This window comes from Carcharhinus amblyrhynchos, chromosome 2, assembly GCF_965287045.1.
Source record: "Carcharhinus amblyrhynchos chromosome 2, sCarAmb.v2.hapA, whole genome shotgun sequence".
Lineage (NCBI taxonomy): Eukaryota > Metazoa > Chordata > Chondrichthyes > Carcharhiniformes > Carcharhinidae > Carcharhinus > Carcharhinus amblyrhynchos.
In genome coordinates this window covers 45,892,968-45,964,904 of record NC_137325.1, presented here as the reverse complement: position 1 = coordinate 45,964,904, position 71,937 = coordinate 45,892,968, and the positions used below count along the sequence as shown (strand labels likewise).

The window sequence follows — 71,937 nt, the reverse complement described above, 5'->3', positions numbered from 1 at the left end:
TACAGAGCAATGGAGGAGTTGGATAGATCCTTGCCTGAAAAGGAAGTCAAAGAGTATAGGCAGATAGGAAAATAGAGATTAGCTTAACCATAATCTTATTAAATGTCAGAGCAGTTTCAAGGGGTTGAATAATCTATATCTAATTCATATATTTATATTTTATTCGTGAGATTCATTACTTAAAATCTCAGAAATCATTTTTCACTGTTTGAACAGTATATAGATCATGCTGAACATTTGTCTGTTGTAGGAATTTTCACTGAAGAGATGCATAAAGTTACTGGTTAGGAAATCTACCCCATGGTTTACTTCTCATTAGTAAATGGGAATATTACCACCACTTCCCCCCCCCCCAACCACCTTGCACACTACCTCCTCCACCACCCCAACTCCCCACTACAACCCCCATCATGTTCCTGAGTCCTGGTTATGAACTGAACATTTGTTATGGTGTAGAAATCGGAACCATAATGAAAATGTACTCCTATGACAAAAAGTCATATTTGAGCTTTGATTTATATATTAAACTATATTAATGTAAATCCTTCATTGGAAAAATATTAAATCTATTTCACATGTGCCTCTGAGATATTATGTTTGTCAGAGGAAGCTAATAACCTTATTCTTCCATTAGAACACTAAACAGTGTCAACAGCGAACAACACGCTAATAAATATGAGTTTCTTTTCTTTTTTTCAAAAAAGCATGAAATGCCCATTAATCATGGGTATTTAATACCCACTGGTGATGTGTGATTACAGTTTTGGAATATACAGTTTTTAAGAAAGCAATTTTGTTAACAGGAACAATCTTGCAGCCATTTGAGATCTTTTAATGCTTCTTGGGGAGTTAATGAGGCATTTAAACAAGCGAAGTATTGAGAAGTTAATTATTGCATCTCTTTAGCATGGGATATTTGTGGAGAATTGCTGAAAGAAAATACAGAAGGGCACAATTGTCAAATCAGTGATAATTGCTGCAATGGGGTGTTTTAAAAAGAATTGTGGCAGGAAGGTTTAACCGACAGTTATGCTGTGGAGACATTGAGTGGGACAATTTATAATACAGTGATTGAATCCACAAAGACTTTCTGAAATCCAGAATAGGACTCTTAAAAAACCAAATGGAAAGTATGAAAATGAATGTAGGGCACAGGATATAAAGTAAAACCTAATCAATTGTCAGTTGTGTGGAAAACCTGATTTTGTTACAGATTAAGATTTAATTGACCAAAATCTGTATATTAAAAACATTCATATATTAGAATAGCTTTGCAAAAACTTAAAGATTTTGACCTACCTTATGCAGTGTATAAGTGAACAATTGTTCTATTCAAATGGCTCAAATTCAAATTTTCCTTAATGAATAATTATTTCAACAATCTTGAAAACATTTAATTCAATATCCATGCAATTAGGCACTGCCTGAAGATCAGTAACGAGTCTTCAGATGTATCATTTGTAAATAGTATGATGTGGAAGGGCCAAGTGAAACTGAACATGCCATACTTCACAGTGTTCAGACATTGCACCCTCTGTATTCACATTCAATGACCCCTTCCTTAGTCTGAAATAAATCTGCATAGGAATCTGGAACATTATAAATGTCCTGATTGACACATTGCTCTCTGCAACTGCTCTGTGTACCCACTCTTTACACTGCCCACACTCTGTGATCCCGCTCTTCAAACTGTCCCCACTCTACGTTCCCACTCTTTAAACTGTGAAATCTCACCGTGGAAATTGAGCAGCCCGTTGCAGGAGGTTTATACATTCCCACCCGAGACCATTGGAGAATGCTGTTCTCCGAGCCTGGCCAGCCCCCGGAATCGAGGCAGGAGTGCCAGTAAAGTTACGGCCTTAGTGTTACAACTCTTAGAACTGGCGCCACTCTGTGTTCCTGCTGTTTAAACTGTCACCATTCTGCGTTCATACTCTTTAAACTGCAGCCACTCTGTGCACCCAATCTTTAATCTGTCGCCGCTCGGTGTACCCACACTTTAATCTGTCACCACTGTGTGTTCCCACTCTTTAACCTGTAACCGTTCTGTGTTCCCACTCTTTGATCTGTTGCTGCTCTGTGTTCCCACTCTTGAATATGTCGCCGCTCTGTAATCCCACTCTTTAAACTGTCACCGCTCTGTTGTCCCAATCTTTAATCTGTCACCACTCTGTTGTCCCAATCTTTAATCTGTCACCACTCTGTTGTCCCACTCTTTATTCTGTCACCACTCTGCGTTCCTGCTCTTTAATCTGTCGCTGCACTGCCTCCCTGTTCTTCATATCTGTCATTGCTCTGTGAATCAGCTCTTTAAACTGTCACCACTCTGTGATCCTGCTCTTTAACCTGTCACTGCTTTGTGTTCCTGCTCTTTAATCTGTCACCGCCCTGTGTTCGCGCTCTTTAAATTGTTGCACTTTGTGTTCCGCTTTTTAAACTGTCGTCACTCTGTGTTCCCACTCTTTAATCTGTCCTCACTCTGTGTTCCCATTCTTTAAACTGTCACTGCTCTGTGTTCCTGCTCTTTAATCTGTCGCTGCTCTGTGTTCTTGCTCTTTAAACTGTCACCGCTCTGTGTTCTCACTTTTTAATTTGTCACCACTCTGTGTTCCCACTCTTTAATCTGTCACTGCTCTGTGGTCCTATTCTTTAAACTATCCCTGCTCTGTGTTCCCGCTGTTTAATCTGTTGCTACTCTGTGTTCCCACTCTATAATCTGTCACTGCTCTGTGTTCCTGCTCTTTAATCTGTCACCGCTCTGTGTTCCCACTCTATAATCTGTCACTGCTCTGTGTTCCCGCTCTCTAGTCTGTCACCGCTCTGTGTTCCTGCTCTTTAACGTCTCAGTCCTCTCATTTCCCGCTCTTTAATCTGTCGCCGCCCTGTGTTCCTGCTTTTTAATCTGTCACCTCTATGTGTTCCCGCTTTTTAAACTCTTACCGCTCTGTCTTCCCGCTCTTTAAACTGTCACCACTGTGTTCCTGCTCTTTAATCTGTCATTGCTCTGTGTTCCTGTTCTTTAATCTGTCATTGCTCTCATTTCCCACTGTTTAATCTGTCACCGTTCTGTGTTCCTACTCTTTAATCTGTCACCGCTATGTGTTTCTGTTCTTTAAACTCTTACTGCTTTGTCTTCCTGCTTTTTAAGTTGTCACCATTCTGCGTTCCCACTCTTTAATCAATCACCAATCTGTGTTCCCGCTCATTAAACTGTCACCTCTCTAGTTTACCGCTCTTTAGTCCGTCACTGCTCTGTGTTTCTGCTCTTTAATCTGTCACCACTATGTGTTCTTGCTCTTTAAACTCTTACCGCTCTGTCTTCCCGCTCCTTAAACTGTCACCGCTCTGTGTTCCCGCTCTTTCAATTGTTACCACTGTGTTCCTGCTCTTTAATTGTCACCAATCTGTGTTCCCACAATTGATTCTGTTGATACTCTGTGATTCCGCTCTTTAAACTGTCACTGCTCTGTGTTCCTGCTCTTTAAACTGTCACCACTCTATGTTTCCACTCTTGAATCTGTCGCGCTTTGTGATCTCACTATTTAAACTGTCACCGCTCCGTAATCCTGCTCTTTAATCTGTTGCCGCTCTGTGTTCCTGCTCTTTAATCTGCCATTGCTCTGTGTTCCCGTTCTTTAAAATGTCACTGCTCTGTGTTCTCACTCTTTAATCTGTCATTGCTCTTGATTCAATTCTTTAAACTGTTACCACTCTGTGTTCCTGCTCTTTATTCTGTGATTGCTCTGTGTTCCCTTTCTTTAAACTGCCATGGTTCTGTGTTCCACTCTTTAAACTGTCACCGCTCCATGTTCCCACTCTTTAAAATGTCACTGCTCTGGGTTCTCACTTTTTAATCTGTCACCGCTCTGTGTTCCCATTCTTTAACCTGTCACCACTCTATGTTGCCAGTCTTTAGTCTGTCACCACTCCGTGTTCCTGCACTTTAATCTGTCACCGTTCTGTGTTCCCGCTCTTCAAACTGTCACCGCTCTGTGTTCCTGCTCTTTAAACTGTTGCCACTCTGTGTTCCTACTCTTTAATCTGTCGCTGCTCTGTATTCCTGCTTTTTAATCTGTCACTGCGCTGTGTTCCTGCCCTTTAAACTGTCACCGCTGTAGGTTCTCTCTCTTTAAATTGTCCCTGCTCAGTGTTCCCACTCCTTAAACTTTCGTTGCACTGTGTTCCTGCTCTTCAATCTGTCACCACTCTGCGTCCTCACTCTTTAAACTGTTGTCACTCTGCGTTCCTGCTCCTTAATTTGTCACCGCTCTGTTTTCCGGCTTTTAAATTGTCACCGCTTTGCATTCTTGCTCTTTAAGCAGTCCCCGCTCTGTGTTCCCACTCTTTAATCTGTTGCCACTCTGTGTTCCTGCTCTTTAAAATGTCACCGCTCTGGGTTTTCACTTTTTAATCTGTAACTGCTTTGTTTTCTGGCCCTTTAAATGGTAACTGCTTTGTGTTCCCACTCTTTAAATTGAGGCCACTCTGTGTTCCCACTCTAAGCAGTCACCACTCTGTGTTCTGGCTCTTTAAACTATCACTGCTCTGTGGTCTCACTCTTTAAACTGCCCCTGCTCTGTCTTTAACCTGTCATCACTCTGTGTTCTCGCTCTTTAAACTGTTCCCGCTCCGTGTTCCGACTCTTCAACCTGTCACCAGTCTGTGTTCTTGCTATTTAATCTGACATCATTCTCTGTTCTTCCCCTTTAATCTGTCACCAATCTGTGTTCCCGCTCTTTAATTTGCCACCACTCTGTGTTCCCACTAATTAATCTGTCACCACTCTGTGTTCCCGCTATTTAATCTGTCACCACTCTGTGTTCCCGCTATTTAATCTGTCACCACTCTGTGTTCCCGCTATTTAATCTGTCACCACTCTGTGTTCCCGCTATTTAATCTGTCACCACTCTGTGTTCCCGCTATTTAATCTGTCACCACTCTGTGTTCCCGCTCTTTAATCTGTCACCGCTTTGTGTTCCTGCTCTTTAATCTGTCACCGCTCTGTGTTCCCACTTTTTAATCTGTCACCGCTCTGTGTTCCCACTTTTTAATCTGTCACCGCTCTGTGTTCTCGCTCTTTTAACTGTTGCCATTCCATGTTCCTGCTTTTTAATCTGTCACCATTCTGTGTTCCCACTCTTTAATCTGTCACTGCTCTGCGTTCTTGGTCTTTAAACTGTCACCACTCTGTGTTCCTGCAGTTAAATCTGTAACCGCTCTGTGTTACCACCCTTTAATCTGTCACTGCTCTCTGTTCCCGCTCTTTAAACCATCGTGACTTTGTGTTCTTGCTCTTTAAACTGTCACCACTCTGCATTCCCACTACTTAAACTGTCCCTGCTCTGTGTTCTCACTTCTTAATCTTTCACTGCTCTGTTTTCCCGCTGTTTAACCTATTGCTGCTCTGTGCTCCCACTCTTTAATCTGTTACTGCTCTGTGTTCGCGTTCTTTATCCTGTCACTGTTCTGTGTTCTCACTCTTCAAAATGTCACTGCTTTGTGCTCCCACTCTTCAATCAGTCGTCACTCTGTGTTCTTGTTCTTTAAACTGTCACCGCTCTGCAGTTCTGCTCTTTAAACTGTCCCTGCTCTATGTTCTTGCTTTTTAATCTGTCACTGCTCTGTTTTCCTGCTATTTAATCTGTTGCTACTCTGTGTTCCCACTCTTTAATCTGCCACGCTCTGTGTTCCTGCTGTTTAATCTGCCACCATTCTCTGTTCCTGCTGTTTAACCTGTCGCCGCTCTGTGTTCCTGCTTTTTAAACAATCGCTGATCTATGTTCCCGCTCTTTAAACTGTCATCACTGTATTTTTCCACTCTTTAATCTGTCGCTGCTCTGTGTTCCCACTCTTGAATCTGTCCCCGCTCTGTGATCCTGCTCTTTAAACATTCACCACTCTGTGTTCCCGCATCTTAAACTGTCACCACTCTATGTTCCCACTCTTAGCTGTCTCCGCTCTGTGTTCCTGCTCTTTACTCTGTCACTGCTCTGTGTTCTTGCTCTTTAAACTGTCGCCGCACTGTGTTCCTACTCTTAAAACTGTTGCTGCTTTGTGCTGCTGCTCTTTCATCTGTCACTGCTCTGTGTTTCCGCTCTTTAATCTGTCAGTGCTCTGTGTTTCCGCTCTTTAATCCGTCACTGCTCTATGCTCCCGCCCTTTAATCCGTCATCGCTCTGTGTTCTTGTTCTTTAAAGTGTCACCACTCTGTGGTCCAACTCTTTAAACTGTCCCTGCTCTGTGTTCTCAACTTTTAGTCTGTCACCACTCTGTTTTCCCACCGTTTAATCTATTGCCACTCTGTTCCCACTCTTTAATCTGTCTGCACACTGCGCTCCTGCTCTTTAATCTGTGGCCGCTCTGTGCTCCAGCTCTTTAATCTGTGGCTGCTCTGTGTTCCAGCTCTTTAATCTGTTGCCGCTCTGTGTTCCCCTCTTTAAACTGTCACCACTCAGTGTTCCCGCTCTTTAATCAGTCATCGCTCTGTGTTCCCACTCCTTAAACTGTCACCGCTCTGTGTCCCCCTCTTTAAACTGTCACCACTCAGTGTTCCCGCTCTTTAATCAGTCATCGCTCTGTGTTCCCACTCTTTAAACTGTCCTCACCGCTCTGTGTTCTCGCTCTTTAAACTTCCTCTCCATGTCTCGCTCTTAAATCTGTTGCCGCTCTGTTTTCCCACTCTTTAATTTGTTGCCGCTCTCTGCTCCCATTCTTTAATCTGCTGCCACTCTGTGTTACTACTCTTCAAACTGTCAGCACTCTGTGTTCCCACTCTTCAAATTGCCGCTCTGTGTCCAGTTCTTTAATCTGTCACTGCTCTGTGTTCCCATGCTTTAATCTGTCGCCGCTTTGTGTTCCCGCAATTTACTTTATCACTGATCTGTGTTCCCATTCTTTAATCTGTCACCGGTCTGTCTTCCCACTCTTTAAGCTGTCACCGCTCTGCGTTCCCACACTTTAACTATCGCCACTCTGTGTTTCCTCTCTTTCAACTCTCCGATCTGTGTTCCCGCTCTTTAAACTGTCACTGGTCTGTGTTCCCTCTGTTTAATCTGTCATCGCTCTGTGTTTCCACTCTTTAAACTGTCACCGCCCTGTGTTCCCACTCTTTGACTGTCACTGCCCTGTGTTCCCTCTCTTTAAACTGTCCTCGCTCTGCATTTCTGTGCTTTAAATTGTCACACTTCTGTGTTCCTGCTCTTTAAACTTCCATCACTCTCTGTTCCACTCTTTAATCTGTCATCGCTCTGCGTTGCCGCTGTTTAATTTGTCATTTCTCTGTGTTCCTGCTTTTTATAATGTCACCACTATGTGTTTGTGCTCTTTAAACTGTCATTGTTCAGCGTTCCTGCTCTTTAATCTGTTGCCGCTCTGTGTTCTCACTCTTAAAACTGTCACTGCTCTATGTTCCCTCACTTTAAACTATCACCACTCTGTGTTCTCCCTCTTTAAACTGTCACTGCTCTGTGCTCCCTCTCTTTAAACTGTCCTCACTCTGCATTCCCGCTCTTGAATTTGTCACAGGTCTGTGTTTCCACTCTTTAATGTGTGCCATTCTGTGTTCCCGATCTTTAGTCAGTCCTCGCTCTGCATTGCCGCTTTTTAAACTGTCCCCTCTCTGTGTTTCTGCTCTTATTCTGTCCCCGCTCAGTGTTCTCACTCTTTAATTTGTCGCCGCTTTTTCTTCCCAATCTTTAAATTATCTCCAATCTGTGCTCCCTCTCTTTAATATGTCACCTCTTTATGTTCCCGCTCTTTAATCTGTCATCGTTCTGTGTTCCCGCTCTTCAACCTTCCATTGCTACCTGTTCCTGCTTTTTATAGTGTCACCGCTCTGTGTTCCCACTCTTCAATCTGCCATTGCTATGTATTCCTGCTTTTTATACTGTCACTGCTCTGCGTTCCCACTATTTAATCTGTCACCGCTCTGTGTTCCCACACTTTAATCTGTTGCCGTTCTGTGTTCTTGCTCATTAAAATGTCACCACTCTATGTTTCCGTGCATTAAACTGTCACCAGTCTGTGTTCCCACTCTTTAAACTATCCTCACTTTGTTAACATTCTTTATTCTGTCACTACTCTCTGCTCCCTTTCTTTAAACTGCCGCCGCTCTGTTTTCCCATTCTTTCATTTGTTGCCACTCTGTGCTCTTGATCTTTAATCTGTCGCTGCTCTGTGTTCCAGCTCTTTAATCTGTCACCGCTCTGTGTTCCAGCTCTTTAATCTGTCACCGCTCTGTGTTCCCACCCTTACATCTGTCGCTGCTCTGTGTTCCCACTCTTTAAACTGTCAGGGCTCTGTGTTCTTACTTTTCAGTCACTGTTCTGCGTTCCCACTCTTTAATCTGTCACTGCCCTGTGTTCCTGCTCGTAAATCTGTCACTGCTCCGTGCTCCCGCTGTTTAAACTGTCGCCACTTTGTGTTCTCGCTCTTTAAACTGTCCCTGCTCTGTGTTCCTGCTTTTTAATCTTTCACTGTTCTGTGTTCCCGCTCTTTAAACTATCACCACTCAGTGCTCTCGCTTTTCAATCTGTCACCATTTTGTTTTCCCACTCTTTAATCTGTCACCGCTGTGTTTTCCCGCTCTTTAATCTGTCACTGATCTGCTTTCCTGCTCTTTAAACTGTTGCCGCTTTGTGTACCCGCTCTTTCATGTGTCACAGCTCTGTACTCCTGCTCATTAATCTGTCACCGCTCTGTATTCCCGCTTTTTAATCTGTCACCGTTCTGTATTCCGACTTTTTAATCTGTTATCGCTCTGTGTTCCCACTTTTTAACCTGTGACCACTCTGTGTTCCTGCTCTTTAACCTGTCACTGCTCTATGTTCCTACTCTTTAAACTGTCACCACTCTGCCTTCTTGTTTTTTAATGTATCACTGCTTTGTGTTCCCACTTTTCAATCTGTCACTGTTCTATGTTCCCAAACTTTCATCTGTGACTGCTGTGTGTTCCTGCTTGTAAATCTGTCACTGTTCTGTGCTCCCACTCTTTAAACTGTCGCCGCTTTTTGTTCTCACTCTTTAAACTTCCCTGCTCTGCGTTCTGTCTTTTTAATCTTTTACTGTTCTGTGCTCCCATTCTTTAATCTGTCACCGCACTGTGTTCCCGCTCTTTAATCTGTCACCACTCTGTGTTCTTGCTCTTTAAATCGTCACCATTCTGTCGTCCCACTCTTTAATCTGTCACTGCTCTGTGTTCACGGTCTTTAATCTGTCACCACTCTGTATTCCCGCTTTTTAATCTGTCATCGCTCTGTGTTCCCGCTTTTTAGTCTGTCACTGCCCTGTGTTCCGCTCTTTAATCTGTCACCACTCTGTCTTCCCATTCTTTAAACTATCACTGCTCTGTGTTCCTGCTCTTGAATATTTGCCACTCTGTGCTCCCGCTCTTTAAACTGTCACCGCTCTGTGTTCCCACCCTTTCATCTGTCACCGCTCTGTGTTCCCAGTCTTTAAACTGTCGCCGCTCTGTGTCCCTGCTCTTTAATCTGTCATTGCTCTGTGTTCCTGCTCTTTAACCTGTTACCACTTTATGTTCCCTCTCTTTAAACTGTCAGTACTCTGTGTTCCCGCTCTCTTAATTGTCGCTACTCTGTGTTCGCGCTCTTTAAAGTGTCACCGCTGTGTGTACCTGTTCTTTAAACAGTCGACACTCTGTGTTCCCACTCTTTAAACTTTCACTGCTCTGTTTTTCCACTCTTTAAACTGTCACCACTCTGTGTTCCTGCTCTTTAATCTGTCATCACTTTTTAAACTGGCCCCGTTCTATGTTCTTGCTTTTTAATCTGTCACCTCTCTGCTTCCATCTCTTTAAGATAGCAGTGTTCTGTGTTCTTGCTCTTTAAACTGTCACTGCTCTGTGTTTCTGCTCTTTAGTCTGTTGCCGCTTTGCGTTGCCACTCTTTAATCTGTCACTGCTCTGTGTTCCTGTTCTTTAATCTGTCATCGCTCTGTGTTCCCGTTCTTTAATCTGTCATCGCTCTGTGTTCCCGTTCTTTAATCTGTCACCGCTCTGTGTTCCCGTTCTTTAATCTGTCACTGCTCTGTGTTCCCGTTCTTTAATCTGTCATGCTCTGTGTTCCTGTTCTTTAATCTGTCATCGCTCTGTGTTCCCGTTCTTTAATCTGTCATCGCTCTGTGTTCCCGTTCTTTAATCTGTCATCGCTCTGTGTTCCCGTTCTTTAATCTGTCATCGCTCTGTGTTCCCGTTCTTTAATCTGTCACTGCTCTGTGTTCCCGTTCTTTAATCTGTCATGCTCTGTGTTCCTGTTCTTTAATCTGTCATCGCTCTGTGTTCCCGTTCTTCAATCAGTCATCGCCCTGTGTTCCCGTTCTTTAATCTGTCGCTGCTCTGTGTTCCCGTTCTTTAGTCGGTCACTGCTCTGTGTTCTCACTCAATAAACTGTCAACGATCTTTGTTCCTGCACTTTAGACTGTCACCACTCTGTGTTCCCACTCTTTAAACTGAGGCCACTCTGTGTTAAGGTGTCGCCGCTCTGTGTTCCCACTCTTTAATCTATCATCACTCTGTGTTCCCGTTTTTCAATCTGTCACCATTCTGTTTTCCCACTCTTTAATCTGTGACCGCTCTGTGTTCCCGCTTGTAAATCTGTCACTGCTCCGTGTTCCCGCTCTTTAAACTGTCACTGCTTTGTGTTCTCGATCTTTAAATTGTCCCTGCTCTGTGTTCCTGTTTTTTAATCTGTCACCGTTCTGTGTCCCCACTCTTTGTCAGCACTCTGTTCCCACTCTTTAATCTGTCATCGCTCTGTTTTCCCCCTCTTTAAACTATCGTCACTTTGTCTTCCCACTCTTTTGTCTGTCACTGCTCTGTGTTCCCTCTCTTTAAACTGTCACCGCTCTGTGTTCCCACTCTTTAATCTGTCACCACTCTGCGCTCCCGCTCTTTAAACTATTGCCACTCCATGTTCTTGCCCTTTAAACTGTCACTGCTCTGCATTCCCTCTCTTTAAACTGTCCCCGCTCTGTGTTCTCACTCTTTAATCTGTCACCGCTCTGTGTTCCCATTGTTTAATCTGTTGCTACTCTATGTTCCCACTCTTTAATCTGTCACCACTCTGCGTTCCCACTCCTTAGCCTGTCACTGCTCTGTGTTCTTGCTCTTTAAACAGTCCCTGCTCTGTGTTCTCACTTTTTAATCTGTCACCGCTCTGTGTTCCCACTCTTTAATCTGTTATTTCTGTGTTCCCACTCTTTAATCTGTCACCGCTCTGTGTTCCTGCTGTTTAATCTGTAACTGTTCTGTTTTCCCGCTCTATAAACTGTCACCATTCTGTCTTCCCACTCTTTAAACTATCTCCGTCCTGAGTTCCCGCTCTTTAGAATGTCACTGCTCTATTTTTCCAATCTTTAATCTGTCGTCACTCTGTGTTCCCACTCTTGAATCTGTCGCCGTTCTGTAATCCCGCTCTGTAAACTGTCACTGCTCTGTGTTCCCGCTTTTTAATCTGTCATTGCTCTATGATTCAGCTCTTTCAACTGTCACCACTCCACGTTCCTGCTCTTTAATCTGTTGTTGCTCTGTGTTCCTGCTCTTTAAGCTATCACCACTTTGTGTTCCCTCTCTTTAAACTGTCTGTGCTCTTTGTTCCCGCTGTCTAAATTGTCGCTGCTCTGTGTTCCCACTCTTTAAACTGTCACCGCTCTGTGTTCCCCTTCTTTAAAACATCACCGCTCTGTGTTCCCACACTTTAATCTGTCCTCGCTCTGTGTTCCCATTCTTTAATCTATCGCTGCTCTGTGTTCCTGTTCTTTAAACTGTTGCTCTTTGTTTTCCCGCTCTTTAGCCTGTCGCTACTCTGTGTTCCTTCTCTTTAATCGGTCACTGCTCTGTGTTCCCATTCTTTGAGCTGTCATCACACTGTGTTCCCACTTTTTAATCTGTCGCCGCTCTGTGTTCTTGCTCTTTAAACTGTCACCGCTCTGTGTTCCCATTCTTTAATCTGTCACTGCCTTTTGTGCTCATTCTTTAAACAGTCACTGCTTTGTGTTCCCCTGTTTACACTGTCACCACTTTGAGTTCCCACTCTTTAATCCGTCGCCAATCTGTGTTCCCTCTCTTTAAACTACCCTCACTCTGTGTTCCCACTCTGTAAAATGGCATCACTCTCTTTTTCTGCAGTTTAAACTGTCACTGTCCCGTGGACCTGCGCTTTAAAGTGTTACCGCTCCGTTTTCCCTCTCTTTAAACTGTCCTCGCTCTGTGTTCTTGCTCTTTAATCATCATGCTCTGTGTTCCCGCTATTTAAACTGAAACAGCTCTGTGTTCCTGCTTTTTAAACTTCCACTCCATGTCCTGCTCTTTAATCTGTCACCACTCTCTGTTCCTGCTCTTCAATCTGTCTCCGATCTGTGTTCCATCTCTGTAAACTCTCCGCTCTGTGTTCCTGCTTTTTAAACTGTCATCACTCTGTGCTGCCACTCTTTAATCTGTCATTTCTCAGTGTTCCTGCTCTTTATACTGTCACCACCATGTGTTCCCGCTCCTTAAACTGTCGCAGCTCTGTGTTCTCCCCTTTAAACTGTCACTACTCTGAGTTCCCACTCTTTAATCTGGCGCTGATCTGTGTTCCTTCTATTTAAACTGTACTCACTCTGTGTTCGCACTCTTTTATCTGTCACTGCTCTGTGTTCCCGCTCTTTAAAATGTCACCACTCTGAGTTCCCACTTTTTATTCTGTCACTGATCTGTGTTCCTCTACTTAAACTGTCCTCATTCTGTGTTCGCGCTCTTTAATCTGTCACTGCTCTGTGTTCGTGCTCTTTAATCTGTCACTGCTCTGTGTTCCCGCTCTTTAATCTGTCATGGCTCTGTGTCCCCCTCTTTAAACTGTCACCACTCTGTGTTCCTGCACTTTAAACTGTCATCACTCTGTGTTCCCTCTCTTTAAACTGTCACTGCTCTGTGTTCCCGTTCTTTAATCTGTCGCTGCCCTGCGTTCCCACTCTCTAATCTGTCACCGCTCTGCGTTCCTGCTCTTTAATCTGTCGCCGCTCTGTGTTCCTGCTCTTTAATCTGTCACCGCTCTGTGCTCCCACTCTTTAATCTGTCGCCGTCTGTGTTCCCGCTCTTTAATCTGTCACCGCTCTGTGTTCCCGCTCTTTAATCTGGCACTGCCCTGCGTTCCTGCTCTTTAATCTGTCACCGCTCTGTGTTCCCGCTCTTTAATCTGTCGCCGTTCTGTGTTCCCGCTCTTTAATCTGTCACTGCTCCGTGTTCCCGCTCATTAAAATGTCACCACTCTATGTTTCCACGTATTGAACTGCCACCACTCTATCTCCCCACTCTTTCAACTGTCGCCGTTCTGTGTTCCCTCTCTTTAAACTGTCCTCACTCTTTGTTAATGCTCTTTAATCTGTTAGCGCTCTCTGTTCCCTTTCTTTAATCTGTCGCCACTCTGCGTTGCCACTCTTCAAACTGTCACCGCTCTGTGTTCTCGCTCTTTGAACTTTCTTTCTGTGTCCCGCTCTTAAATCCGTCACCGCTCTGCTTTCCAGCTCTTTAATCTGTCACCACTCTGTGTTCCCGCTCTTCAAACTGCCACTCCATGTCCAGCTCTTTAATCTGTCACCGCTCTGTGTTCCAGGTCTTTAAACTACTGCTCCATGTCCCATTCTTTAATCTGTTGTCACTTTGTGTTCCCGCAATTTGATCTGTGACCGCTCTGTGTTCCGAGTCTTTAATCTGTCACTGCGCCGTGATCCCACTCTTTAACCTGTCACTGGTCTGTCTACCCACTCTTTAAGCTGTCGCTCTTCTGTATTCCCTCTCTTTAAACTGTCCTCACTCTTTGTTAATGCTCTTTAGTCTGTCAGCGCTCTCTGTTCCCTTTCTTTAAACTGCCCCTGCTCTGTGTTCCCGCATTTTAAACTGCCACCACTCTGTATTGCCACTCTTCAAACTGTCACCGCTCTGTGTTCTTGCTCTTCGAGCTTTCTTTCCATGTCCCACTCTTAAATCCATTGCCGCTCTGTTTTCCAGCTCTTTAATCTGTCACCACTCTTAGTTCTCCATCTTTAATCTGTCATTGCTCTGTGTTCCCACTCTTTAATCTGCTGCCGCTCTGTGTTACCATTCTTCAAACATCCATCACTCTGTGTTCCCGCTCTTCAAACTGCCACTCCATGTCCAACTCTTTAATCTGTCACTGCTCTGTGTTCCCAATCTTTAATCTGTCACCGCTCTGTGTTCCCGGTCTTTAAACTACTGCTCCATGTCCCATTCTTTAATCTGTTGTCACTTCGTGTTTCTGTAATTTGATCTGTAACCGCTCTATGTTCCGACTCTTTAATCTGTCGCTGCGCTGTGACCCAATCTTTAACCTGTCACCGGCCTGTCTTCCCACTCTTTAAGCTGTCGCCGCTCTGTGTTCCCACACTTTAACAATCGCCACTCTGTGTTCCGTCTCTTTCAACTCTCTGCTCTGTGTTCCCACTCTTTAGTCTGTCACCGCTCTTTGTTCCTGCTCTTTAAAATGTCACCACTCTATGGTTCCACACTTTAAATTGTCACCACCCTGTATTCCCACTCTTTAAATTGTCACCACCCTGTATTCCCACTCTTTAAATTGTCACCACCCTGTATTCCCACTCTTTAAACTGTCACTGCCCTGTATTCCCTCACTTTAAACTGTCTTCGCTCTGCATTTCTGCTCTTTAAATTGTCACAGTTCTGTGTTCCTGCTCTTTAAACTTTCGCCACTCTCTGTTCCCGCTCTTTAATCTGTCATCGCTCTATGTTGCCGCTCTTTAATTTGTCATTGTTCTCTGTCCCTGCTTTTGATAATGTCACCACTACGCGTTTGCCCTCTTTAAACTGTCATCGTTCAGTGTTCCAGCTCTTTAATCTGTTGCTGTTCTCTGTTCCCACTCTTAAAGCTGTCACGGCTCTATGTTCCCTCACTTTAAACTGTTACCGCTCTGTGTTCCCCTCTTTAAACTATCACAGCTCTGTGTTCCCATTCTTTAGTCTGTCGTCACTCTGTGTTCCTGCTCTTGAAACTGTCACCGCTCTATGTTCCCTCTCTTTAAACTGTCCTCGCTCTGTGTTCACGCTCTTTAATCTGTCACCGCTCTGTGTTCCTTTCTTTAAACTGTTGCTGCTCTGTGTTCCCACTCTTTAATCTATCGCCACTCTGTATCACCACTCTTCAAATTGTCACCGCACTGATTTCTCGTGCATTGAACTTCAGCTCCGTGTCCAGCTCTTAAATCTGTTGCCGCTCTGTTTTCCCAATCTTTAATTTGTTGCCGCTCTGTGTCGCCACTCTTCAAGCTGCCGCTCCGTGTCTCACTCTTTAATCTGTTGCCACTTTGTGTTCCTGTACTTTAATCTGTCACCACTCTGTGTTCCCACTCTTTAATCTGTTGCTGCTGTGTCCCTGGTCTTTACACAGTCACTGCTCTGTCTTCCCACTCATTAATCTGTCACTGCTCTGTGTTCCCACTCTTTAAACTTTCTGCTCTGTGTTCCCGCTCTTTAAACTGTCACCACTCTGTGTTCCTGCATTTTGAACTTTCACTGCTCTGTGTTCGCCCTCTTTAAACCGTCATCGCTCTGTGTTCCCACTCTAATGTGTTTCCGCTCTGTGTTCCCACTCTTTAATTTATTGCTGCTCTGTGTTCCCGCTCTATTATCTGTTGCTGCTCGGCGTTCCCACTCTTTAAACTGTTGCTGCTCTGTGTTCCCCATCTTTAATTTGTCACCGCTCTGTGTTCCCACTCCGTAATCTGTCATCGCTCTGTGTTCCTACCCCATAATCTGTCACCACTCTGTGTTTCTACTCTTTAAATTGCCACTCCGCTTCCACTCTTTAATCTGTCACCACTCTATGTTCCCGCTCTTTAAACCATCACCGCTCTGTGTTTCCATTTTTTATACTTTCACTGCTCTGCATTCCTGCTCTTTAATCTGTCGCTGGTCTGTGTTCCTGTTCTTTAACATGTCACCACTCTCTGTTTCTGCACTTTAAACTGTCAACACCACGTGTTGCCTCTCTTTAAACTGTCCTCGCTCTGCATTCCTGCTCTTTAAACTGTCACAGTTCTGTGTTCCCGCTCTTTAATCTATCGCCATTCTGTGTTCCTGCTCTTTAAACTATCAATGCTCTGTGTTTCTGTTCTGTAATCTGTCATTGCTCTGTGTTGCCGCTCTTTAATCTGTCATTATTATGTGTTCCTGTTTTTTATACAGTCACCACTAAATGTTCCCACTCTTTAATCTGTCACTGCTCTGTGTTCCTGCTCTTTAATCTGTCGCCGCTCTGTGTTCTCACTCTTAAAACTGTCACCGCTCTATGTTCCTACTTTTAAAACTGTCACTGCTCTTTATTCCTGCTCTTTAAGCTGCCACTACTCTGTGTTCCCATACTTTAAACTGTCACTGCTCTGTGTTCTCCCTCTTTAAATTGTCACCATTCTGTGATCCCTCTCTTTAAACTGTCCTCGATCTGTGTTTGCACTCTTTAATCTGTCACCACTCTGTATTCCTGCTCTTTAAACTGTCCTCACTCTGTATTCCCGCACTTTAAACTCTCACTGCTCTTTGTTTGCACTCTTTAAACTGTCACCACTCTGTGATTCCGCTCTTTAATCTTTCGCCACTTGTGTTCCCAGTCTTCAAACTGTCATTGCTCTGTGTTACCGCTGTTTAATTTGTCACTGCTCTGTGTTCCTGCTCTGTAATCTGTCATTGCTCTGTGTTCCCGCTTTTCATACTGTCACTACTATGTGTTCCCTTTTTTTAATCTGTCACCGCTCTGTGTTCCTGCTCTTTAATCTGTCGCCACTCTATGTTCTCGCTCTTTAATCTGTCACTGCTCTGCATTCCCGCTGTGTAAACTATTCTCACTCTGTATTCCCACTCTTGAAATTGGTGCCACTCTGAGTTCCCACTCTTTAATCTGTCCTCATTCTGTGTTTCTGCTCTTTAATCTGTTACTGCTCGGAATTTCTCACTGTTAAAACAATCCTCAGTCTGTGTTCTCACATCTTTAAAGTGTCACCGCTCTGTGTTATCACTCTTTAAACTGTCGCGTTCTGTGTTCCTGCACATTAGTCTGTCACTGCTCTGTCTTCCTGCTCTTTAATCTGTCACCATTCTGTGCTCCCACTCTTTAATCAGTCGACAACCGGTGCTGCCGCTCTTTAAACTCCCATAGCTCTGTTTTCCTGATCTTTAAACTGTCGCTACTCTCTGTCCCACTCTTTACGGTGTCATTGCTCTGTGTTCCTGCACATTAATCTGTCGCTGCTCTGTGTTCCTACTCTTTAATCTGTCATCACTTTGCGTTCCCACTCTTTAAACTATCATCGCTCTGTTTTCCCACTCTTTAATCTGTCATTGCTCTGTGTTCCCGCTCTTTAATCAGCCATTGCTCTGTGTTCCTGCTTTTTATACTGTCACCACTCTGTGTTCCTGATCTTTAATCTGTCATTGCTCTGTGTTCCCACGCTTTAAGCTGTCACCGCTCTGTTCTCACTCTTTAAACTGTCACCACTCAGTGTTCCTACTCTTTAATCTGTTGCCGCTCTGTGTTCCTACTCTTTAATCTGTCACCGCTTTGTGTCCCTGCTCTTTAATTTGTCGCCGCTCTGTGTTCTTGCTCTTTAATCTGTCATCGCCGTGTTCCCACTCTTTAATCTGTCACCACTTTGTGTTCCCACTCTTTAATCTCGCACTGTTCTGTGTTCGTGCTCTTTGGTGTGTCACTGCTCTGTGTTCCCGCTCTTTAAACTGTCACCGCTCTGTGTTCCTGCTGATCAAACATCAAAATTATACCTTAAAGGAAATGCATTAAAGGTTTACTGGATTGATCCCGAGGATGACCTAAGATCGAGATTTAGTAGAATGGCTTCATAATCTCTGGAGTTTTGATGAATGAGAGGTGACCTCAATGAAACATGTAAGATTTTGATAGGGTTTGACAGGTAGATGCTGCGAGATTGATCCCCCCACTCTGTCTCCATTGCACCCTCCCCCCCCACCTCTTTCTGCCACCCTGTCCCACAGGCTGCAGGTAAGCAGTGAGTAATATAGGACTAAGATGAGGAGGAATTTCTTCTCATCACTGTTATTGAATTTGCTAATCTGCCGGGTTGCCATCGCTCAGTTGTTGAATATATCCAAGGCTAACATTGGTCGTTTATTGAACTCTAAGGGAATCATGGATTGTGAGATGGGTTGGGAAAGTGGAATTAATGTAAATGTTCAGCCAGAATATATTCAAGAGGCTGCGAATCGGGTGAATTGGATCAAACGTTATGGGGAGAAAGCAAGATTAGGCTATTGAGTTGGACAATCAGCCACGATCGTGATAAATGGGAGAGCAGGCTCAAACAGCCAAATAGCCTCCTCTTGCTCCTTTCGTCTGTGTTTCCATGATCTTATTTAATGGTGAGCAAACTCAAGGGGGTCATGTGATGCTCTGCTCCAATTATTTATATATTTTTTTGAAATCAACCACACACTCTCCTCTCCAACCACATTCCAGAGCTTTATTTGTACAGGGAAAATTGTGAAATTGGCTCGGTGATAAGAAGTTTTAATAGGTTAAGAGTTTATGTTCCACTCCAGGGCTCAACATGTAACTTCTAGTGACATTTTATTGTAGTACTGAAAGAGTGCACTGCTTTGGGTGTTATTTTTTTGAATGAGGTGTTAAACTGAGACTCTACTTTCTTGCTTAGGTAATTGGAAAAGATCACATGGTATTTTGATGAAGAACAGTGAGAATTTCTCATGCTATTGGAGCCAACTTGGATCCCTCCAACCACCCCATCCCAGTCATTTGTCCTAATACTGCCTGTGGAACCTTACTATAAATGAATTGTTTTGATATGTGTCTTCCAAACAATCAGGACTTCAATTAACTTATCACGAAGCTGTGCAGCATAGCCTGATGGCATAAACAATGCTATAAAAATATAAATTTGTTTTTTCCTGTCTTCTTTGCTGCATATGCACTTACAGAATTTCAAGGCAAGATTTCCATGCTTCAATGTTGGGGATACTTGTTTGACAGCTGCTAGAGACCTGGCATGTTCTCCTTCCAGTGGATTGCATTCAGGCACTGAAATAAAGCTTTTAGGTGTTGAGGCACCACAGCAGTATCCTGTGGAGGGTCAGTTTAGCTCAGTTGGCTGGACAATTGGTTTGTGATGCAGAACAGTGCCAACAGCTTGAGTTCAATTCCTGTACTGGGTGAGGTTATTCATGAAGGCCTGCCTTTTCAACCTTGCCCCTTATCTGAGGTGCGGTGATCCTCAGGTTAAATCACCAGCATTAAGTTCTCCCTCACAAAGGGGAGTGCGGCTTATGGTCATCTGGGACTTTGGCGACCTTATCTTAAGTTCAACAGAGGAAGGGTTTTAACATTCGGATCAAGACCTGAGGGTGATGTGCAAATTGTCCTGTCTACATTTTAACTTTCTGAAGCAGTTTTGTGCCAAACCCCTCTTCACCCCTAGGGGCACATTAGACTCTTGCCCCCACCCATACCAAATTCTACAAACTTCTTCTCACAGCTGAAGTCCAGGATACAAGAAAAGAATACTAAGGCAGCAGACAACAACACAACTATAGGAAGCAGGGACAGTCTGGAAACTCTGTGTGTCTATATGCTCAGTAAGAAGTCTCACAACACCAGTTCAAAGTCCAACCAGTTTATTTGATAGTAATCCCACAAGCTTCCGGAAACGGTGTTGCTTTGACGGGTATGCCACACACCTGACAAAGGAACACCGTTTCCGAAAGCTTGTGGGATTACTACCAAATAAACTGGTTGGACTTTAACCTGGTGTTGTGAGACTTCTTACTGTGTTTACCCCTGTCCAACACTAGCATCTCTACATCATGTCTATATGAAGGCAGTGCCTAATCCTGACAGGGTAGAAAGCTGTACAGCTATTGACCTAGTGGACAGCCTCAATCATGTATAATTGAGAGGCTGGCGCAACAATACAGGAGGCTGTCTGCTTTGTTATCATCATTCTTTCTTCTTAATATTCTGAATGTAGGTTTTGTGGCAACAGGTTACAATGGAAAGGGTTTTATGGAATCCGCAAGAGTGGGAAACATGGTGCCTTAATTAGGTAGGATATGAAAATGTAATTTCTTGACAGTGGACTGAGATGTAAAGTGCCTGCTGCGTGTCAAGTCTGAAACCAGCCTTTGGTGGGTTCATACTTGTAACTTATGTTGCATGCCAGGAACATAAGTGCAACATGAAATAGAAGCAGGAGAAGATCAAACAGTCCATTATTGTTCAGTATGATCCTGCTCACCCGGATCTTCACCTCCATTTTCCTGCGAACCCCCCATATCCTTTGATTCGCAGAGAGACAAAAATATGTAGATCTCAACCTTAAGTATATTCAGTTAATGCACACCCACAAACCTGTGGGGTGGAGAATTCCAAAGATTAGTGTAAAGTATTTGAAAGTGTGTTCTATCTTCAAGATAATGACAAGGGCGCATAAGAATTTTGTTGCACTCAGTTCACACGTGTTTAAAAATGGTAAACACCAGTCAGTTTAGTGCACTTACATGTAAGGGGATTTACTTTGTTTAATTTGATGGCACGAGGAAGAGGAGGTGGAGAATGGCAGTTTGCATGTATCAGGAAGGGTGAGTCACTGGTTAGGTGGGGAATGAAGTGGGACCACGGAGGAGTGGAAGAGGGATCCGAGGTACCTCAGATAGTGAGGTCGGGGCATGAAGGAGTTAAATAAGAGAAGGGCCTGGCTCCCTGGGTGTGGTGAGGAGTATCATGGCAACAGTGGGTCAAGAAAATAAGAAGCAAAAAGACAGGGGACAGGATTTTCCCAAAAAATGCCTAAATGCCATTCCTGGCTGGAAAACTAATGAGATTCCTGTTGTGTTTGGTGCAATTCAGTCTGTGGTTCACCCACACTTAGGATTTTTTTTGAAGCCTGGGGGATGACCACAAAATTGACCCACACTTAGAATTTGTTTTGAAGTGCGGATTTAAAGATATTGGCAATACTGGCTCCTCAGAGGTCAGGATGCCATTTTTAAAGGGCCCCCGCTCTCCAGAGAACCCCATTATATTGTGGATTTTAAATAAAATGAGAAAGATAGCATCTGCATATATACATTCAAAATAACAACAACAGGTTTATTGTAGGAGCACTTGGCTGTAGGGAGTGGAAAACTGAAACTGAGGCAGGAGCCTGTGAAACACTCCAATGACATCACCATCAAATCATGCGACTGATTCTTAAAGCAATCATACAACCACATAAATATGTAGTATCTGAACCAACCCCCTCCCCCGTATCTACTTGCTGGCTAAGACCCCACCCCACTCATTGGTGCATGCACCTATCCCCCACCCCCCTTCCGGCATGTGGACAAAACACTGCTATGAGGTAACCAAAGGCCCTCCCTTCAGGTCCATCCTCAGGCCCTCTCCCCTTTCAGGAGTTCCCAGTGTCCCCCCCCCCCCCCCACCATGACCCTCCATTTCAGGACCCTCCCCATGTCCACCTTTTGGTCTCCTCTTCAGCCCCCCCCACCTTTGGCACTGTTGGCACTGCCAGGTTTGCACTCTCAGGTTGGCACTGCCAGGGTGACAGGGCCAGTGCCAGGGCACTACCCAGCTATTTCCCTGACAACCCATGGATTTCAATGGCCCCCCAGGCCCCTGGCATGGCTATCACAATTGGTCTCCATTTGTGGAGACTGGTAATGATTCACATTGAGTTCCAACTATACCTATGGGTTGGGAAATTGCAGGAGTCAGGATAATCCAGTTCCAAACCAACCCTGCTACTATATGCAAAATTTATAAAATATGCTAATCTGGTTGACACCCTCATTGGGTGTGAATCAGATTATGCTGGGACTGGGAGAATTCAAAAGGGTTCTTGCTGGCCCTTACCGTGCTATTGCCTGTCCCCCGTGATTCTCCAGTCCTAGTATGATCTGTGCATGAGTGTTCAGAGCTGGAGAATTATGGTCAGTGTCAGTATTGACCAAATATGAGTCCATATTAGGGTATTGATTGATGGAGTCCTTATAATGTTTTGAGTTCACCCGCAACATTTCAGTTATCTCTGCTGAGAGTGATCTACGACTGTGTTCTTTACAACGCATAGAAAGAAAAACCAGCTGAGTTGCTGCCTAACAGCATTGGCTGTTTGCCATGCAGGTGTTGCTGTTGCTTCTCCTGCGTTCTCTTCTTCTAAACAGGGAATCATTTGCAAAAAATGAAAGCACGTGTATTGGTGACAATCTTGTGGCCTGAGTCAGCAATTAGAAACATAAAAAATCTTCAGCACAATATGGGCCCTTTGGTCCACAAAGTAGTGCTGAACATATCCCTTCCTTGGAGATTACTAGGCTTACCTATAACCCTCTATCTTATTAAGTTCCATGTACTTATCTAAAAGTCTCTTAAAAGACCCTATCGAATCCGCCTCCACCACTGTTGCCGGCAGACTATTCCATGCACCAACCATTCTCTGAATGAAAAACTTACCCCTGACATCTCCTCTGTACCTATTCCCCAGCACCATAAACCCTGGGAAAAAATCTCTGATTGTCCACTCGATCAATAATTCTCAACATTTTATACACTTCTATCAGGTCATCCCTCATCCTTCATCTCTCCAAGTAGAAAAGGCCAAGCTCCCTCAGCCTATCCTCATACGGCATGCTCCCCAATCCAGGCAACATCCTTGTAAATCTCCTCTGCACCCTTTCTGTGGCTTCTACATCCTTCCTGTAATGAGGCGACCAGAACTGAGCACAGTACTCCAAGTGGGGTCTGACCAGGCTTCTATATAGCTGCAGCATTATCGCTCAACTCCTAAACTCAATTCCTTGATTGATGAATGCCAGTATACCATACACCTTCTTAACCACAGCTTCAACCTACGCAGCTGCTTTGAGCGTCCTATGAACTTGGACCCCAAGATCCTTTTGATCTTCCACGCTGCCAAGAGTCATACCATTCATACTATATTCTGCCATCTTATTTGACCTGCCAAAATGAACCACTTCACACTTATTAGTTCAGAGAATGAGGATAAAGGATTCATTCTAGCAGTCTATGACAAGTGACATTCCCTAGCAAACCATGCTTGTATCTCAGTTTGTCACCATATATGAACATGACTTGGATGGAGGGGGTCAGAATTGTGCATTCAAGTTTGTAGATGATGCTAAATTAGACACAACGGATGGAATTTTCCCATCCTGCCCACCCCGGGAATTGTAGCAGACAGGACACAGAACATGCAAAGGTCCTTTGACCTCAGGCAGGAGTTTCCGGTCTTGGGGCAAGCATGTTTGGAAAATCTTGTGTGTGTGAACGAAAGCAGCACTTTACAAAGGAACATAAAAAAAGGCAGGATTTTCCAGCCATTCCCACTGGCGGAATCTTCCAGCACTGCCAATGGCAATTCCCCCACTGAGGGTTTCCTGGCACGGAAGATGCGAACAATGGAAAACCCCATTGACAGTGGCGGGATCTTCCAGCTGATGGTGGGCCACCTCCACTGCCACTAGATACGCTGCGTGGATAGAGGGGGAGGGGAGGCGGGGAGAAGCGAATAAAATCTCACTCAGAGTATATGCTCAAAACCATGACAACAGGACTTCAAAATGAGGAAGTTTGAGGATAGTAACTTTGGACCCGCAAAAGATACACCAGGCTTTTAACAGTTATAAATTAGGGATTATAAGGAGCAAAAGGATTTGGACATTTATATAGAGAAATCATTAAACATTAGTGCACATATACAAAAAAGTTGTCAAATTGGCTAATGGAATGTTGGCCTTTGTCTCAGAGAGATTAGAAGACAGAGGTAAGGTAGTTATCCTTCAGTTGTACTTTGCCTTGGTCAAATCTTCTTTGGATTACTGGTCTCAGTTTTCAGTCTCAAAAGTATGAAAAAATACATGGGTCTTGACAAAGTGCAGCACTCATTAACAAAATTATACTAGGTTAAATTATGAGTACAGGTTACATAAACCTGACGTCTATATCTTGAAATTAGAATAGCCCAGGGTTCCTCACTCTGGAAAAGAAAAAAGAGACTGAGAGGTCACTGATAGGCATCTTTATGATTATGAAAGAATTTTATGGATTAGGTGCACAGCGAACGAGATCAGAATTAACGATTTTAAAGTGAGAAAATCACTCTTAAATCCAAAAGCGAATTCAGAGATATGTCTTTACCCTGAGAATGATTAGACTGTGGAACTCACTATCACAGCAAGCAGTTGGGGTGGATAGCATAGCATTAGGCAACACAGTGGAAGAGTGATTAACACTGCTGCCCCACAGCACCAGGGACTTGTGTTCAATCTCAACATCAGGTCACTGTCTGCGTGGAGTTTGCACGTTCTCCCCACATCTGCACGCTTTTCCTCTGGTTGCTCCGGGTTCCTAACAGACTCCAAAGATGTGTGGGTTAGGCCGTGCTAAATTGCCCCTTGGGGCCTGATTTAACATCATGTTGTGCCCATTTTTGGGCGCAAAAGCTTGGTAAAGTCGGGCGTGAGGTGACTAGTGCGATCCATGCCTGCTCCTTTACCAAGGCCTGAAAATGGATGCACCCAAATTGGGAGCAACAGCCATTTAAATGCATTTGCATGCACTTCAATTGACTTAATGGGCTGCACGCTGAACTTTACGAGCACTGCCCTCTTTAGCACCACATGCCCTAATCCTGAATCAGAGCAAAATAGACATGCTCAATAAAAGCCCGATTTGGGTGTTCCATCAGTGAGGGTTAGTGAGGAGGTAAGTGTGTAGCGTCCGATGGCTCCATATTGCTCAAGGGTGTCCTTTTGTTGCAGCCATTTTCTTTCTTGGGTTGATGGTGGCTCTGCGAGTGTATGTGTTGGGGGAGGGGCGGGGTGGTGGCTGTTATTCTGCAGGGTCTCCAATGTCCATTTTGCAGCATGGACCTGGGTCTCAGCATTGACCAAGGGTCTTGTGGATGCTGCTGGGTTCTCGTGCACTCAGCATTCTGCCGGCTGAAGGTTTGTGCACAAAACCCTTGCACATTGCAGTGCTGCAACCTCTCAACTTTGCAAGGAGCTGTGATTTTGGGGGGCATGTGGTTGGAGGAATTGTGGGGGGCTGTGATTGTGGAGAGCATGTGGCTGGGGGAATGGGGAGACCTGTGATTGTGGGGAGCATGTGGCTGGGGGAATTGGGGGGGTGTGATTGTGGGGAGCATGTGGCTGGGGGAATTGGGGGGGGCTGTGATTGTGGGGGGCGTGTGGCTGGGAGAATTGGGGGGCTGTGATTGTGGGGAGTATGTGGCTGGGGGAATTGGGGGGCTGTGCTTGTGGGGAGAATGTGGCTGGGGGAATTGGGGGGGCTGTGATTGTGGGGAGTGTGTGGCTGGGGGAATTGGGGGGGCTGTGATTGTGGGGAGCATGTGGCTGGGGGAATTGGGAGGGGCTGTGATTGTGGGGAATATGTGGCTGGGGGAATTGGGGGGCTGTGATTGTGGGGAGTATGTGGCTGGGGGAATTGGGGGGGGCTGTGATTGTGGGGGGCATGTGGCTGGGGGAATTGGGGGGCTGTGATTGTGGGGAGCATGTGACTGGGGGGATTGGGGTGGCTGTGACTTTGGGAGCTTGTGGCTTGTGGCAGTACGGACAGTGATTGCTGATGGGCTAGGGGCAAGCAGCGTTTCTTAACGTCCCTACTTCAGAATGATAAGATGGCTTTTGCAATGCAACCAATCGATCTTGCTGTTCATTTGGTTGCTGCTGGAGCTGAGGAGGAGGAGCTGGGGGAAGAATTGCGGGTACAGGAGGTCCGGGCCTTAACATCTGCAGGAGTAGCGGGAGACGACCACCAAGGCAGGAGGTGGCTGCCCTTCCTCCAGAGGAGGTGGCGCAGGAGAAGCAGGGAGCAGAGACCCCAGAAGTCCCGAGCATGAGTGTCATTTGAACAGCTATCTGACACTGTACGCCTCTGATGTCTCTACCCTTGAAATGAGAGAGTGCAACATCTGTGCAACCTGTTGCAGAACCTGGCACCTAGAGGCGAGGGGGTGAGGGGAGGGCAGGGGTGGGGGGTGGTGGTGGGCACCAACTCTCGGTGACTGTTAAATTGATGGCCGCTCTGAACTTACATGTCACTGGCTTCTTCCAGGTCTCTCGCAGAGATGTATGTGGCTGAGGGGATGGTGCAGGAGGGAGGGAGGGAGGGGTTCAGGTACTTGAGCAATTGGGGCTCATTCTGGGGAAGGTGGGACCTCTATAAGAGGGATGGTCTACACCTGAACCAGAGGGGAATCAATATCCTGGGGGGTAAATTTGCAAAAGCGATGCAGGAAGGTTTAAACTGATTCGGAGGGGGGGAGGGATAGTGAGGAAAGGGGGTGAAAGTGAGGGGGGCATAGTTGGGGAATGCAAGGCACGGCATAGTGGGGGTGGGGCGGAGCAGGGTTTGAAATGCGTGTACTTTAATGCGAGGAGTATTCGCAATAAAGTGGATGAACTTGCAAAGTGGATCAGTACCTGGGACTTTGATGTTGTGGCCATTTCTGAGACATGGATAGAGCAGGGTCAGGAATGGATGTTGCAGGTTCCGGGGTACAAATGCTTTAGTCGGAGTAGAGAAGAAGGTAGAAGGGGGGGTGGGGTAGCATTGCTAGTGAAGGACTGTATCACAGTGTCGGAGAGAAAGTTTGATGAGGACTTGTCAGTTGAGGTAGTATGGGCGGAGATTAGAAATAGGAGAGGAGAGGTCACCCTGTTGGGAGTCTTTTATAGACCTCCTAAAAGTTCTAGAGAGGTTGAGGAAAGGATTGCGGAGACAATCCTGGTTAGGAGTGAAAGTAATAGGGTAATTGTTATGGGGGACTTTAACTTTACGAATATTGATTGGAGTTGCTATAGTTCTAGCTCGCTAGAGGGGTCAGTGTTTGTACAAAGCGTGCAGGAAGGTTTTTTGTCTCAGTATGTAGACAGGCCAACTAGAGGTGAGGCTATATTGGATTTGGTGCTGGGAAATGAGCCAGACCAGGTGCTAGACTTGGAAGTTGGTGTGCATTTTGGTGATAGTGACCACAATTCGGTTACGTTCACCTTAGTGATGGGAAGAGATAGGCATGAACCTCGGGTCAGCAATTTTAGCTGGGGTAAGGGCGATTATGAGGCTATCAGGAGTGAATTAGGAAGCATGGATTGGATTAGGGGATTACAGGGACTGGGAACGTCTGAAATGTGGAGTTTTTTCAAGGAGCAGCTACTGCGAGTCCTTGATAGGTATGTCCCTGTCAGGCATGGTGGATTTGGTAGATCTAGGGAACCGTGGTGCACTAAAAGAGTTGAGTCGATGGTTAAAAAGAAAAAGGAGGCTTATGTTCGGATGAGATAGTGCACTAGAAAGCTTTAGATTGGCTAGGAGGGAGTTGAAGAGTGAGTTGAGAAGGGCTAAAAGAGGACATGAGAAGACTTTGGCTGATAGGATTAAGGAGAATCCTAAGGCGTTCTATAGGTATGTCAAGAACAGAAGGTTGGTCAGGGCAAGATTAGGGCCAGTTACAGACAGCAGGGGGAAGTTGTGTGTGGAACCGGAGGAGATTGGAGAAGTATTGAACCAATATTTCTCTTCGGTGTTCACGCAGGGGGACATGAATATAGCTGAGGAGGACATTGGGTTGCAGGGGTGTAAAATAGACAGTATTACGGTTGATAAAGAGGATGTGCTGGAAATTCTTGAGGGGCTGAAAATAGATAAGTCCCCTGGTCCGGATGGGATCTACCCTAGGATTCTCTGGGAGGCTAGAGAGGTGATTGCAGAGCCTCTGGCTCAGATCTTCAGGTCGTCATTGGTCTCTGGTGTAGTTCCGGAGGATTGGAGGATAGCGAATGTTGTCCCATTGTTTAAGAAGGGGAACAGAGACTTTGCCGGGAATTATAGACCGGTGAGTCTTACTTCTGTTGTGGGCAAGGTTTTAGAAAAAATTATTAGGGATAGGATTTATAGTTATTTGGAATGTAATGAATTGATTAGAAATAGTCAGCATGGTTTTGTAGCGGGTAGGTCGTGCCTTACTAACCTTATTGAGTTTTTTGAGAAGGTGACCAAAGAGGTGGATGGGGGCAAGGCAGTTGACGTGGTATACATGGATTTTAGTAAGGCGTTCGATAAGGTTCACCATGGTAGGCTTCTGCAGAAAATGCAGATGTATGGGATTGTGGGTAATCTAGGAAGTTGGATCAGGAATTGGCTATCAGATAGGAGACAGAGGGTGGTGGTGGATGGTAAATATTCATCATGGAGTACAGTTACGAGTGGTGTGCCTCAGGGATCTGTTTTGGGGCCACTGTTGTTTGTAATTTTTATTAATGATCTGGATGAGGGTATAGTTGGGTGGATTAGTAAATTTGCTGATGACACCAAAGTTGGAGGTGTGGTAGATTGTGAGGAAGGGTGTCATAGTCTGCAGGAAGACTTAGATAGGTTGCAGAGCTGGGCCGAGAGGTGGCGGATGGAATTTAATGCGGAGAAGTGTGAGGTAATTCACTTTGGTAGGAGCAACAGATGTGTCGAGTATAGGGCTAATGGGAGGACTTTGAATAGTGTGGATGAACAGAGGGATCTAGGTGTGTGTGTACATAGATCCCTGAAAGTTGGGAATCAAGTAGATAAGGTTGTTAAGAAGGCATACGGTGTCTTGGCGTTTATTGGTAGGGGGATTGAATTTAGGAGTCGCAGTGTAATGTTGCAACTGTACACTACTCTAGTGCGGCCGCACTTGGAGTACTGTGTGCAGTTCTGGTCCCCGCATTACAAGAAGGATGTGGAGGCGTTGGAGAGGGTGCAGAGGAGGTTTACTAGGATGTTGCCTGGTATGGTGGGGAGGTCCTATGAGGAGAGACTGAGGGATTTAGGGTTGTTTTCGTTGGAAAGAAGGCGGCTAAGAGGGGATCTTATTGAAACATATAAGATGATTAGAGGTTTAGATAGGGTGGATAGTGATAGCCTTTTTCCTCGGATGGAGAAAGCTAGCACGAGGGGGCATGGCTTTAAATTAAGTGGGGGTAGCTACAGGACGGATGTCAGGGGTAGGTTCTTTACCCAGCGGGTGGTGAGGGATTGGAATGCCCTGCCTGCTGCAGTTGTAAATGCGTCTAGTTTGGGGGCGTTTAAGAGATCTCTGGATAGGTTTATGGACGAAAAGGGATTGGTATAGGCTAGTGGGTCATTGTTTTTGTAACTGGTCGGCGCAACATCGTGGGCCGAAGGGCCTGTTCTGCGCTGTAATGTTCTATGTTCTATGTTCTATTTCCCAGTCAGCTGTGCACACCTATGTCAAGCAGGTCACAGAAGCCCTGTGTGCCCAGGCTGGACAGTACATCAAATTTAACCTGGACCAGGCCCATCAGGAAGCCTGGGCTGCGGGGTTCGCAGCCATTACGGGGATGCCTAATGTCCAGGGGGCCATCGACTGAACACACGTTGCCCCCAAGGCCCCCCTGCAGAATCCGCGGAGATTTATCAACAGAAAAGGGGTTCCATTCCCTGAATGTGCAACTGCTTAGTGACCATAACATATATATTATGCATGTCTGTGTGGGCAGTGTGCACGCCAGTTTGGACATCCCGGAGGCATTTGAGGAGGAGCCCAGGCTGCGGAGGTGACTCGTGGGTGATATGGGTTACCCACTTTGGGCATGGCTGATGATGCCTGTGCGGAGGTCTGTGACTGAGGTGGAGACCTGCTATAATGAGGCCCAAGTAGCCACCTGCACAATAGGGGGGCCCGCTGCCACTCTACCTGAGATCACTGGAGGATAAGGGGGGGCGTCTGCTGCCACTCTGCCTGAGATCAGTGGAGGGGAAGGGGGATCCGCTGCCACTCTACCTGAGATCACTGGAGGATAAGGGGGGGCGTCTGCTGCCACTCTGCCTGAGATCAGTGGGGGGTAATGGGGATCCGCTGCCACTTTGCTTGAAATCGGTGGGGGGGAAGGAGGAGAGGGATCCACAATCAGTCTGGGTGGTGGAAGGGATGGGGGGAATAAGGTGATCAATAATATTGCGGGGGTGGGCAATGTCTGTGGGGGCCAGAGGGAGGCATTATCCTGCCTGGGAGGGATGTGGCAGGGGAGTGGAATTCTATCAATTTTTTTCTGCGCATGCGCAGTTGGAAGCACTGATCAGAGCTGCAGGGTTTTGGGCACATTAAGCCCTAACGACAGGCTTGTGCAGTGCAATTCAGAATCCTGCTGATACTTTTTCAGGAAGAGTGCGACTGGGGCTCCCTGAAAACGGGCCTAAAAGTCAGGTCTTAAACACTCCCAGTTTCAAGTCTGCCCAAAACTTCGAATCAAAATGGAACGTAGGACCTTTAGTGTTAGGGGGATTAGTGGGGTAAATAGGTGGGGTTAAGGGGATAGAACCTGGATGGAATTGTTGTTGTTGCAGACTCGATGGGCCAAAAGGCCTCCTTCTGCAACGTAGGGATTCTGTGATTTGTAAGTTTAGTCAAGGGGAAAGCTAGATAAAAACATGAAAGAGGAAGGTATGAAGTGGTGGAGTTAGTGAAAATTAGTAAGAAAAGGCTCACAATGGAACATTAAAAACTTGCTGGGCCAATAGGGCCAAAAATGTGCTGCAATGTAATGTATCTGTGCTGCAATGCTTTGTAAGACCGCAAAACTTTGATCAAACTGATGTCTTTAAAAAAGTAAAAAAAAATTGGACAAGATATGGCAAAACTTTTTATTTTGGTGGCAGATCTCAAACCAAAGGCATCATTTTATGATGAGTTATTCTGGAGTGAAATCAGGAAGCAATTTTTTTCCAAATTAGTAATGGAATTTGGGCACTTGCTTCCTCAGAAGTTCTGTCGATGTTGGTTATCAGGAGATCCAGAACGAAGATGGGTAACTGGTATATATGGGCGGATCATCCATGATCTAATGACAGAACAGGCTAAAGGGGTTGGTTAGCTGACCCCCATGCTCCTTTATTTCTACATTCTCAAATAGAGTTGGGATGTTGAATGACACAGAACAATACAACATGACTGCTCCCAGTGTACCTTGCACATTGAGAAAGTGGAACACCTTCCTGTTCATTCAAACTGCTGGTTTACATGGTGCTGCCTCAGTCATCACATGACACAACCAGTGGAAATGTGGTCAGTGGAGCATAAAGTCAGGCAGTATCTGACCCAACTCCATCAAACAGGCTTTCTAAACCTATCACCTTGGATGTTCATGAACCCGATGAATGCTCTATCGTGGCAACTGATGGATGTTGATGTTCATTCTTCTCAGAGGATCTGTCACTTGTTTTATGTAGGCGTGTGTGGCCTGAAAGGGTCATGACTCAAAATGAATTGAGAGTGACTGTCATTTCCACTGCCATGGACAGAGAAATAACCAGATGGAAAAAAGGCTGCGGTTTATCCTCCAGCAGGATGCACAGGGTGTCAATCTGATGAAGCTACCAAACAGGACTACTTGCATGAAAAACAGCATTAACAACAAGTGATAGGCAAAGCTCAGCAATTCCACAACCAACGGATCAAATCCAAGCTCTGTAGTCCTGACACATGATATGGAGATGTTGGCATTCACTAATGTCCTTTAGGAAAGGAAATCTGCCGTCCTTACCTGATCTACCCTACATGTGACTCCAGAGTCACAGTAATGTGACTGACTCTCAACTGTCCTCCAAGGGCAACTAGTACTAAATGCTGGTCAGCAAACAATGCCCACATCCCACGAGTGAGTAAGATAAAGCTCCAGGCCATCTCTTCAGGAGTCCTTCAGGTGCCCAACCATCTTCATCTGATTCATCAATGACCTTCCCTTCATCAGAAGGTCAGAAATGGGGGTGTTCGCCAATGAGTGCATAATATTCAGTAAGTAGTCTCACAACACCAGGTTAAAGTCTAACAGATTTATTTGGTAGCACGAGCTTTTGGAGCGCTGCTTCATCATCAGGTCAGCTCCTCATCTGATGAAGGAGCAGCAGTCCGAAAGCTCGTGCTACCAAATAAACCTGTTGGACTTTAACCTGGTGTTGTCATTGGAGGAGGAGGTTCCACAAATATCTCCATCCTCAGAGGTGGAGGAACCCAGCACATCAGAGCAATAGACAAGTCTGAAGCGTTTGCAGAGGTCTTCAGCCATAAGTGCCAAGTGGGTGATCCATCTCGGACTCCTCCAGTAGTCCCTAGCATCCTATATGCCAGTCTCCAGCCAATTCGATTCACTCCATGTGACAACAGGAAACGGTTAGAGAAACTGGGTACTGCAAAGGCAATGGGCCCTGACAAAATTTCGGCAATAGTATGGAAGGCTTATGCTCCAGAACTTGCCACTCTCTAGCCAAGCTCTTTCAGCACAGCTAAAATATTGGCATCTACTTTACAATGAGGAAAGTTGCCCAGGAATGTCCTGTACGTAAAAAGGAGGACAAATACAACCCTTCCAATTATTGCCCCATCTGCCTACTCTCAATCATCAGTAAACTGATGGAAGGGGTCATCAACATTGCCATCGAGCAGAACCTGCTCAGCAATATCCTTTTCAGTGACGCCCAATTTGGGTTTTGCCAGAATCATTCAGCTCCTGACCTCATTACAGCCTTGATTCAAACATGAACAGAAGAGCTGAATTCCAGAGGTGAGGTGAGAGTGACAGCCCCTGACATCAAGGTCGCATTCAACCAATTGTGGCATCAAGAAGCCCGAGCAAAACTGGAATCAATGGAGATCAGGGGACAAATTCTCCACTGGTTGGAGTCATACCTGGCACATAGGAAGATTGTGGTTGTGGGGTCAGTCACCTCAGATTGGCAGGCAATGGCCTAGTGGTGTTATCGCTAGACTATTAATCCAGAAACTTAGTTAATGCTCTGGGGACCCAGGCTTGAGTACCGCCACAGCAGATGGTGAAATTTGAATTCAATAAAAATATCTGCAATTAAAATTCTACTGATGACCATGAAACCATTGTCGATTCCTCAGCACAACATTGAGGGCTGAAGGGCCTGTACTGTGCTGTAATGTTCTATGTTTCTATGACTGTCCAAAAACGCATCTAGTTCACTAATGTCCTTTAGGAAAGGAAATCTGCCATTCTTACCTGGTCTACCCTACATGTGACTCCAGAGCCACAGCAATGTGGTTGACTCTCAACTGTCCTCCAAGGGCAACTAGTACTAAATGCTGGTCAACCAACAATGCCCACGTCCCACGAGTGAGTAAGATAAAGCTCCAGGCCATCTCTTCAGGAGTCCTTCAGGGGCCCAACCATCTTCATCTGCTTCACCAATGACCTTCCCTCCATCAAAAGGTCAGAAAGGGGGATGTTCGCCGATGAGTGCATAATATTCAGTGCCATTCGCAACTCCTCAGATCTATGAGGACAGTCTGTTTTCAAATGCATCAAGATTTGGACAATATCCAGGCTTGGGCTGACAAGTGACAAATAACATTCGTGCCACACAAATGCCAGGCAGTGACGATCATCAATAAGAGACACTCTAACCACTTCCCCTTGACATTCAATGGTGTCACCAACACTGAATCCCGCACTGTCAATATCCTTGGGGTTACCATTGACCAGAAACTCAACTGGACTCACCACATAGACACAGTGGCTACAAAAGCAGGTCAGAGGCTAGGAATACTGCAGTAAGTAACTCACCTCCTGACTCCCCAAAGCCTGTCCACCATCTATCTACAAGACACAAGTCAGGAGTGTGAAGGAATACTCCCCACTTGCCTGGGTGAGTACAGCTTTCTTGATTGGCACCACATCCACAAACGTCCACTCCCCCCACTACCAACGCTCAGAGGCAGCAGTGTGTACTTTCTACAAGATGCATTACAGCAATTCACCAGAAGTCCTGTGACAGCACCTTCCAAACCAACAACCAATTTCATCTAGAAGGACAAGGGCAGTAGATGTATGGGAATATCACCAGCTGCAAGTTTCCCTCCAAGCCACTCACTGTCCTGACTTGGAAATATATCACCCTTCCTTCGCAGTCGCTGGGTCAAAATGCTGGAATTCCCTCCTTCGCAGCATTGTGGGTCAACCCACAGCATGTGGACTGCAACGTTTCAAGAAGCAGCTCATTACCACCTTCTCAACAGCAACGGGGGATGGGCAATAAATGCTGGCCATCCAGCGACGCTCAAGTAATACGAAAGAAAAAGGTCTGCTACTGTCTGTGGGAAAAGTGAGGTTGGGAGGGGGCAGAATGTGAACCTCCTTCCACGTTGTTCTTCAATGTGGAAGATAGGGCTGTGAGCCACCTCCTTCCTCAGTTGTTATCTGACAGACATTGCTTTCCAACCAGAATGTTCTTCTTGCTCCTTCTCCGTTCCTTTTCATGGCTAGGTTGCTCACATGATTCTCAAATTCATTCTCTCTGAAAGCAAAACATAATAATAGCAAGCTATGCCAAGCAAATTCCTCACATAGTCATTATGGCATTTCCAAAGCCTTCTACAACATTGAAATCTCCATATCTAGAGAAGTCCTGTTGAGTTTTCTGTGCAGATATTTACCTGTTTAAATTCTGCTCCTAAATTCCAATTACAACCTTCATTGCTAAGGATAACTTCTTGGATCTATGCCAAGATTTTGTCTGATAAAAATTGTTTTGAGATACTAATGGCATCCCAGAATCCCACTTTGAATAACCTTGTTAAGCCACCACCGTGTTAAGACAGTCACTCAGGCCATCTAACCTAAGGGCCTCTAAATGTTGGCACTTGCTTAGCAAGAATGGGATGGTATTGCCTTTCTCATTTTCATCAGGTTTTCATCAGGCTGGCCTCCTGAAAGTTCATCCCATTCTCCATTACATTTTAATGAGTTTGGAGAAGATCAGCCTTATTTGTATGAAAGTATACCTGTTTTAACTTAAGACTTCTACTTTTCAGTCAACTTTATCTTTCAATTTTTCGCTATGTACTTTAATCAGGATATTGAATTGTCTAGCCAACCTCAGGTGGTCACACTTTTGGAGGTAAGGCTAAAAGTGATGGTGACATTTGTCCTTGTGCAATATGTTGTCATGGTAACAGCATTAAGCTGAAAATCAATGGAAGATAGAACTGCATCCAGTATAAACCAGGTGAATTTGGTCTAAAGTGGAAATGATGCTCCTTCCCTTTTTCTTTCCGAAAAGATGCATTATTCAGAAGGACTTCAGATGTTCTTAACAATAAAGCAATATCACTTACTGCTGCAAAAATATGGCAGTGGCTTTAAAAATGTAGAGATTTAGATTCTTACTATGGAGAGTCATAAGTTTAAATTCCGGACTAGACTAACATTTGCACTTGTCAGCTACTTACTGGCCTTTTAAATCACGCTGTTAAAAAGTGATCTGCGCAGCAGCTTAGAGGAGTAAGGAGGATCAGGACAAGTGCACCTGTTGTCCAGTTCTGAAGTTGCACTGACAGCAGTTGCTGAGAATCCCACACCACAACTGAACCAGGGAGTATTGCAGGAGAAGGCAGCAAGATAAAAAGGGAAACTCAGTGGGAAAATACACAACTCAAAAATGCACACTACAAACTGATGAATAAACTTTTTCTGATCAGATTTTGGAATAAAACTTTCAATTCCTGATATATTTAAAACCAAGTTGAAAATAAGTGATTTAAATGAAGCAGAGTTATGGGCTGAATTTTACCAGCACACCTGCCCCTGAATCAGGGTGGGTGAGGCTCGCAGAACAGCATTCTCCATGGGTCTTGGGCAGGATCTTACGAGCCTCGACTGGGTAAGGCAGTACAATTCCTTCAATAATATTTGATTAAAATCCCTGTCGTATAGCAAAACAGGTAGCAACTTAACATTATAATGAATGCTTTTGCTTTTTAACGGTTAAGTCATGTAAATAGTAAAAAGATCAAATTTAGGTCAGATCATACTATCTTGACTCAGTTCCATCCTCATGCTTATATAAGCTTGACCAGTTCAACAGTTCTAGACACAAGTCAAATGTTTCTACATTTTAGCCTGGACTGTGTGAATTTAAATCATGTTTCGCACTGAATACAGAGATATCCATCATATGAACTGTCTAAAAGATAAATTTAAGGTAAAAAGCTGGGAAGAATTATCAAAGAGAAGAAAATTAATTAATGAAATGAATCTTTAAAAAAACAAATAATTAAACAATCAACACAAATCTCACCTGTGAAATTAGACATTACAGGTTCCAGGATGTCTAGAAAATGTTTCAAGCACTCAGCAGATCAGGCACAATCCTCAGAGAGAGAAACAGAAGATTCATGTTGCAGGTCAACAGCTCTTTTTCAGAACTGCATCTGCCACTTTAAAAGACAATCACAGTAGATCACTGAATTGTTTTGAACTGATCAATTCGCTAATCTTTTTCTGCATGACTAAATACCTGGTTCAGTTTCACCATGGTAAACATTACTAGTTATTTTCCAACTCTTTACACATGGATGGGGATTGAGATTTTGTCAGTAGGCCTATTGCTGCATATACAAAATAATCAGATTGATAAATTTATACCCTCAGTTCAATTATCTAATCATTCAGCAAATGAATATAAATTGAAGAGGATCCTTTTACATTAATTTATTGATGTGCAAAAAAAATGACTGGCTTGCTTTAGGGTGACATTATTCACTATGATTAGCTGAGAGATGTGAATAATTGGATAAGAATTTAGATCTGGATTGGAATTATTATATTTAAAAGTGGTATACTTGGACTATCATTTCTGCACAATAAGGTAGAGGAGATAATGCATGTTTCTGACTCAATAGAATTCTAAGTCTGGGTTGGAATTAGCCTTGGATTAAATCTGTGTTTATCTGAATTCAATTGTAGTTAAAGAAAATATATCGTTCCCCAGCAAATTCACTCTTTCCTATATTTGATCAAATAACTAAGTCCCACCTGAGATTATTTCAGTGGTCACTACAGCAATGCATGCCACGATGGGTGTAAAGCTTTATCATCCAATCCTAGACTATATTGATTTTGGGAGTACTTGCTATGACTATATAAATAAGCCATTTTTCTGCAACTGTATCCGAGGTCGGTCATGAACCCAAAAAAACCTTCACAATCTGGCCCAAAGTGAATTATGCCCTGCAGAAATAAATTAATAAAACTAACACAGCCGGCTTTTCTACTAACTTATTTTCACGTTTCAAGAGCTTAAAAATATAAAATCAATAATCATTTAGTCATAAGGGTAAATGAACTGACATAACATCAAAGTATCCCCTTTAGCCATTCAACTCATTCTCGACAATTTATCTCATCAAAAGGCAGTGGTAATAATCCCTTTCCACACTGACACAACCAGCCACACAGCTGCTATATTATCCAAGTGTAAACAAGTTTTGAGAAAATATTAAAAATCAATAGCTGTTTCCTTCTTTCAAATCAGTTGGCATCCATCATAAATTATATTACACTATGGATAACACTTGATTCAAAAGGGGGGAATGAACATTTGAATTTCCTATTTAATATATCTTATTTAATAAACTGTTCATGCACATATGTACACATATGTATAGAGTATATGTATAATTATGTATAGAAATATGTTTATGTGTACAGAGATACTTCAATATGCATCATTTGTGTTAGCTAGAACAGCTACTATCAATACAAATTCCATTTTACTGTTGCTGGGGTTCAATTATACCATGCTTAAAGCGATTTCTTCCTTAATATTTCTCTGAAATTTCAACATTTAAATGCACTGGAAACAGATTTTAAAATACTTGCTCACAAACTGCCAAAATAAGTTAAACTATGAAGTATGGGTAGAACAAAATAAAATCAGCTCAGTATCCATATTGTAGGCCTTTTGAGCTTTACTCTAATTTTGAAATTAAATGCAATAACGCAAAATAAATTTAGCAATTTTTAAGCAATGGTTATTTAAGATATTATTTTCTATGACAAATAAATTTTTCACTGAAAGTAATGTATTGGGCAATTAAATAGTCAGGGCACTCGCTTGTTCCTGACACTTACCGCTTAGTGAGGGTGCACTGCGTTATCTAATGTTTCAACAAGATCAGTTTATCTGGGTAAAACTAGGATAAGTTCCAAATGTCACCATCAGAGAACTTGGATCTAGTAAATTTAACTGCACATATAAAGAGAACAGATGACTTTGTGGTGATATCATATTATCAAAGCAGCAACCCCCTAATGACTGGAGATGAGCTGTTCAGATCAAACCTCCAGATATTGTTGTTGCATTGGGGATGGATTTACACTTTCCTAACACCCATATATGAGACCACATGAAACACACAGCCAGAAGATAAGGTTTTGGGACCAGCTTGATGTAAAAAATTACAAATAAAATTGTTTGATCCAAAATTGATTGGTTCTGAAACATTTCACACAACAGAATAATTCACCAGTGCAGAAGGAGGCCATTTGGCCCATCGAGTTTGCATCAACCACAATCCCCACCCAGGCTCTATTACAGTAACCCCACATATTTACCCTATTAATTCCCTGACACTAAGGTCAATTTAGCATGGCCAATCAACCTAACCTGCACATCTGTGGACTGTGGGAGGAAACTGGAGCACCCGGAGGAAATCCACGTTGACACAGAGAGAAAGTTCAAACTCCACACAGGCAGTGACCCAAGGCCAGAATTCAACCTGCGTCCTTAGCCCTGTAAGGCAGCAGTGCTAACCATTGTGCCACCAAGCACACATAGCAGTTTGATTTTCCAATTTTAGAGCAAATCCAAAGAGGTAAATAAATAAGGCAAGATACATTTGCATTGGCAGAAGTACAGCAAATGTTCGCTGGGTTGATACCTGGGATGAGACAGTTGTCCCACGATGAAATGCTGATTAATTTGGGCCGATTTTCTCTAAAATTTAGAAGAATGAGAGGTGAACTCAATGAAACATGCAAGATTCCGGATGGAATTGTCGCAGAATTCAGCAAGGTCTGATTTCAGGTGGGAAATGCTATGTTTGACCTGCCAATGCCAATTGTGGTTTTTCTGACATACTGTAGAGGAATTCATCCAGAATGCTCCTGCCATTCAAGCCACACCACCACTGCCAGAGTGAGCAGACAACTTGGTGTTCAGCCAAATCTCTATTCACTGCAATGGGACCAGGCGCGAGAACTTGGTAAAGTCAGGCGTGAGGTGAGAGGCGCAATCCGTGCCCACCTCTGCACTGGTTCCCCCTTACCAAGGCCTGAAAATGGACGCAATTGGCACTGCGCCCAAATCGGATGCGACAGCCATTTAAATGCATTTGAATGCATTTAATTTGAATTAATGAGCTGCACTTAACCAGCACTTCCTCCTTTACCACTGCATCCGTCAATCCTGATCAGCGTAAAACAGACATGCTCAATAATGTCCGATTCGGGCACTCCATCAGTGAGGGTTAGTGAGGAGATCAACTTGCAGCACAGACCCGGGTCTCAGCACTGACCTCGGGGCTTGCGGTGCTGCTGGCTCCTAGTACACTCAGCTCACTTCCACCTGAAGGATGTGCTCAAAGCCTTTGCAAATTGCACTGCTGCAACTTTAACTTTGAAAGCAACTGTGATTGTGGGGAGCGTGTGGCTGGGAGAATTGGGGGGCTGTGATTGTGGGGAGTATGTGGCTGGGGGAATTGGGGGGGCTGTGATTGAGGGGGGCATGTGGCTGGGGGAATTGGGGGGCTGTGATTGTGGGGAGTATGTGGCTGGGGGAATTGGGGGGGCTGTGATTGTGGGGAGTGTGTGGCTGGGGGATTGGGGGGGCTGTGATTGTGGGGAGTATGTGGCTGGGGGAATTGGGGGGCTGTGATTGTGGGGAGCATGTGACTGGGGGGATTGGGGGGGCTGTGATTGTGGGGAGTGTGTGGCTGGGGGATTGGGGGGGCTGTGATTGTGGGGAGTATGTGGCTGGGGGAATTGGGGGGGCTGTGATTGTGGGGAGTATGTGGCTGGGGGAATTGGGGGGGCTGTGATTGTGGGGAGCATGTGGCTGGGGGAATTGGGGGGGCTGTGATTGTGGGGAGCATGTGGCTGGGGGAATTGGGGGGGCTGTGATTGTGGGGAGCATGTGGCTGGGGGAATTGGGGGGGGCTGTGATTGTGGGGAGCATGTGGCTGGGGGAATTGGGGGGCTGTGATTGCGGGGAGTATGTGGCTGGGGGAATTGGGGGGCTGTGATTGTGGGGAGTATGTGGCTGGGGGAATTGGGGGGGCTGTGATTGTGGGGAGTATGTGGCTGGGGGAATTGGGGGGGGCTGTGATTGTGGGGAGTATGTGGCTGGGGGGATTGGGGGGGCTGTGATTGTGGGGAGGATGTGGCTGGGGGAATTGGGGGGGCTGTGATTGTGGGGAGCATGTGGCTGGGGGAATTGGGGGGCTGTGATTGTGGGGAGCGTGTGGCTGGGGGAATTGGGGGGGCTGTGATTGTGGGGAGCATGTGGCTGGGGGAATTGGGGGGGCTGTGATTGTGGGGAGTATGTGGCTGGGGGAATTGGGGGGGCTGTGATTGTGGGGAGTATGTGGCTGGGGGAATTGGGGGGCTGTGATTGTGGGGAGTATGTGGCTGGGGGAATTGGGGGGGCTGTGATTGTGGGGAGTATGTGGCTGGGGGAATTGGGGGGGCTGTGATTGTGGGGAGTGTGTGGCTGGGGGAATTGGGGGGGGCTGTGATTGTGGGGAGTATGTGGCTGGGGGAATTGGGGGGGCTGTGATTGTGGGGAGTATGTGGCTGGGGGAATTGGGGGGGCTGTGATTGTGGGGAGCATGTGGCTGGGGGAATTGGGGGGGCTGTGATTGTGGGGAGTATGTGGCTGGGGGAATTGGGGGGGCTGTGATTGTGGGGAGTGTGTGGCTGGGGGAATTGGGGGGGGCTGTGATTGTGGGGAGTATGTGGCTGGGGGGATTGGGGGGGCTGTGATTGTGGGGAGTGTGTGGCTGGGGGATTGGGGGGGCTGTGATTGTGGGGAGCATGTGGCTGGGGGAATTGGGGGGGCTGTGATTGTGGGGAGTGTGTGGCTGGGGGAATTGGGGGGCTGTGATTGTGGGGAGCATGTGGTTGGGGGAATTGGGGGGGGCTGTGATTGTGGGGAGTATGTGGCTGGGGGGATTGGGGGGGCTGTGATTGTGGGGAGTGTGTGGCTGGGGGATTGGGGGGGCTGTGATTGTGGGGAGTATGTGGCTGAGGGAATTGGGGGGGCTGTGATTGTGGGGAGTATGTGGCTGGGGGAATTGGGGGGGCTGTGATTGTGGGGAGCATGTGGCTGGGGGAATTGGGGGGCTGTGATTGTGGGGGGCATGTGGCTGGGGGAATTGGGGGGTACGGACAGTACAGTTGATGTATGAGGAGCAAGCAGCGTTCCTTAACTTCTACATGATTTCCTCTCCACCTCTACAGCCTGCCCCCTATTCACACTTCAGAATGACGAGATGGCTTTTGCGATGCAACTGATCGATCTTGCTGTTCTTTTGGTTGCTGCTGGAGCTGAGGAGGAGGAGCTGGAGGAAGAACTGCGGGCACAGGAGGCCTGGGCCTTACCATTTACAGGAGTAGAGGGAAACAACTACCAGAGGCAGGAGGTGGCTACCGTTCACCCAGAGGGTGGGGGGGCGGGTGGGGGTGCTGAGGGGGGCACAGGAGAAGGAGGGAGGGATGCAAGAGAAGGAGGGAACAGAGATCCTGGCAATTTTGTGCACGAGTGTCATTTGAACAGATGTCAGATACCGTGTCCCTCCGACATCTTTGTCTCTGAAAGGAGACAGTGCAACATCTGTGCAACCTATTGCGGGACCTGGCATCTAGAGGCAAAGGGAGGCACCTACTCTCAGTGGCTATCAAACTGATGGCCCTTCAACTGGCTCCTTCCAGATCCCTAGTGGAGATGTCTATGGCATCTCCCAATCAGCTGTGCACACCTGAAGCCCTGTATGCCTGGGCTGGACCGTACTTCAAATTTAACCTGGACCAGACCCATCAGGAAGGATAGGCTGCAGGGTTCGTAACCATTGTGGGGATGGCTAACATACAGGGGGCCATCGATGCATCCATATCGCCCTCAAGGCCCCCCTACAGATTCCGTGAAGGTTCATCAACAAAAAATGGGTTCCTCTCCCTGAATGTTCAACTTGTGTGTGTTACGATAATATGAACATTACGCATGGCTGCGCAAGACATCCAGTTGGTGTGCACGGCAACTTTATTGTCAGGAACTCGGACACACTGGAGGCATTTGAGGAGGATCCAGGCTGCGGGGGTGGATGGTGGGTAATATGGGTTACCCACTTCGGAATGACCGATGACGCCTGTGCAGGGGCTCTGACTGAGGCGGAGACCCACCATAGTGAGGCCCATGTAGCCACCCGGGCGATAGTGGAGTGGTGGGAGGGGTGTCCGCTGCCACTCTACCTGAGATCAGTTGGGAGTAAGGGGGTCCGCTGCCACTCAGCCTGAGAGCGCTGGGGTACCGAGGAAGGGGGCTGCAATCATTCTGAATGGCGGAGGGGATCGGGGGATAAGGCGATCAATAATACTGTGCGGGTGGGCAATGTCTGCGGGGGCCAGAGGGAGGCATTATCCGGCCCAGAAGCAATGTGGCAGGAGCTCAGACATCCCGGAGGCATTTGAGGAGGAGTCCAGGCTGCAGGAATGGATTGTGGGTGATATGGGTTGCCCGCTTTGCTCATGACTGATGACGCCCGTGTCTGAGGTGGAGACCTGCCATAATGAGGCCCATTTAGCTACCCGTGTGATAGCGGAGAGGTGCATCGGGCTCCTCAAGATGCGATTCCAGTACTTGGACCGATCTGGCGGGGCCCAGTGATCTCTTCCTGCGTAATGGTCATGTGCTGCGCCTTGCACAATCTGGCTCTGCAGAGTGATGACATATTGGAGGAGGAGGAGGAGGACGTGGAGGCTGACCAGCCGGGTGTCGCTGGGGGGGTTGACCAGCGGGAGGAGGAGGAGGACAAAGAAGAAGAGCACACTAAGGAACACCAACCAGCTGTTGAGGACCTGTGAGAGTAAGGCCCTGATCACCAGGCAGTTCAGTTCCAAGGGGCTTGTGTCTGTGGGTTTTATCTCCCCCCACCGACAAAATTCCTTCTATCTTCTGCAACATTGTCACACCAGAATGATGGACCTTTGTACTCTGTGTTAGCGAGTTTTTTGGTAGGCAGGAGGGTATTGATGACTTGCTAAGCACCATTATGATGCTATCCTAGTAGAAACTAGTCTGACTTCTACCTGAGCTCCACATTTATGCTGGAACCTGAGCCCACGTCTGTGTAGTGGGTAAGAGATCCGAAACCCCAATACAGGGCCCTGGGGCAGGTGTGGCGGAGCACAGTGGGAATCGCTCAGAGGGTCTGGGGAGTCAATGACTTCCTTTCCTCAGTGGCACAGCACTGAGGGGCCTCCCCAACTGACATCAACGTGAAGCATCCCTCAGGCAATCATCAATGGAAGACAAATTCGAGCAAGTCTGAGACAAATTAGCCCAGGTAGGTGGTGAAAAACATTTAATTGCAATAAAGGTGTTTAAATAAGATGTTCAAACATAAACCTTGTGAATGGAAAATGATAATACTTAATTATCTTTCTAACTAGTTCAGTCCTTCACCTATGCCATCTCAGTGCAACTACAACTTCTTAACCTTACGTGGCCTATCACTACGTCTCATTGACTTCCCAGAATGTACAGTGGACATGGAGGGACCAGCTGCCTACCTCACCCGTTGCCTGGGATACACATGGCAGGGATCCTCTGGAGGCTCTGGACCTTGAGGGCCCTGGCCTGCTTCCAGAGGTCTGAGATGTTTCCATGGCACCCTCTTCCATGGCAACAGGATAACTGCTGCCCCTGAGATGTCCCGGTGTCAGGAAGCGGGGAGTCAGAGGATATAGCCACAGTCTCCTGGCTGGAAGGCCCCAGGATGGGCTTGAGTCCTTCTTTCTCCCATAGGGTTCCTGTGGATGACGGTGCTTCTGCACTGAGCTGCACCTGGCACTGCCAGTCCTGGACCACCACCTGCATCCTACTCATGGTGGTCGCTCCCTCTCTGATGGCCACTTGAGTCATTGAGGGCCACCTCTCAATGGTGCAGCACATGCCCTCTGAGACTGGGCCACGTTCTACAACCCCTCAGCTGTGGCCCTCTTGTGACTGGGCCACATTCTCAACGACTGCTGCCATAGCCAGCTATGCCTCAGCGCTGTTCTGCTGCGTTTCCTGCAAGCTCTCGGGCCTCTCAGCCATGGGCCACAGAAGCTCGAGAATCCGATTCAGTCCCTCAGCTGTGGCGTACTGTGACTCGGCTGCAGCCCTCTGGGAGTCTGTTGTGGCCTGCTGTGCCTTGGCCATTGCTTGGAGCCTGCCATTATGGTCAGAATCCCCTGCCCTAGGCTTTCCACTGCTGACACCACGCTTCACGCAAGACAGGCAACAGCTGGCCTGTCTGAAAGCTTTGGGATTCCTCCCAGCAGCCTCGCATTTGGCCCAGTGTGGCTGTCAGGTTAAAGAGATGAAACCTCTGGTGTTGTGAGACTTCTTACTGTGCTTACCCCAGTCCAACGCCGGCATGTCCACATTGAGACAGAAGGAGCTATGAAAGAAATGGCGGTGTGACTCCTGCAGAGAGAGTATCAGGTGGTGGTCCTTAGAGGGCAAGTGCAGTGGGGCTCTTGGGGGGAAGAGGATAGAGGTGCATGGGGATCAGGGGCTGGAAGCATGCAGGGTGCTGGGGATGGGAGGGTATGGGGGAGATTTGGGGGAAGATGCAAGAAGGGGTTCAGCACTCACCCTTGCTGCACAAATGAGGTTGACTATTTTCCGGTTCGGTGGGCCTCAATAACTGAGGCGGCAACTTCCTCCCAGGCTGCATTTCCATCAGAGCCCTGGGTCTGCATCCTCCTGGAGGAAGAGGGTGTCCCACCTCACCTGTGCTGCATCGAGCAGCCTCCCGAGTTTGCCCTCGGTAAATCAGGGACCTGGCGCACATTTTGTGCAGGAATGCCTGTCTGCCTGTCCATTCGTGGGTTTCTTGTGGAGCTGCCCCTCGGTAGGGCAAATCAGTTGCAGGCAGACCATTCCAGCAAGTTCCATGCAGTTTCCTTGTTAGCATTGAGAGGAAGGCACGTGAGCACTTGCAGGTGTGCTGATGGGGAGGGGAGAGGGGTGGTGGATGAGTGCCTCAATAATTGGGCGCAGGGGAGAGGGAGGGAGGTGTCGCACAGCCATCGGAGTCCGGAGGAGATGGGGGCTTTGTGCGGGAGGGTCCGGGGCAGAGGTGAGGGGGGATGACCCTGCCTGATATCTGTCGGGTGGAGGGGACAGCATGGATCTCTCTGTCTGAGATCAGTGGGGGGTGGGGGAGAGGGGTCCACTGCCACTCTGCCTGAAACCAGTGGAGAGGGGACAGGGGAGAAGCTGTTGCATATTGCCTGAGATCAGTGGGGGAGAGGGAGAGGAGCCTGCAATTGGTCTGGTTGGTGGGGGTGGGAGGATAAGGAGGTCATTAATGTTGTTGGGATGGGACAATATCTATGGGGGGGCAGGACAGGAATTATCTGGTCCAGGACAGATATGGCAGGGAGCGTTATTCTATCTTTTTTTGAGCGTGCGCATTTGGAGCGCCGATCAGAGGTGTAGGGTTTCGGGCTTGTGCAGTGCGATTTGGAATCGCTGCTATTTTTCAGGCAGAGTGCGTATGGGGGTGCCTGAGAATGGGTCTAAAAGTCGGATCTGCAACACTCCCAGTTTGAAGTCCGTCCAGCACTTAGAATCAAAATGCTAAAATAGGACTGGGTGTAATATCAGAGCTTTAGCAAATAGTGAAAAGTCTTAGCTGCACAGAATAGGAACTCTTCAAGGGATTGGGAGCCACTGGGAACTCATGTCAGCCAGAGCCATGAAATATGTGCCCCTAGTTTAGCAACACCTTCCTCCAGTGTCTACTAGATGCAGTGGAGGGCCACTGCAGTGTCCTCTAATCCTATTTCACATGAAGACTACAAATCTCTGTTCACTGCATTGAGACTGGAGAATCCCAGCTGTGGGTGAAGTCAGAGAATCCAGGTGGAAGCGCAGGGGGAGGCAAGGATATTCCAGAGTCCCGGCATTCGGACTCTGGCCAGCAATCTGCTGAGTTCAATTCGGATGAGGAGCCTCTGGATTCGGTCATGCCACAATTCCTGGAATTCCAAATGCGCAGCTGGGAAAAACAGGAGAGGATGTCTGGTACACCCTTCAGATTGCAAGGCATGATGGAGGAGTCCAGCCACATTCAGACTGAAGTCATAGTGTCGACAGGCCAATGCACTGAGGTCAACAAGTTCGGGTGACAGCTGCTGCGCAGTCCTTGATCCAGACCATCGGTCCTGCACTGCTGCAGGAGCTGCGCTCAATGGCAGGGACACATGTTGGCATCCACTGCTGCCAATGCCAGACAGGGGTGGGGAATCTCAAACTCACTCCAGCTGCCCTGATCTCTCAAGGAGGCAGCCAGGGGTCTTCAGACACCCACAGGGATGGGAAACAACAGATGCACACCCCTGGGGCCATCCTTGCAGGATACTCCTCATCTGAATCGCCTCTTCTTGTGACCACTTCAGCTCCAGCTCCACAGACTGAGGAGGGTGGTACTGCCACACAGTAGGACACTGAAAACAGGCCCCCAGGTCTCGGCCCTCCAGAGGACTCATGCTACAATTGTCGCAAACAACAGGGCATAGCATTTGACAGGCTGCCTCTGTCTCCATTGAGGATGTTGGGTTTGCAACCAGACATAGTAGCAGGATTAGAAAGATCAAGAAGGTATAGCTACACAACACGGAAATAGCGTAAATAACCTCCTCCAAACGTCACCCATTCTGTGGCTGATTGCTATGATGAGCTGTGTTCCTGTCAATCTGAAGTGAAAGCTTAGTTCCCGCAGAAAATAACGGCAATGGTTTCAGTCCCAGGCTTCCTCCCTGTGCTGTGTTCAACCATTCCAGCGCATTGAACATATCAGTCAAGAGAAATGTGACAGTTACCATTTAACTGCGAAGGACCGCATTTTGTTCATTGCCTGCTGCTACCTTTCAAATCCCCTTCACGCATGCCACAGAGTTCTGGCCACAACATAGATGACCAGTGTCTAGTGCACATGATGATTGACCAGAATCCCCCACAGCAGCATCCCACTGCACGTGACTGAATGGCAATGGCTTTAGCTACTCAGCTACTTCATGAGTTGTCATCTCAGATGCAGACATTGTCCTAATCTTCACTCCAAGGCCTTGCACTTTGCTTGAATCATGAGGGGTACATGTTAATGTGAACTTTAACATAAAGCAAGGGATTATGACTGCATCCCTGGTCTGTGTTCTATGGCCATCTTTCCAAGGAGATCTTCCAGCTTGCCAGTCACATCCTGGAATTATGCCACCAGGAAACAACCTAGGACCATTCTCATGATATCATTGAAAATCCTGAGGGAATCATCAGGAGTTTCCTAACTCAAAGAAACCAGTTTGTCCCTACATCAGTTTTTTTTAAATTAATAAAGAGTAAACAGAGGTAAGCTATTTCCTATGTTAGAGACACACAGTACAAGGGGCCATGGGTTTAAGGTGAAGGGGGAGAGGTATAACACAGATATTAGAGGGAGGTTTTTCACACAGAGGGTAGTGGGGGTATGGAATGCTCTGCCGAGTAAAGTGGTGGAGGCAGGCATGCTGGAGTTGTTTAAGAGTAACTTAGACAGGCGCATGAGTGGGTTGAAGATGGGAGGATATAGGAGATTGTTTTAAATAAGGTTCATTAGCATTGGGACGTCCCTGCTAATGTAAAAGGATGTGGTATGATACTAATATTTTTCTCTTTTAATTCCCAGGTTTTAAGTTGGTCCGCTTTGTTGTCCGACAAGGGGCATACACGCGATGGGTCGTACTTGGACTGCCCTTGAATGTTCGAGAGTGGCCTAGTGCTTCATGTCATTAGTGTGTGCTTAAACTGGACCAGATGCTGGGCAACACGACAGCTCGGTGACTATCACTGTTTGCTGTGCAGACACATGAATTTGGGCCAGTGTCTGTGGCAGTTTGCGCATTCTCCCTGTGCTTGCGTGGGTTTTCTCCAGGTGCTCCGGTTTCCTCCCACACCCCAAAGATGTGCTATTAGACCGATTGGAGGTGATAAATTGTCCCTTAATTAGTTTCCCTCAATGTGGAATGCCATAAACAATAGATAAGGGTCATGGGTGGAGGGGGGACTGGTAATGTTAAAATGGCGGCGCGGGCTCGTTGGGCCGAAGGGCCTGTTTCCCGGGCTGTTTTTGTTCTTTGTTCTTTGTACTGTTTATCAGTGACTGCAGATACTGTTGAAGAATCCTGAGCACCCTGCTCTGCTCATTGTGAACTGGTTTTCTATTGGGGTTCTTCAATGTGTTTTAGGTTCCTGATGAGATAACTGCCTCCTGAAGAAGTCAAGAATGAGCATCATGAATTAGCAGTGGAACCAATACCTGCACACATAGGACGCAAGTTCATTCCGGTCTGTATCCTCAATACTGAACCTCTCTGCCATGAAGAAGGAACACAGTAAAAAGTCTGACAACACCAGGTTTTAGTCCAACCGATTTATTTGATAATAGACTCACAAGCTTTCAAGGTTTCCCTCTTCGTCAGGTGAATGGAGAGTTCTGGCCTCAGAAGGAAACCCCGCAACATGTTAATGAGATTCTGGCACTAAGAGCGGCAGGACTTCAATATAATGTGCCTTGCTGACTCTTCAGGAGATGTTGGCTTCCCCAGTTTCCCGTGAATATTGGAACCACAGAAAATTCAATTTACACTTTTCTTTCCAAAAGCATGGGAAAAGAAATAAAGAACACACCCTATCACTTTTAATTTAACCTTTTTCTCATTGAACTTTTAGTTTGAAAAGCTGGCCGTCGACATCTTTATATTTCAGTATGGGGTCAAGTGCCTTGTTTCACAGTTGCTTTTTCAAAACTTGATGATCCTTATATCCCTTCACCCTGTTAACTCTAACTGAAGAAGCAGCGGGACAATATCTCTGACACCTTCCTGCCCTGGAATCTGTCAACAGGCCTGTCAACCAAGCCAACTAGTCTGAATCCCAGGGGCATATCCACCATTGACATATCATGCTGTGCCCATGAATGATAAATTCATCCTCAGCACAGTAGGTGTGAATGTTTATTTTGTGAACTGAGATAATGCCCCCTGGTTATTCTAGGCAGAATGAGTTATGGATGAGACACAGATTCTCATTGTGTTAATGTAGCTTCACCCAATCTGCTTCATCTAGATTTAATACACTGTAACCACTCCAGTTCAGAAATCATGTGACCAAATCATTTCTGGATTTTGAAATTGTCTAGAAAGCCTAACCACAAGTGTGGAAACTTGAAATAAATAAATGTTTATCTGAAACTTAAAACAGGGACAGCCACATTATAAGACAATAATAAAAAGATGTTTTACTTATCCAAATACTGTATCTTCAATGTTTCCACTCACAAAGTACTTTACTAAAAAGATGTCAATGACATTGAAGGCATATTTGGGTGTGTCCAAAACAATTTCCGGACTCGCAGTTCTGAACAATAACTTTCTGGACAGGAAAGCTTACGGTGTACATACTCTTAAATGTCTGCAGCATACGGTCTTCTTTTAAGCCTGTTCAAATTCATATTATTTTAAAATATAAGGCGGAATTTGCTAACTGTGTTTGCTGCAAAACTGGCGAATCCTGCCTGAGGTCAATGAACCTCTACATAGTCCATAGTACATAGCCCACTACAATTCCCGTGGCGAAATGGGAATATTCCCCCCATAAACTTTAAACTATCAAAATCCTAGATTTTCTGAAGGAAATCTTGGTCAAACTGTGATTGTTCCAAATTTATGTGTATCCTTTATTGTTTATAGGGTACACTCAAGCTACAACTGCAGCACTAGTGTAAAGTAATTTGTTTCACTCCAATGATATTGTCATGGTGAAAATGCAACCTGAATCTAGGGTGAAGGCCTGTCCTAATAGCAAAAGCAAAGAGATTGCAAAACACTTGTGGAGAAAGTCTCACTCCACTTTGGAATCAATCTGAATATTCACATTCAATTTAAACTCTAAGGTTTCAACTAAACTTTTCATGAGTGCATTACATGCCTCTAAAACTGGGTTCTCAGTAATATCCTTTCAGGGTTAAAAATATACAGGGTAGATTGGAATCTTGGTGCATCCATTTTATGCACATAAAATGGGCAAAACAAGGGCCAATTTTACAGAACAATATCCTATGCCCTATGAATACCAGAAAGGCACTTCCCCCAATTGTCGAGTATCCCTGGTGACTGCCCACAACATGCAACAGCCTCGTACATATGTAAATGAGGAGTCCAACGCATGTACTAAATTGGACACCAATGAGTTGAGTAGGATCCTAACCAAGTAGGGATTCAGGAGCAGCCATAATGCTAAGTTTATTTCAAAAGAAGAAAAAAATCTTTACAATTCTCTTTTGGATCTAGAAGGAGAAAGGAAGGACTCCTGTTCCATTGTATCCCAATTGCCCTACACCCTCCCAGTCTCTGCATTCTCCCTCAATGCCTTCTCACATCCTTCCTGTGATTTACCTTTGGGACACTGTATGTGAAGGAATAGGCTCAAAAAATGCCTTTTCAAAATAGACATGATGAGAGGTCACATGACACCAGGTTATAGTCCAACGGGTGTATTTGAAATCACAAGCTTTTGGTGCAATGCTCCTTCATCAGGTAAAGTCACTTCACCTGACAAAAGAGCAGCACTCTGAAAGCTTGTGATTTCACAAATGTATTGGAGTATAACCTCGTGTCATGTGACCTCTCACCTTGTCCACCTCAGTCCAACATTGGCATCTACATATCAAAATAGACAAGATGGAGATATAACAGGAACCAGCACCTTGCCCAGTCTACATTAAAAAACTGGACTTAGGCCTCTGAGATGGGGCAAAATGCCCCTCTCATGACTGAAAATGGGCCTAAAGCAATCTCTACCTTCATATTACTCCATTATTTCATGATAAAATGCAATGAAAATATTGCATTAATTACAGAGAACATGCAGGAAATGTTCCTCCCTAACTTTGCTTTACTTATCACTATTTGTCTAGCACGTTCACTTCTCAGTCCGAAGGTTTATTAGCCCATTTTCTCTTAACCATATCTTTATACAGCAAACTGCCCAAAAGAATAAATCATGGTGTTATTAGGCTGGCATTGTACAATAAACACAGAGGAGCACAAGTGCTAAAAATTAAAGAGAGAGCCCAGCAGCATAACAGAAAACATGCATTTTAAAATTCAGAAGGTGCTGGATATTGGCCTTAGGCTATCTGACAGTCAAATCTGCCAGTCTTAATTGTGATATGCATTGTCAGCCCCAAGGGAAGGAAATATTGACATTGCTTATGTCAATGATAACTATAGGTACATATCCTGTCAGTCAAACGTGAAGAGGCACTGGCAGCAGCGAGAGAGAACATCATAGCCTCAGTGCCCTTTGGAGGAGTAGACTGAAATAATACTCATTTTATAAATGGTTGCAATGTTTTGCCCAGTGCTTTTCCAGTTGTAGAAATCAGAAACCCAGAAATGCACCCAGGTGTCCGTTAATGTACAAGCTCAAACTCTGAAGTTATTGATGAGAGCTATGTTTGGTTTTCCTTTATTCGGAACTTCCAACCCGGTGATGCAAGAAGCAGAAACATTAGTGCTTTTTGCACTCAGGAAACACTAATTCTTGAGGGTTAGTTGAAGCAAGAGATAAATCTATTCTCTGAAAGTAAAGGGAGATAAAAATACCTTTCCAAAAGTGAACAAATGTAACAAATTGATTGATTCAGGTGCTCATTCACCAGTTGAGGGAAAACACAATTTGTTTATTTATATGTTAAAACTATACAGAGACTTGCAGCCTCAAGGCTGCAATCAGCTCCCAAAGTGACTCTGAGTACAGAAGATGGCACTTAGCAGGATGATCCCCACTCTGCTCCCCAATTGATTCTCCAGGTCATGTGACCCTTACTGTTCAGATTGATCCTTAAATGGACACTCATCACAGATCCTTAATACAGACCCTTAATAACTTGAGTTATTATTCCCTCCCCCAGGTTACTGGTTTGTGTATGCACCTCTGGCTTTAAGGTACATGTGAGTGAGAAAGAAAGAAACTCAAAGGCAGGGAAAATAAATAACTGATCTAATGCTCGAATTGGAACTGATCACAGTGCATCAGTGATTTGCTGTACTGTTGATATTTTGACTGTTTTTTTAGTGGGGCACCTCAGTAGTACTGGGTTCCTGAAATGGTGACAAGGACTTTATAAACAGTCATTTCTTCACTAGCCGACCAACTAATACATGTTTATACATTGCCCATGCTCCTGGCAAGAACTCCCATGTTTCCCGACATGTGACCTTTTTGTAGGCATCATCATGCCATCACATGACCACTCAGCCTACACCTTGTTTTTTTTTTGTTTCTTTTACTTTTGGAGGATATATTTATCTCTTGCCCAAACTGACCCTCAAGAACTTGTGTTTCCTGAGTGCAAAAAGCATGAATGTTCCTGCTTCTTGCAACACCTGGTGGGAAGTTCCAAACAGAGGAAAACCAAACATAGCTCTCATCAGTTTGTACAACTGGTGGCATGAGATGTAACAGTGTGCGCAACCAGAAACTATAACAGTATATTTTGTAACATACAGCTTAAACAGTCCAACAATGCATCACTATTTATACCATAAGGCATGGATTAAGTTGTTGCAGCTGATGTATACCCCCTCCATGTTTTCCTCAAATTGACCAAAATCTATCACCAGCTAGAGAAAGACAAATCAAAGTGGCAGAGTTCCTTTGTGATTCTGCTGATTCCTACAAAAGCAGAGATCATCATGTAATAAAAGCAGGATATGCTGGAAATGCTCAGCAGGTCAAGCAAAACCTGTGGAGAGAGAAATAGAGTTAACAGTTCAAATTGATGACCTTTAGAACTAGGAAAAGTGAGAGAAGTAATAGGTTTTGAGCAAGAAGTAGATGGGACAAGAACAAAGGAAATTCTGTAATTGGGTAAAAGACCAGAAATTGAATGACAGAATATTCAGCAGTACAGTGCCCAATGGAATGATGATGGGGCAAGAAAAGAAACAAAGCATGTGCCTTGAACATGTGTTACTATCTGCAAATGGAAATGAGAGGAAAACTGAAACAGGCAAAGAAAACAAAATGCTATGATCAAATTTGCAATCTGAAATTGTCAAACTGAGCATTAAGTCCAGAAGTTGTAAATTGCCTATTCGAAAGATGAAGTTCTGTTCTTCAAGATGACAATGTTTTTCAGTGGAACAGTATAGCGGACCAAGGACAGAGATGTCAGTGTGACATCAACAACAAAAAGAAAGAGAAAGTGCACAAGAAACTGCAAAATGGTTTAAAAAGCTACAAAAGTGCAGCACAAAAACTTTCTTGCTTCATTATCACGCACAAGAAGTCAATATGCACCAGGCTTTGCCAACACTGAGGTGACAACCTGGTGGAACTGCAACACAGGACTACATGAGTAGTGGAAGCAGTATTCAACAGGCAGAGCAAAGCAATCCCACAACCAATGGATCAGATCAAAGCTCTGGCCACAATTCATCAGGAACCATGGTGGATGATTAAACAACTAACCAGAGGAGGAGGCTCCACAAATATCCCCATCTTCAATGAGGGGAACCCCAGCAAATCAGTGCAAAAGACAAGGCTGAAGCATTTACATTCATCCACAGCCAGAAGTGCCTAAGGATGATCATGTTGCTTTCTTTTAGGGGGCCCAATATCACAGATGCCAGTCTTCAACCAATTCAATTCACTCCACATAATGCCAAGAAATGGCTAAATGCATTGGATATTGCAAAAGTTACATGCCCTGAAAACATTCCAACTGCAGTACTAAAGACTTGTGGTCCTGAATTTAGCTATGCCCTGAGCCAAGCAGCAAAACAATGGCATCTGCTCAGCAATGTTGAAAATTGTCCAGGTTCACAAAAAGCAGGACAAATCCAATCCAATCCAAGGCCAATCATCTCAGCCTTAGGATGTTGCTGCAGAAGTTCCCCAGTGCAGTATGCTATGCCCAACCATCTTCACTTGCTTCAATATCAACCTTCTCTCCACCATAAAGTTGGAAGTGGGGATCTTTTCTTATGATTGCACAATGTCCTGTCTCATTTGAGGCTCCTCAGAAACTGAGGCAGTCCTTACTCACATGCAGTAAAACCTGAACAACATTTAGATTTTGACTGAGAAGTACCTAATAATATGTGTGCCACAAAAAGTACCAAGCAATGACCATCTCTAACAAGGCAGCATTTGACCATCTCCCCTTAAAACATTTTTTCAGTTCATTTTTACATTAGATTAACATCTCATTGTTCAGTCCTTCAACATTAACATCCAGGGGGTTGCCATTGACCGGAAACTTAACTGGATCAGCCATATAAGTACTCTGGCTACAACAGTAAGTCAGAGGCTGGGAATTCTGTAGCAAGTAACTCACCTTTTGACTCCTTAAAGTCAGTTCACTGTTGTGGCACAATTCAGGAGTGTGATGGAATACATTACTTACTTCTCTAACAAGATTTCCTGAGAACTGGAAGACAGTGTTCCATCATTCCAGCAAGTACTGGTCCTCTGCATCTGCTTCTTTGGAATAATGTATTCTGATGACGGGATCTCCTCTGAAGAATGTGAGAAGGGCAGGAGGGAAAGAAAACAAGGTGAGTGCAGGCAGTATCCCAGAGAAAGACCTGTAAGCAAAGATTCATCTAGCACAGAGACTGGGAGCCTCGTCCATTTCTCGCACTGGCAGAGACCTCCAGAGGTCACAGCCAGCATGCTGGTTTGCAGATCCAAGCGCAACCTCTGTACCCACTAAAGCAGGCTTGCCACAAGAGTTGTCACTCTCTCAATGGAGGAGTGTATGCAAAGAAGATACACAGAAGCTTTCCATATTCACATGGGTTCACAATGCATTGCAGAGGGCAATGTGCTTTTTCAATAGTTGGAACTTAAAGTAGAAAACTGTATGGAAAGTCAATGGGCAAGTGCATGCATAATGAACAACTGTTGCTGAGTGAAAATTTGTCTGTTATGTCCATTTTTTATATGTAAAATAGGACAGTAATTAACTTTTTAATATATGTCATACCCTTCACTCCAAGAATGCCTGAAAAATATTTGACACCATATTAGTCTTGGACATTTTTTTGACATCCAGTGCAGTCATGTAAAGCAGACATCCAGCAAATCTCCAAATTAGAACCCCTGTGAGCAATTAGACTACCAGCAAGAAAATATGTTTTAATTTAAAATAAATTATTTGGAACCAGGAGGAGCAGGAGTATATAAAAAGCTTGCCCAATGTGATGTATGAGGTCTAGGGCATATTTTCAGGTGAGAACCAAGCATCGCGATTCATATTCACATTATAGCCTCATTGTGTCCTTCATGCCAAAACCAAGCACCTACAAATTTTTACTGCACAGCCTGAATATTAAGAGTTTACTTTCGGAGCTAATATGTTCTGTTGCCTAAGCAATGCAGTACATTATATAGTAGTGCAATGGCATACCAGATAATATCACCATTTTAAATTGATCTTACTGACATCAACATTTTCTACAAGGTCCAATTGCTATTTTTTAATGCAACAACCATTTCTTTGTTATAAAAAAAAAATTTCACCACACGTCTGTCTCGAAAAGATGTAAACAATAGCTGAGGAGAGTTGACTGGAGCAGTTTCAGAAAAACTTGTGCCAAAAATTATTTTGCAGTTCAATTGAATGGCAAGCATTTTTGCATAGCTTCCCACAAGAAATGGTCTGGGAAAGTGATACAGCAAGAGCCAACCTATTATGAAAACAGAAAATGTTGTAAACACTCAGTAGGTCAGGCAGCTGCTTGAACTGCTGTGTATTTCTGGCATTTTCTGTTTTGTTTCAGATTTCAAGCATCTGCAGTATTTTATCTTTGCATGAGAGTGCAAGGTGTCTTTCAGACATGTTAGCAATGCAGTTGTTCAGCATGATTTCCTGTATCTTTTCTGTGCTTGGTTGAACCTGGGAAGGAAGCAATACTTGAGGCGTTCAGTGAGTGGCCTGAAGAAGCCGGAGTGTATGGCAGAATACAACGTTTCGATTTGATATGTTTTTGTTTTGTTTTATAGAAAATTCGGATTTTATTGTTTTCATCTTTAAAAATAAGGGGCTTTTGTTTAATTCTGACTGATGAGCTTAGATTCAGAGCAGAATAGCAGCACAAAACCTGCAGCCAAACTCAACATGCTTCCAGCTCCAGCACATTGCTCACGCATACAGCTGCCAAGCTACCCTTTCCCACATCTTGCGGAGAGGAGATGCCTTCTCTGTGCATGTTGGATGGGTGGGTATGGTTCAGCCTGAGTTGACCTTGGTGCTACTGGGAGCATGGAGACACACAACAAATGTGACCACTCCAACCCCCTTCAACACAATCCAGACACACAGGGCCATGCCCAGAACTATCACTTTCCAATAGAAACAATAGAATTATTGTTCATCTATTGCATATGGAAAGTAGGAAACTTTTTGCCTGCCACGTCTTAGCATAAATGAATATTTCTTCTTTAACTTCAGCCACTGGTAAAAATCGAATTTACAGTTTCTGAAAACCATGAGGGAGTGAGGGATTTAGCTAATTTAAAAACTAAATCAGTGCATGCAGCAGCAAAACCCCAATGTGTTGTCGTGATCGCTCTGCTCTAAGAGGGAAGTCTTGCTCCATGTGAACATTAGTAAAACAATGGGAAAACTGCAATCAATTTGGCACGAAAACTGCCGAATAGAAGACCGCACCTCCCCTCCCCTTCACAACACTAAACCAATGATCGAGTTTATACTTTCATGGCGAGGATCTGCTTTTAAATATCGTCAAACAACAGGGAATTTCTTGTAAATGATTAGAATATACAGCTCGACGAATTCTATCGTGGGCCGTCTATCAGCTAATTCATGTAAATAGTATTGGGAATTTATAAAGAATAATAGTATTGGCCTATCTCGTTTTCCAAAAACTTCATTGTATGGTTCTGCATATTTGTCATCACTAATCTGTGTAAAAGAATCCAGTGATTTCAGTAGGACTGAACTGGAAAGTTTCATTCACTACACCCACCAGTCCAAAAGCACTTTTATCTCTGAAAAAAAAATCATTAATATTCTATATTATGCACCTCGCGGCTGCAACAAGTTAATAAGCAATGAATGGGTATATATATTCCTAAACAACAGTATCGTTCATGTTGCATAGTCTCTGCACAAATGGGGATTAAAACATTTGGAGAAGGCAACATACTTTGTGCTATGCTGCAGCTACTGCGTGGCTGGAGAAAAGGCTTCCAGCTAAGCAACACCTAAACTCTCTTCCCAAGACATTCCACAGATTCTGAATGGATATATCAATGAGCTGAGCTCCTCTCTCGGCAGTTAGATTATGAAAGCATCGAGGGCAGTGTCTGCACTCAATAAATATTTATGTTAACAGGTGTTTTGTGCCTGCGAGGTCCACGGGACCCCTCTCTCTCTAAGTGAGTTTGACACTTTTGGAGTTATAGTGCATGGATGTCAAGCTAGGAAGTGTGATACATCAGGGAGTTCGCGTTGCTTTTCTCCAGGGACAGATTCGTGCTCTGACCCTCCATTTGTACTATAACTGCTTCAGGGACCGTATGGTTGGCGTGGAACCGAATCCTTCACAGTGCAAGGCGGTCAAAGTTACGAGGTTGCTTCATCCTGATTAACTCTCTCCCGCTATGCCATATTAGATTGACTAGTAAATATTAATCACTGATGGTGTTCTTACTCAGCCTGCGGAGGAACAAGGTCATATGTTCAACAATTGTTCTAAACCAATCACATGAACGGTCTGTAAGTTTTTTTTTACATTGGATCTATGGTGTAAAATTTGGCCTAAGGCTTATAACAGAAGAACATTCCGTAAGCACTGGCGCAAAAAAAACTTTTCATGAGGCTTCCCTTTAGTGTCGCATACCATTTCAGCATTGACTGCCACGGAATTCAGAGGTGTAAGTTTGGCGGACATTAACTGTGATTGGTTTGTCTGCTGTCACCTGATGGAGAAAAGCGTTTGTGAGCAAAATATTTTTTACAATTCCTGCAGGTGTGGATGTAGCGTTGGCTTATTGGCCATGCTAAATTGCCTCTTAGTTTTAGAGTGTTAGGGTAACTAAGTAGGGTTATGGGGCTAGGGCCTGGTTGGGACTGTGGTCATTGCAGGCTCGGTGGGACGATTGGCCTCCTACTTGCACTGTAGGGTTTCTATGATTAGAATCAAGGTGCTTCCAACACTTTCAAACGCAAAATCGCTTTAAAATCTTACAGTATCCATAAACATAAAAACGTGTGACACAAATGTATAATTCAGAATCAAACATGAGCATGTAGTGTGTTATTTATTCTTAAAATCTTCCCTAGAAGCATTGTATTATTTTAGAACATCAGCCATGGTCAGCTGGACGTCCAGATGTCTAACTTCAAATGGTGCACAGCGGAAACATTGTAATGTTCGCCGTAACTAGCCAAGTTAAAGAATCTAGTCTAAATGTGATAACTAAGAGTGTTATGGGCTGGGCATGTGAGATTGAAATGTAATTTCTTTTCTCTTGTCTCATATAATGCAATGCATTTGAACTGAAAATATAAACATGGCTTCTTTATAGGAGACAGTTCAGATGTAAACATTTGAGATTTATTTAAGCGTCTGACTAACCAGCACACGACGCTTCGAGATGTTTGGCCTTTTTTTCTGTCCATGACACCAAAGCAATTGAGACAATAAAATCTTGGATTGAGATTATGAACTTTGCTGGAAGAAATGCAAAACTAAATCATTTCACCCCTACTCTCGTCCAGAAATCACTATCGTCTGCTCGTCTCGTACAATGAATATACATGATTTGGAGATGCCCGTGTTGGACTAGGGTAAACACAATTAAGAAGTCTCACAACACCAGGTTAAAGTCCCGGAAGTTCGTGGCGTTTGCTACCAAATAAATCTGTTGGACTTTAACCTAGTGTTGTGAGGCTTCTTACAATGAATACACACACATGCAGTGCGACAAATATAACAGATAACTAGTAGAAATGCTAAGTGTCAGGTAAAGGGTCAGGTAAAGTATAGCAAACATCAACTGGGTGGTAACTAGCGACCCCAGTGTTCTCACAGTTGTAAGTTAGATAATACAGGAACTTGTTTGAAGACCCCCGCCCCCCGCGTCCACAAATATAATGATTCATGCCAGTAAGAGATATATAATTTGTGCTTCTCTTACGAATCAAACTTAACTTCTAATAGAAAAGGATACAAACTATTTGGAGCTTTCTAATGTGCCCCATACTTATTTTTGCCATTCAATTGCCAGAAGCAGCTGTAAAGTTACATCACATGATCGTAACCCATCCACTTGGATAATAACTGACGTATTCGGGAGAAGTCAGTCTTGTGTTTCGGAGGAAGTGCAGCCAGCAACCTATATAACTGCATTTTATATCGTGCAATAATATGTGTAAACTCTACCTGTATAAGCCAAAGTTCCGTTCGCAGTGAGTGCAACGCTGAATATTCGAGATTGACCGTTGTGTAGCGGGGACCATATAAACAGGCTACCTGAAGTTCGGTTCGGTCAAAAAGCGAGATACTTTGCATCACCTGCTTAATATTTCAAAGGATGGAGTCTTCCATTTGGCATAATGGAATAACTATATGGAAATAGGACGTCGACACGAAAGTCTGGCTTAGGGCATTCATAGCGTGGTGAAAGAAAAATGAGTTGTTGAACTGCTGGTATATTACTAAGAAATGTGTGCACCCAGATACACAAGAGTGGGCTGAGAGATAGGAACATATTTTCAGAGGTCTGCTGGATCGAGAAAGCGTCTGATAACTCATCTTTTCCCATGAATTTCAAAATTAAGGAAGCTTTTTTGGAAGGTTAAATAAATCACATGTCGTTTGTATATTAAAGAATTGTTTTACAAGTTTGCTAGACACTTTTAGGTTTAGCTTGGTTTCATTATACAGTATAACCCAACTAATGAAAATGCATTTTTTCCAAACGATATAGCCTATTCATAAAAAATTATATGAGTACATTATACAAGAATTCAAATATCAATTTGATATTAAATAAAGTGCATTACAAATCAATTTCTTTCAATACGCTACATGAGGTGCCGGACTATACTTGTCATTGCCGGTTATGTTTACACTGTACATTTGCATCTCATGTCAAACATTCTCTGGTGCACATACCCTGAGGGGCTTTACACAGCCTTCAGCTCTTGGGTGTACCATGTTGAGAAGCTTTAGACAGCGACTTTTTCCCTTTGAGCATTTGTGGTCGCTGCTCCAAGAGTTAGTGCGTCCCTCAGCACTTTATTCTGAACCTTGGATAATCCTGCCGACAAGCATACATGACCCAGCCGAAATTAAAAGGGCCTTTCACAGTCTTAGTATGTCCACAGCCCTTTCGGGCCAATGAAGCAATAAATAATGAGCTGCAAGGGACCAGGTAGCCAGGTTTACGTAATGTTATCTAGATAAAACTTATTTCAATAGTTTAAAAAGCTGTAAATACTATTGTATTCTATGTTTGTTATAATTTCGTACCAAGTAATGTCAAATGATAAAACGTACAATGGGTCTTTCACTGTCTAATTTTGGAAACTAGAAGGTAATAAATTAGTGACCTTTTACTGTGTATTACATAATGTTACAGAGGACCATTTTAACGATAGTCTTTCTCTCTAAAAGTAAATATTTATTCAGCTTTAGTGTTGACACACTTCACTGCGATGCGATAATGGTCCATTATTCAAATTTTCAACTATTCTATTTCAGTTTCACTAACTCAACAGATGAAAATTATAGTTTATTGTCTTCTGTTCTATTTTTTCTGACTGATGTAATTTTTTACGGAAAGTTTGAAAGAACTGCGAGTTCAATCTTGACGAAGTAAGGAACACTCAAATATTTTGGCACGCCATTCATGTATAATCGACTTCAAAATCAATGTTCCTTATATGACTGGCCGAAACTTCATCCGACTAGTCGTTCAAGAAAAAAAAGTGACATGATACAGTTGCTAAAACGTCTCATGTTTCATAATGCTAATATTAACAATATAAATTACATGAACTGCAAAATCACAGAACAAGTAACTGCATTTGCAACTTTAATTTGCATCTTATTTACACACCGACAAATCTGTCAGCGTTAATCTCTGAAATAAACTGGTTGATTCAACTAACTGGTGAACTTGAGTGAGATTGTTGTGACAGAACAACATTGATTAATTTTTTTTAGAAATACCCCCTCGGAAATAGTGTTGAGTCTTGCTATGTAATAGCATTTAATGTTAATAACCGTTTTGCTGCAGGTGATATGTACTCAGCGCATATTCCGGGGAAAAAGTATTTTTTTTAACTTAGTTGCAGTTGCACTGGATTTCATTGGCTCCAATATTCACAAGCGGCTTGCATTTAACCTCGAGGCGCGCCAGATATCCTTCTTCGAGCGCCCTCTCCCCACTGTTTCAGTCAGTATAGTCTCTACTTCGATCCAAGCTTTTATGAGCTGAAATCTGATCATCAAAACAGTGGAGAATTATGTATTTAAGTACTAGTATCTTAACCGTGACTGCAATAGAGAGTCGTGTAGCTTCTTGTTAAGTTTTACAATCGTTTGAACCTAAATTTAATAGTAAAGGAAATTAAGGGATTAAAGAAGTGTTTTTCGCTCAAACGTGAAAATATGCGGCGATTTCATGTTCACACTCTGGCATATTGGCATTATACTGGGACTCAACGCACAATATGAAAGGACTGAACACAAAATATTCACCGAGCAACAAGTTGGCTTGCAAATCCGCTCGATGGTTTGGGCTGAGATCGACTCTTTCTTTGGTGATGTGTATTAGAAAATACTCATTAATGTACGATCTGAGCCCATCTATAATCGGTCGAGCTTTTTTTTAAACCCTGTGTTTCAGAAAGTAAGAGAGGACCCCCCACGTGTGCCTAAATCAACACGAGCAAGCCACTTCCAATTAAATGGATAGAGCTGCAACTATCTATATATTTTCTTAAAGAATCGTGGAGATTTGGAAGAAGTGCTTCAAATGTTTAAAGTAGTGAGAATTCCAACTTCGAAATTTCCGGTTCCCCTCACAAAGTCATTTCTCAAATCCCAACTCTGCGCTGCAAATTGTAAATGTGAAAGCAGGGAAGTGCATCGATGGTCAAACCCTTGCTGCCCAGATCTCCACATATTCGAAACACACAAAGAATCAAACCAAAGTGACAGAATCATTCTGATTTCAACAACAAAGACTGAACAGCAACACAAAAAAAAAACTGCAATTGAACACAAAGTATTCTTCATTGAATCAGCGAGTTGATCTGAGGATTGTATCTGCCATCTGATAGTTGGCACGACTGAAAAAAGTTCATATTTTTCCAAAACGGCGAAAAGGGATTTTTCACTGAAGTTCTGGTAGGGATTGTTTAACAGATAACATTGCAGAACATAAATGTAGACGCATAGGAAGGAAGCAAACGTGCATATCTATAGAATAAGTTACTCTTTCTATACGAAAATAATGCCACTCTTGGGGGAAAAAAGTTTTGTTGCTAGTATTTGAATTGCAAACTACTGTACAACTCACTTAATGATAACACAGAAAAGTTTAAAACAATACTGACGCGACTGATTGTATTTCTATTTCCTACAGAACGTCGTTCGCACGTTGCAAGTTATGCAGGCAACAGTTTAGCTTTGGTAGCAATGGGAGTCCAGAAAGAGGCATGGCTTAAACACAATAAAACCTATCTCTGGCTCGTGCCGGCTAAAGCCCTGGCTAGGAATGTCCACCCTTCACTGACAGTGTTAATTAATTGAAGAGAAAATGAAAGAGCGGGTGAATCTAAAGCTGCGGCGGCTGGGGTCTCACCTATTTATTCCCCTGCTCTCCTCAATATTCTCGAAAGGGATTCTGTTCTTATGCAAAACATTATTTAAAATTCACTCTGAACACGAGCCACTTCCGAGCGCAGGATGGCGGCTAGACCGATGTGAGTTATCTTAAATAATGTTGCGTTGGCAAATGTGATTTTTTTTTTCACATTGTACTGGCGGCAGATGTGGCGACTGGAATGTCGAAATGGCTAACGGTATCTCTACTGAGGGTCGTACCAGAAGGAGAGGAAAACAGAAGTGAATTGATTTCCCGGTTACAAAACTGTTTTCATTTTAACGATGTGATAATGGCCAGGGCTGTGAATTAATACAATCTAATGCGAGGGGAGGCGATTTCCAACGGGACAGGGGCTGCTGTCATTTGCAAGTGTAGGTCCCAAGGGGATGCATGGAGGGTTTACTAATCTCGATTGTAATTGTATGTGTTAGTTGTCTTGATTGCAAATACACACGTCGTGTATGGATGACGGATTGTATTTAAATAGGAGAAGAAAACGGGAAGACGGGGGAGCTGTTTAAAATCGTGGTGTCTTGCAGATGCTTATGCCGACACCTCCGTGCTTAACATATTCAAAAACATAAGCGAATGTCTCAGGTGACATGTTGGTCTGCCAGTAATACGTCGGACACTTTGCAATTATTATAATGAAAACAATGAAACGGTGAGTGCTGTTAAAGAAAATCATGACAGCAGAATTAGAATGTTCAATTGTCGCGTATAATGCTGTTAGCTGCAGGTAAAGACTCCAGTAAAGATTCTCTTCCCGTTTTATTATTGTGTTGTTGGATACTTGCTTTCAACTAAGAGAATTGCCCCCTTTGCGAGTGGCGGTAATTAGATCAAATCGCTTTATTCTCTGCGTATTGCATATAATCCATTTAGTAATGATCCTCTCAGTGAGCCATACAGATTGGCTGCCGGTTTATGAAACTGACTATTAGTTGACTGGTAACCTTAAAGACGCAAACATTAGAATTATAGTGCGTCGCTCTCCCTGGGTAAATGCAAGGCACACTGCAGGCAATCAAAGTCAGTCAAACACAAGTTTTGCGTTCTCGCAAGCTAGAATTAGAAGCATGACAGCTCTCCAAAAAAAATATCGGGGCCAGGATGAAGTAATTATATCAAAAATAACATTTCAATATGTGACTAGTTTTTTTCCCCTCACATATGTCTCGAGATATTTCACCTTGAAAAAGTTCTCACAACATACAAGTGCTTAGATTTCACATCAGCTTTGCACACCAGTAGAAGTCGGTCTGCTTGAGATAACGTCAGTGGTAATATATTTAGCTTTTCAGTGACTCCTTTAGAATCCAATCTGCATTAAAAAAAACAAAAGCTGCTGAAGTGTTTCGGTAGGTAACTTGGCAGTCGGTTTTAACGTTAGCACGATCCGCTTCTTGAAGATCACGACCTCTCAGTGAGTGCGATCTGCGCATAAGCCATCAGCTCCCTCTCATTGCAACCTCACTGCTCCCACTGCCAAGTTCAAACTGCTTGGACACATTCCCTCATTTGACCCTTTAAGCTGGCGCGGGCTGGAGACGCATTCCTCTGATTTTACCGCCTGTTTGGTTCAAGTTCGTTAAAACCTGCCCCAGAGCTAGGCAGCCAACGCTTCTGGTCTATTTCTCGTCTTTTGCTCTTATCATTTCCTAATATACTCCGGCGTTCTGCAATTGAAAGACCCCCCCTCCCCATCCCCCCTTCAAGCTGATATCTCTTAACTAATTTCCAAGACCCTTTAAACGCCCCAACCTTCTCTATCGGCGGAGACGCAATTAGTCTTTCGAACAATCTTAAACAAACATTTAACGTCAGCTTATCCCGCATAATTTCCACACACGTCAATCTAAATTCATTTTTTATTTATAATCTCCCATTATTCCAGGCGAATTGGAATTCTAATATTGCTCCTCGAATTTAAAGAACAGTTTATCATTATCGTGGTGCAAAATCTCAGCACTCTGAAAGGTTCTCTGATAACACTCTGTGAAGACAGAATATATTGTACAATCCTAAAGCGGCGATTTAATTCCTCATTTATCTGAAAAATATCTGAGATATATATATACATAATTAAAGATAGGCCCCAAATGTCACTTAGTCACAGGAATAGCCAGTGGATGATGGCATTGTTTACCAAGAAACCTGCCTTGAAAGGGGGAAAGCGGACGTGCAAAATAAAACGAAAGGCACGGATGATACATTAATCAGAGTTTAACTGTAACAAAAGACACTAAAAGAAATCTATTGATGCCGAATGTGAAAATGCGACTGCCCTGTCCATTTTAGTTACCTGCCATATTGTGCACGCTTTATTTAGCAAAGTCGAACTTGAAGCTTTGTATTGGATGGTGCGCTGGCTCCCACCCCCCCCCCCCCCACCCCGCCACTTTAAATGAATCAGTTGAGTTACACTCTAGAAGAGACGCCAGTTATTGTCTGATTACCCCGATCGAGCAAAGGGGCCAGTGGAGAAACGGTGGTCGAGCAAGCGAATGGCAGGAGGGTAGGAAAGTGAAGCAAGCGCTGGCAAGCAGAAACGGTTAGACTGACAGTGAAAGGGAGAGAGAGAGAAACGGGAGCAAATAAAGGAGGAAGGGCGAGAGTGGTGTGGAATAAGACGCACGGTACACAAATAAAACAGAGAAAGAGGCGAGAATGGAACAATCTTGCCTGGTTTACATGAAGCAAGGGGAATGGTGAAGCTAAGGTAAGAGGGAGGGAGGGGGAGAGGAATGAATGGGAGAATGAGGGGATATGGAAAGTGGCCGCTGGCTGCTTAAAGCTTCCCTCAACAACCCTGAGCTGGGGAGGCCGGAGGGGGCGGGGCAGTGCTATGTAAATAGGATGATCTGATTGACAGGCGCTGCCCGCCGCCGCTCTATCTAACTAGAACTCAGCAGCAGCGCTTAGCAAAAGCACTCAGCCTGTAGAACAGTTCCTGCAGCTCCATGCAGACACCTTCCTAACCCAGCACTCAGCCAACTCAGGGGGCGGGGGGGCGGGTGGGGGAAAGCTCAGCTATATGCTGCTTCTCCAGTAACAATCGAATTCTCTTTTCTCTCTTTCTGTCTTGTTTTGTTTCTTTTTTTTGGGTTAAAAAAATTTTATTTTTGGAAAGCAATGTCTTATCCTCAGGGTTATCTGTACCAGCCGGCGGGGTCGCTGGCTCTTTACTCGTGCCCGGCGTACAGTGCTTCAGCGCTGACCGCCCCAAGGAGCGACGAGCTGGGCAGAGCCTCGTCCGGCTCGGCGTTCAGTCCGTACGCGGGCTCGGCAGCATTCACAGCCCCCTCTACAGGCTTCAATAATCCGCTCCAGTACTCAACTGATCCCGCAACTGGATTCCCGTCCTACATGGTACGTCAATAAATTTCAACTGACTACATTTGCGGATATTGAGTTTTTTTTAACATTTATTTTTTTAATTTTTTGAAAAAAAAGATTTAATGGAGTTTGGTCTTGGAAAAATGTTTTGAATGTGTTGCTTGTTAAATACGAGATCGTACTAACACTAGGCAGCCGTCCCCATAATTGTGTTTTTATTTTTAGTCGGGGAAAAGCATGAACCGATTTGCTACAATAAAATAAACGTTGCTTTTCAAATGTCCAGGATAGTGAGGGGCGGAGGGGGGGGGGGGGGTGGTGGTGTGCTGTCGTAGCTAGACAAAACAAAAGTTTGATGGTTTTGTTTTGGAAAAGGACAGAATACAATCATTCGGGAGGGGAGTGGGGAGGGAAAAAGTGTACTTCTGCACAGGATCAGAGCGAAAAGATTCCTAATTTTCGGAAGTAACGCCGGATGGTGTTTGTATCGCCGTTTGCACATCCTAGTCAGAAAAGGTCAGCAGCTAGTGTGGCCTCAGAGTGCTGCTCAGCACCACTGAACACAGCTACAAAATAGCAATGTCCGTGCAACCCGCAATGGTCCCAAAGTCATTCTACTGGATTCATTGTTTGAAAGTTTGTTAAAGAGTTTGATAATAAGGCACGAGGGAGAGCCGCCGCCATTTTTCTGTGGCAGGAAAATAGAACTTTAAGAATGAAAATTAAAACATTTACAGCAGTATCATCTCTTATTCCAGGCTGCATGGAAGCTATTCTCACACAGTTGAAGTTTATTAAAATAGGATTTCAGCTGGCATAAATATTAAGCAGACCTAATAAGCAAACGAATTTAAAAAAATTATATTTCAAGTTGCAGCGATTAGGAAATTGGAATTTCAGTGCTGATCTACTGAAACGCTGAATGGATGTGTTGTATTTTTAGGGTTCCCCGTACGATGCTCACACTACAGGGATGGCTGGGACCCTCAGTTATCACCCCTACGGTAACGCTGCTTATCCTTACCAACTCAATGACCCGGCTTACAGGAAGAACGCCACCCGAGACGCCACAGCCACTCTCAAAGCCTGGCTGCAGGAGCACAGGAAGAACCCCTACCCCACCAAAGGAGAGAAGATCATGCTGGCCATCATCACCAAGATGACCCTGACCCAGGTCTCCACTTGGTTCGCCAACGCCAGGAGGAGACTCAAGAAAGAGAATAAAATGACCTGGGCTCCGAGGAACAAGAGCGAGGACGAGGAAGAGGAAGACTTGGGGGAAAGTGAAAGAAACAAGGAGGATTGTTTGAAGAAAAAACACGACCAGAACGAAACTTCAGCCGAGGATGAAGGTTTGTGATGTTGCAAAATGTCCTTTCCATCACTCGATAATATGCAGTGACGGCTGCCAAAATAGCATTTAATTAAAACAAATGTCGGGATCGATATCTGATGTATTCAAGCTTTGTGTGACTTATCAGGGCAACGCTATACTCGCTACTATCCATGCATACCGATTTAAGCAACATCGACATAATAGTGATCGTTTGTTTTTGGAGGGGCTCACTTTTTTGGAGGAGCAGTTGAGACTAAATTGTGGCTTTCAGACCACAAATATTGGATTAAATATTTCAGCGTTTAACAGGGCAAGTTGTCATTGCAGAGTACATTTTCTGCTTTATTTGGAGCTGAAAGGGAATTGAACAATTCCCAGTTAGCCACATTGTAATATGGCTGTTTGAAGAACACGGCACTCAGTTTCTGGCTAACCCTTAAAAATGCGCACTACTTTTATGTTTTGAGTGAAAGGATAGCGCCTAATTTGCGGGTGTTTTCTTTTCAATCGCCAATGCTTCTGAAAAAAGCTTTCCTCTATTGAGAGGTGTAACTTGGTGGTCTGTCTTATTTAACCGTAAGCTGTTCTTGTTTTATTCCAGGCATCAGTCTACACGTTGACACGTTGACTGACAGTTCATGTTCCCCCGAATGCGAAGGGGAGAAGGTGAGCAGAGTGGAAGACAACCTCTGCGAATCCGGATCCGAATCGAAGGAAAAATGTGACAATTGCATTGTTGATGATGATGTTGTTGATGATGATGATGATGGAAGCGATGAGGAGGAGGAGAGGGACCTTTCTCACAAAACCATAACTTCCTCGCCTCTCTCTAGGGTGGATGCCACACTCCTTAGCGTGCAAGAAGACGAGAGTTCGGGGAGTCGAAATAAAAACAGCTTGAGCAGTATCATCTCCTCAGCCTCACAGACTCAAGTCAGCAAGCCCAAACTCTGGTCTTTGGCAGAAATCGCCACCTCGGATATTAAACAGCAGATCGGACAGATTTGTTCTTCATCGCCGAACTCCTCTTCATCATCGTCTAGCTCAACCTATCCGGCCACTTCAATCCTTGGCAGGCCCATTTACTACACTTCACCCTTTTACACTAACTACACGAACTATGCCAACTTTAATCATCTGCAAAGCCAAGGCATTCTGCGGTATAGCACCAACGAGACTGTCTTAAATACTGCTTCCATACACAAACAGGGTACTGACTCTCTGAAAAATACGAGTTCCCAGCTAGAACAGCACTTCAGGGCCACGAACTACGACTCCAAAAAAGGTACGTGCTGATGCAAGCTTTCTGCTTACAAGAGACCTGCAGTGAAAAAGCAGGCCATTAACCATAGCAATCAACCGCCCCTAAACTGTAGCTACAGTACAAAGCTCCCACTGCAATTATTGTATATTTTAATTGCATATGTGCAAGGTATATGAAATATTTATTTCCCAAGACTGAAAATGTTTACTAGCAATAGTAGTCGGTAGGTCGATAGATATACATAGAGAGAGCTGTGACTAAATGATGGTTGTATTTTTTGACAGACCCCAGTGATGTCTGCACAGTAGGAGTGCAACCATATCTATAGATGTATAATCAGCAGTGCAAGTAAGTGATCATATGCAATGAAGCGTCTAAATTACATAGTTTAGAATCTAAGCAGTAAAAACAATGTACTGCAAAATGCGAAAACGAAATCACACAAATTAAATATTGGTCCAACTGCAAATTGCGTTAACTTATTTCATGCCATTATTTCTTAGTAACAATAGGGTTTATAATAATGATGGCCCACCTTGCCACAAACCCTGCAATATTTAACGTGTGCTTTCTGTGTCTCTGAAATTGTGACAGCTGTGTGCTTACAATTGAACGAGTTGCTTGACTGGGATTCTCTTTTATTTCCTTGGTCTGCAGGTAGGTGTCACAATTGCTTTGAAAATGTCAGCGAGCCACCCCCCAGCTATTAAGCAAAAAAATGTATATAATACCGGATCACATCTTGTGCCACTGTATAGAGAAGACCCACAGAGCACTATTTTAAATTCCACAGATGATGTTATTAAGAAAGCAAATCCCTGCAACATATCTGTGCATTTGTTGGTTTAATTATTATTCTGTATATGTGACTTTTGGAAAATAATGTCTCCTCAGGTTTTCTTCACTTGATCCGTTTATTTGCCACGTTCTAGGTGTAATGCGGCTTTATTGTAAAACTATTTGTAGATATACAGTAGAACAATGTGATTGAAGAACTTGAGTATCTGAAAAGTGGAAAACATTTGATATTTATTTTTGTAATGATGACATAAAGCTTCTCGTAATTTATGCAAGTTGTATTGCAATGGAATCTGAACATTTTGTAAATAAATCTGCTTGTTTTTTTGGAAACGTGATGACAGTTACAATCTGTTTGGTTGTTATAGGGACTCTTTGCTAATTTATATCTTAAATGTAAATAAAATTGACTAGTCTGCAACTGCAATTTCTTGGAAATGTTTGAATTATTTGGCAATTCCTCTTCAAGGGTTCATTTGACTTTGAAATATCTCATTCAGCTTTGGTTTTGGAAACTGAATTAAACTATCTTTAAACATGCGTTTGATATTTATTTCAATTCAAAAAATGCGATGAACTAGTTTGGATGTAGGCAGCCGGGGAACGATATCAAACAGTCGGCAACATTCCAATATCCAGCTTATTGAATATATAAATGGCAGACAAAAGCAGTAAGGCATTAAATATTTTAAAACGGCATTTTTCAATTTCTAGATCATAGATAGGCCGCCTTTATGAGGGATGTTTTTCGTTTTTTTTAAACTGCGCCTGCCATTTACCTGTCGTGTTAGATGATCAAATAGAGTGCAATTATATTCTACTTCCGTAAAATCGAAATACTGACAATGTTCCATTTTAAATGGTGTATGAAGATGCTGTATCCGAGCTCGCACAGTGTCTTAATGTGGTAGCTAGTCAACAAAAATTCTACTTGATGGAACATTGTTACATTTAAAACTTTAATTTGAATATGTGAAGCGCAATGGTAACATGATACAACATGCAGTAGAAGAGAATACATCCCGGGAAAACGGGGGCAACGGAAGGTTGAAAAACTGCAGGCCATCAGCAGGTTGCTTTGTTTTATCCAAAATCTGTTTTTTTTAAGGCCACAATTTATTCGATGGCACGGATCATTATGTTTAACTAAAAGCTAAAGATGTGCAATTAATTATTATAATTAGCGCACTTTCTAAAGGAACATAAATATCTAAAATTAGCAAATGCGACAAGCAGACGACCCTACAACAACGCCGTTGACTTCGCTGTAATCAATCTCAAAATATTTCAAAGGCCCCATGCATTTCACTGCATGGAATGAGTAATAATGTTATACTCTGCGTTTTTAAAAGGGGAGTATCAGATCCCAGTGGGAGAAATACTAGTTGCTGTTCCGTTTGGAGCGGCCAGTCGGGGTTCATTACGGAGTATATTCGACAATTTATAAAATCTTGTCTAAACATCTGCCATCTCAAATGCCTCAATCTGGCGGCTGAGGAGAAATTGCTTTAACAGGAGAAATTGACACGCAGGCTCTGATAGCTTCCCAAGTGACTTATTTCGCTCTGAAAATTGTTGGCGTTGGTCACTTCTCGTTAGCGAAGGGCATTTGAAAGTGATCCCCTGCAACACTTGAAGCCATCAGCCTTCAGGATGTTAAGTGTCTAATGACCCATTAATTGATCAAGCCTGATATACAGTACTTCTCTGATTCGGAAAGAGCGATAGCCTTTTTCTCTTGCCGTTTATCATTTATTAGAAGTGTATTTCTCCATCGCTTGACAAGAAGCAAGCATTGTTAAAGGTGCTATAAAGCATTAACAGTGTTTGACAACCCCTGCAATCATAATCAGAGCAAGATTATCTTCCTGTTTGAAGATTCTAATTTTAGTTAGCAGGTATAAACTATACGCTTTTCTAAAAAAAAACTTTGTTCCATCACTCTACAACCTCTCCGCTCCCTTTAATGGCCTACATTGTTAGTAATTAAACAAAAGGTAGTGACCGAAAACAATCTGATGTCTAGTTGTTTAACTAGGCTACTCCCC

General features: G+C 44.3%; 1 protein-coding gene and 1 long non-coding RNA gene across 3 annotated transcripts; one reads left to right on the top strand and one right to left on the bottom strand.

Moving 5' to 3' along the window:
* Positions 1–61,345: 61,345 nt before the first annotated feature.
* On the bottom strand, positions 61,346–65,534 carry LOC145360701 (uncharacterized). The gene is made up of 3 exons (XR_013889762.1): positions 65,458–65,534; positions 64,345–64,476; positions 61,346–61,760 (listed from the first exon to the last, which is right to left on the bottom strand). It is a non-coding gene; the product is annotated as an uncharacterized LOC145360701 (long non-coding RNA).
* Positions 65,535–65,569: 35 nt separating this feature from the next.
* On the top strand, positions 65,570–70,316 carry irx2a (iroquois homeobox 2a). Of its 2 annotated transcripts, none has more exons than XM_080205229.1 (5): positions 65,570–65,874; positions 67,435–67,843; positions 68,429–69,112; positions 69,376–69,439; positions 69,749–70,316. In XM_080205229.1, exons 2-4 carry the CDS (start codon positions 67,465–67,467, stop codon positions 69,417–69,419), a joined length of 1,107 nt encoding a protein of 368 aa, XP_080061355.1. In that variant the 5' UTR covers positions 65,570–65,874; positions 67,435–67,464; the 3' UTR covers positions 69,420–69,439; positions 69,749–70,316. The 2 variants fall into 2 exon arrangements, with proteins under 2 accessions (XP_080061355.1, XP_080061354.1); XM_080205228.1 differs by lacking the exon at positions 65,570–65,874 and adding an exon at positions 65,940–66,524.
* The last annotated feature ends 1,621 nt before the right edge of the window (positions 70,317–71,937 follow it).

What these genes read in the sequence shown, in the direction of transcription:
- irx2a (XM_080205228.1), top strand. Translation starts at nt 66,288, where the DNA reads ATGTCTTATCCTCAGGGTTATCTGTACCAGCCGGCGGGGTCGCTGGCT. An exon ending in AACTTCAGCCGAGGATGAAG is followed by an intron (nt 67,844 to 68,428) that starts GTTTGTGATGTT and finishes GTTTTATTCCAG; the next exon opens with GCATCAGTCTACACGTTGAC. An exon ending in GAACTACGACTCCAAAAAAG is followed by an intron (nt 69,113 to 69,375) that starts GTACGTGCTGAT and finishes ATTTTTTGACAG; the next exon opens with ACCCCAGTGATGTCTGCACA.